General features: G+C 43.5%; 3 protein-coding genes across 3 annotated transcripts in view; 2 read left to right on the top strand and 1 right to left on the bottom strand.

Moving 5' to 3' along the window:
* Positions 1 to 1,246: 1,246 nt before the first annotated feature.
* Positions 1,247 to 38,645, top strand: UROC1 (urocanate hydratase 1; the record flags this gene model as incomplete). Its single annotated transcript, XM_084214503.1, has 20 exons — positions 1,247 to 1,372; positions 7,920 to 8,050; positions 10,610 to 10,703; positions 11,095 to 11,154; positions 13,924 to 14,052; positions 14,713 to 14,774; positions 15,688 to 15,754; positions 16,331 to 16,474; positions 20,356 to 20,444; positions 20,911 to 20,973; positions 21,156 to 21,335; positions 21,843 to 21,940; positions 22,176 to 22,248; positions 23,325 to 23,446; positions 27,917 to 27,987; positions 28,887 to 28,985; positions 29,410 to 29,509; positions 32,647 to 32,728; positions 37,819 to 37,918; positions 38,449 to 38,645. The coding sequence occupies 20 exons, from the start codon at positions 1,247 to 1,249 to the stop codon at positions 38,587 to 38,589; spliced, it is 2,031 nt and encodes a 676-aa protein (XP_084070629.1). The 3' UTR covers positions 38,590 to 38,645.
* A 3,287-nt stretch (positions 38,646 to 41,932) lies between these two features.
* Positions 41,933 to 53,388, top strand: ZXDC (ZXD family zinc finger C; the record flags this gene model as incomplete). The annotated part of the gene is made up of 10 exons (XM_084214428.1): positions 41,933 to 42,962; positions 43,442 to 43,594; positions 44,501 to 44,579; positions 44,705 to 44,835; positions 45,426 to 45,596; positions 46,160 to 46,845; positions 47,555 to 47,639; positions 49,415 to 49,587; positions 50,319 to 50,420; positions 51,247 to 53,388. 10 exons carry the CDS (start codon positions 41,933 to 41,935, stop codon positions 51,331 to 51,333), a joined length of 2,697 nt encoding a protein of 898 aa, XP_084070554.1. The 3' UTR covers positions 51,334 to 53,388.
* A 1,461-nt stretch (positions 53,389 to 54,849) lies between these two features.
* Positions 54,850 to 60,675, bottom strand: part of CFAP100 (cilia and flagella associated protein 100) — a gene marked incomplete at its 3' end in the record, with an annotated part of 9,508 nt that continues 3,682 nt past the window's right edge. The window contains 9 exon segments of the mRNA XM_084214556.1: positions 54,850 to 54,933; positions 54,935 to 55,058; positions 56,373 to 56,575; positions 57,034 to 57,169; positions 57,860 to 58,011; positions 58,586 to 58,634; positions 59,366 to 59,510; positions 59,582 to 59,763; positions 60,349 to 60,429. Coding sequence (XP_084070682.1) covers positions 54,850 to 54,933; positions 54,935 to 55,058; positions 56,373 to 56,575; positions 57,034 to 57,169; positions 57,860 to 58,011; positions 58,586 to 58,634; positions 59,366 to 59,510; positions 59,582 to 59,763; positions 60,349 to 60,429 — 1,156 coding nt within the window.

Genomic DNA, 60,675 nt, shown 5'->3' with positions numbered 1-60,675 from the left:
TATAATTAGGAAACAAAATTCTCCTGCTGTAAATGACATTATCCTTCAGAGGGTCTGAGTCTGCTCTGTGCTCAGCTCCCCTGGGATGCTCTGAGTTCTTTCAGCTTGAGCATCTTCACTGGGAGCTGGGGATGTGCAGGATGTCCTAGAGCTAAAGCAGATCTGACATTAATGAGAGGCTGTCATTTAATAATTGTGCTTTGTTGTCACTGCTTGTTGATTGCTGCCTTTGTGGGGAAATGCTGTATTTTTTCATTTGCAGGTTTTAGGCTCATTCCTAACTGAAATGCTTTGCCCAGTTAATTTCATCAGGCTTAAAATGTGGCACTTGTAGTTCAATGGTTGTAATAAAGGTCAAGAAGCTTCTGTATAATTTTAACAAGCCAGAATGGAGAGCAAAGTTCACGTTGCACTGTTAAGTGGAAAATCAAAGTTAAGTACATTTATTTACCTGTGATGCCTGGATGGCAGTACAAGACTTTCTAGTTGCTGTTGACTGTAGGGTATAAAAGTGACATGGGACTGAAAACCTTCATTATTCCTCCCAATTATTGCCTGTCTTGAGAAATCCACTTCCAGTGCTAATGAGTACATTTCCAGTTCAATGCTATGAAAATCCATTCATGTCTGTGAGCTGAGAGCAGCTAACAGCTAAGGGGGAAATTTTGCTGTTATGATCACCACTGCTGCTGTCTAGAAGATGAATTGGTGAGATCTAAGGAAGTGCCCATACCAAGGGGTGTCAAACAGAATGCCCATCTTTACTGAATAGTGTGCATGAACAGTGATGTGAATGATCCTTAACTTTCACTAGTTCCTAAGCTATAGCAACATAAATGAACAATTCTTGGTGTCTCAGTCAATATTCCAGCTCCAGACCACGACTCTCATGTGAACATTGTGGGGATCAGGTTATTTCGAAGGTGACTGAATTTTCTCTGGTGCCTTAGCACGGTACCAGCTGACAAAGCACCCAGAGAATAATCAAACTGTGAATCATTCATTTTGGGGGAGGAGAGAAGAGCCAATGGCATGGCCCAGAGCAGGGAGGTGTGTCACCTGTACCACCTGCCCCCTCAGCCTGACAGCCCTGGTTGCCAAAGCCAGAGGACAGTCTGTCCTGCTGGAGATCCCCCTGGAGTGGTGGCACGTTTGAATCGTGCAGCACCTTTATTTCCTGCACCCTTTCTTTCCTCATACCTCTCCAGTTTGCCTTGCCTTTCCTCCTCCTATTTCCTCAGCAGCTATGACCAGCCTGAAGGAAATCTGTAGTGGCCTTCCTCTGAACCCCCTGCCTGAAAACAAAGGTCGGAGAAAAGGAATACCCCACGCACCCGTGAGAACACCCAATCTCACTGCTCAGGAGAAAAAGGTAACATGGGCTGTCACAGGGCCTCGTTTCTCTTCCTTTCAGATAAAGGCAGCTTGGGGCAGCAAACCTGATTGCCTCAAATGCTTTTCTGAATTGGAAGCTAACTTTGTGTCAAATGTATTTCTTTGGTGTTATAATTCACTCTGTAATGGGACAAAGGACTGGAAGCTCTTCTGCTCGCTTCCTTTCTTCCTCCTCCAGAATAATTGGGTTGATGTGAGGGAGGTTTTCTGCACAGCACCTTCCATGACTTTAAATAGCTAAACAAGAAGCATTAGACATCAGTGCTGTCAATCCAGCATTGTTTCACAGAGGTGAAATTCACAATGCTGTTGCAAAACCATTGCATGTGTATATCAGTGAAAGCTAACTCCTCCAATACAATAAACATCAAAGGTGATGAATTGATGAATCAACATCATGGTAGCAGCTACACATATGTGTATTTGCATAAAAAACCCAAAGATGACTTATTTTATACAGAAGTCTGGGCATGAATTTCAGGTGAGTTTGTAGGGAGTTAATGATTTGTCTTTAGTTGCGTAATTATTTTCCTCTTTTTGTTTAAATAGTCTTCGTACACACCAAAGTAATCATTGCATTATTTCATGTTCAAGACTAAAAACATCAGCAGCAGAAAATAATGGTCAGTGGGTGGAGATGCTTAGGAATTTGTGTGGGAGAGGACAAGGTGGGTTCCTCAGCTTGGAAGCCTGTGCTTCATCACATGTAACCTCACTTATACTGAGACATTCTGCTCAGAGCACAGAAGTTCCTTCCCCAATAACAACTTGCACACAACTTCCTTGCCTTCGTGGGAGTTCCCCACTGGCATCAGCAGTCAAATTCTTTCAAAGTCACTTCCACAAACAGAGGAGAGTCTAGTCAAAGGGTAGAAAGAGGAACAGCTGTGAGGTATCCAAAGAGGATTTACTTCAATGTCAGGAGCATTCATGGCTGAGGCATCCTGCCTGTGCCTGTGACAGCTCAGGCCCGTGGAAATGTGGTTACTAAGTGAGCAGAAGGGCTGTGGTGATGGCTGTGAAGATAAAGGAGTGGGGAGTGAGTTTCACTGCATGTCAGAACATTGCCAATCATCTCTGTTTTATTCCTTGCCTTTCCTAAATCCCTTCTCCCCAGAAGTCTGATGTAGCAGAAAGGAGTCCCAATTTCAGGAGATGGTGTCTCTCAAGAGGATGCCAAACCTTGCTCTCTAACCTGTGGAGGGGAAGGCAATGACAAGATCTTCCCTCCCTATATAGAAACTGGAATAGTTTCCTGCCTCCTTTAAGGTTTGGAGCAGTTGACTGGTTTTCTGCCCTCAGCTGACTGTGTAACATCCACTTCTCATTTCTCCATTTTGCCTACTGCACATGATAACAGGTCATGCTATTGGGTATTTCATTAGACTATTAGAGGTTTTAAGGCTTCCTTTATGATTTACTCTATGGTTAGTCCTCCACCTTAAACTCTTAAGAGAATTAGAGGCTCAGCTGGTATTTTTTTCATATCTGAAAAGTCAAATCTCTTTTTTTAAGAAGTGTTCCATGCTTAGAAAAGCATGTAGATGGAAGATTGTCTGTCTATAAGGGTTTTTTAAAGTCATCTTGAGACAGGCTTCCAGATGTTGTTGACAGTGTGTAATGCTGAACATATTATAAGACTTGTCTTTATATATGGCTTCATGTTCACTTTCTAATTGAAATATTCAGGGGAAGCTTTGACAGAAGTGAAGTTAATAATGCTCCGCTGATTTCCTCTGGATTTCTCCCTCTTTTCATATGCCTTCATTCCAGTTTTAGTTCTTGTTACAATAATAAACCTTACCACTGCCAATGTTTTATTTTCTTGGGCCTCCTTTTGTGGTTATAACAGAAATCCTGTAAGTGAGATTTATAAAGAACTGTGTGTTTTGGGACTTGCTGAAGAAGTACCTAATTCTTCCTATCATACCAGCTTTAATCTTCTTGGATAAATTGAGCCATATCTCAGAACTGATTCTGATTATATGTTTCCTGAATTCTCTTCCTTCAGCATTCTTTGCCTGAGGCCTGAAACAGCCACATCCTCTCTCTTTCCCTCCCTCCACAGCTCAGGAAACCCTAGCTTTCTGTGTCTCAGCATCTGTATCTTAATGTAAATACGCCTCAAAGAAACTACCATTAAAATCTAGGTGTGGTGTGTGCTCTGCAGAACAGGGACATTGCATGCTTTGTACTCACTGATGTTCCAATAAAGCTGGAGCAACTTGGAAACAATGGACACTTCTCTGTGTTGCTCAGGATCAGGAAAAATGGGATGGCTTTATCCAGACAGGATGGATCTCAGAGCCAAGTCATGTTACAGTCCCCCTGCTACCCAGCAGGATCCTCTCTGCCCTGATTGCAGTATCTTGTGTTTCTGGGGCAGCATGAGGTCAGTAATGGCCCTGATACCTGATGAGCCTCTCCTGAGGTCTCCTCCCACCCCCTCTGCCCATAGGCTCGGGGGCTCCATTTGGGCTGGGGCCTGGGGTTCAGCCTCCCCTATGCTGGGAGTGTCTTTGGTTCTGTTCAGGGTGTCCCTGCACTCAGCCATGGCTCTCCTGGGTCTGCTCTCCCTCCTGGGGGCTGACATCCCACTCTGAACCTCTCTGGGGGTCTCTGTGCTCCATCTCTCCATGGTAGCATCACCACACCTGGTCCTGACTTGCACTTCCAGCTTGGTCCTGGACCTGCAGGTCAGCCTGGGCTGGCCTGATGACCAGACCTGCTGGTGGCCCTGGCTGCCATCCCTGGGCTGCTCTGCTCTGCTCCCTCAGGTAGCACAAGGTGGGTGAGTTGCCTGCCCTGGCTGTGCTGGCTCTGCTTGGCTCCCTATTCCTTGGGGAGCAGCTGGGACCTCCTGCTTGGGCACATCTCAGGATGAGGAGCTGAAAACCAGAGCCTGGAAACTCATTCAGCACCTGAAGCTGTTCTCTAGCCTTCTGGTGGAGAAATGGAATGTTTGACCTTTATGATTTCTTTGCACATCCAGAACTGAGGCTACTTCAACAAATTTCTATGTGGTTTGGGAAGGCTCGTGTTTTGGCTCCTGTTTTGGGACATCTGGCTGATAAAGAACTTGGTTAAACTTTCACACCCATTTATGGCAATGACCAGTAAAAAATCTCCATGTTTACTTCCCAGCTGAGCTGATTGAAACTGGGACCTATCAGGCAGAGTGATAAAAGAAACAATCTTACTTGCTGCTCAGAGAATAGTGCCACCAAAGATCCTGGGTCTGGATGTCATCAGGCAGAGGATTCCAGGTGGGAGGGCAGCACCATCTCCCCTGGAAAAGGGGCAGAACACAGAATGAAATTGTGGAGTTACACCAGTCACTGCCTTTCCGTGTGCTCCCCTTTCCCTCAGTAAACAGAGACTGCAACCCTCAATGCTTGAGTGTCTCAAGGGCCTGAAATTGGAAGTCCTGCTGATCCATTTCAGAAAATGGAAATGAATGACATTCCTTCTGAAGAGGCTTCCTTCTGGCTCCTCAACACACACCAATTAACAAACAGGCTCGTTTACTTGATTTCTCAAGAGAATACCCTACCAAAGAAATTTACAGCTGATTGATTGGATTACATTGGAGCTGTCTTGATTATATTTTAGTGTTGAGAGGCCTAAATCTTGATTAAATAGCAGTAGAATCCTGTTATAATATAAAATTCTGGGGAGTGTGTTAAAGAAGACACCCTAATAGTGATTATAGCTTAAACACAAGAACAAAATGTTAAATCCAGCTGGCAGATTTAAGATGAAGACTTTTCATTTGCTTACATTGCGCAGGGTTGAATTAAATCACTAACTCAGCAAATTCAGAGCAGATATTTTTTAAAAAGAGCCTATGAAACTCAGGATTATAACTGCAAGTAATATTTTTGAAGGCAGTGAACTCTGGACCTACTTTTTCAGAGGTACTGAGCATGTGCAGCTTAAGCTTCCGTCAACGGAAATATGAAAAGGAAGAACACCTAAATATCAAATGCAAAAAAAAATTCCAAATACAATGTGACAGAGGTAAATAAATCCTTCTAAAAGGCTAGGATAATGGTTTTTTTGGTGCTTTAATGAAATATATTGTCTTCCCACAAAAGCATAATGATCAGCCTATTTGAATTTCCTCCTTGGGTGTCTTTCTCAGATTATTCAGTTTATTTCTCAATAATGAACATGTAAATTTTTTCCCAATGCACATGACCATTTCCCTTTCATAAAGCAGTCAGGTTTCATCTAAGCAATTTTGAGCACTCTGGCTCTTTTATTGAGAGATTGTTTCACAATATCTTACATTTAAATTCTTCTAATTTCAAGACTACATTTTTTACAGGTAATTCACAGCTATTTATTCCTTTTCAGCATTTCCCTGAAGCTTCTTCTTGCGTTGTCATTTATCTGCAGTGAGACAGCAATCAAATATCACCTTTATTCCATTCAGCTAAACAAGCCATAGTCGTAATCCTCTTTTATAAGACCTCTATTGTCTGTGCAAGGTGCCTTTCCCACATTTCACGTAACGTTCAAGTTCATGTTTCATTAATGTTTGCATCATCAAAATTCAGGCTTCTGAACATGTGTAACATTAATAGGATAGAGGCTCAATCTAAGTGAATTTATTTGAAAATCAAAACAGATTTTTCTTGCTTGAATTAAATGGTGAAGAAAAACATTTGCCCATCAGTTTCATTTTAATGCAAATAGTATATTGATCAAAGACTGTGGGTGATCCTTGCCACAATGGAAGCCTAGTTCTCAAAGGCAGCCAAAACACCAATGTGTGCCTCTTGGTTTTGTTGGTTTTAGGGGTGCAGGTGATTTTATTTTTGCTTTAGAAATTTCTCATATCTAGAACCCCCTCTGATGGCTGCTCACCTCTGAGCCTGACTTTGGAAATCCCTGTGAATTTTGTCATTGTGTGGATGTAGGTGGGATTTTTGTGTTATTAATAGCATGCCCTTGAAAATGACTGCTTATCTAACTGGAGAAGAATGAAGTGGCATTAGAAGATGGAATCTGCATCTTCTCATCTGGTAAATAGATTTTCCCCCTCATCATTCTCTGTGTGGAATGGCAATTCAAATTTGTAGGATTTTACTGGTCTGATCCTCAGGTGGTGTAAATCAGCAGAACCTCACTGATCTTGAAGCTCAGGAGCAGGTGTGCAAACAAAAACCTCCCTCAGTAGGAGGCATTTTAGTTTTATTGTTCCTTTTGCTCCCAGGGATGAGACCAGAGTGCTCAGAGGAAGTAGCTGAAGCTCCAACCATCACAGCCAGACCAGGGGCAGGTGAATAAGGTGTTTTGTTGCTGAGCTGAGGGTTTTGCGGGGTTTTTTAGCACTGCTTACCAGGGTGGCTGGGGATGATAATTACAGTGGATGATTCTAGATGTTTTGCTCTGGATATCTGCACTACTGCCCACCCTTCAGCCCCTCCAGGGGCCACTTCCATAAGTGAACCACCAGTGACAGGAGTACAAGATCTTTACTCAGCCCTCTCAAAACCTGAGCTGTTATCAGATTTGGAAGCAAACTTGATCCCTTTCTATCTTTTCCACAGCCATTAAAAAATCAGCCAAAGGAGGATATGAAATTCCATATGATTTGTGAATCTTTTCATCTAAAAATCCTTTGGATGGTGTTGCCATTTGCCAGGGAACTTATAAGATCTTTGCATGAAACTGGCTATTTAAAGATGACAAAATCTTTGTTCTCATTATGGTTTTAATCAAATGAAACACAGAATACAGAGACATGCCTTAGCAGGCTGACTAAAGATAATGATTTATTTATGGGTTCTTTCATGCAAAAGGACATATTGTACTTTGCAAACCATGGCTAATGTCTTTGAAGCCAATAGGGAGTGTGAGCCACGTAGTGTCATCTGCAGGATTTAGCTGAGTGCCTAGTAATCACTTTAGCTAATTTGGAAGTGATACATGTAACATCAATAAAATAATACAACCCAACACCCTCTGCAATGCATTAGGATGCTAAATGGAGGGAATCTATAATAAAACTTAGCCCACTAGCATCTTCATCTGGGAGTGTCACATAACTCTGGGCCAAGGTCCTGTTTTGAATGGAAAGTACTGTAGGATCTTCAGTGTCTGGGAGTTTAGGGATTTAGTTTTAAGGATTTTTGAACAATGTTTGCTTGGTAGTCCAGTGGCCCTGGCACTGTGAGAGAGAATTTGTCTGTGTCTGATGTTAAGATTGAGCACTACTTACCAAATCCCCAAGGTCTCTCCATGCAGGTTTGGGGAGGCAGGTGGGAAGGGGATGGTCTCATGTTTACCCTGATTGAACCTACAAGGAAAGGTGCAGGTAGAGACATTTCAATAGGGAAGCAGGAATGAAGCTCCCCTGGTGTGAGCTTAGCCTTTTGAATTGCATTGTCCTTGCAACAACTTAGGCAGGCTTCCAGCTGAGTCTGGTTAAAGTTCAGGGCCACCCACCTACCTCCCTTTCTCTTGTACCTCGTGTTTTCTCTCTTGTTTATTTTTGTGTGTGTGTTTTTTGGCAGCTGGCTCTGCGCAATGCCTTGCGTTATTTCCCACCTGAAATCCAAAAGAAGCTGGCGCTGGAATTTGCTGAGGAGCTCAGGCTGTATGGCCACATCTACATGTACAGATTCTGCCCTGATATTGAGATGAGGTGAGGACTGGATGGTTCATGTTGTATTCAGCTGCCATTTGCTTGCCAGCTTTCACCTGTGGAACTGACCTTTAAAGAGTGGCCTTGATGCATCCTAATTTACTTCTTGCAGAAGTTTTCATGGCATAGTAATGAAGCTCATCATGTGATAATTTGGATGTTCAGTGTATTGCAGTGATTTTATTTCCAGGGAGGATTACTTACATGTTTTGTGATGCTCCATGGGACTGGGAGGGAAGCAGAGTTCCCCTCTGGACAGGCTGTGGTGGGCCTGGGCAGTCTGGCTGCTGGAGAGCTCAGTCAGCACAGGTGAGGGACTGAGCCTGGCTGTGTGTGGTGCCCCACACAGGGGATCCCAAACACTCTGCCCCGTGGCAGGGCTGGGTTTGCAGGGGCCAGTCATCACTGAGAGACCTTCAGCCTTGGCAGGAAACTTGCAATGGTTCTGAGCTGGTGCCAGTCAAGTCCCAGATGAAGCCAGAAGTAAGACCAGGTGGATGGATGGTTGGTTGAGCCTGCTCTCAGAGCAGAGGAAGATCTCTGGGCTTGAAAAGTAAGGCAGCACATTTTTTCCATTGGAACCTTTAGGTGACCCTGGTGTGTAATAAGCTGTGCCTGTTGGTCTTGGACCATCACTTCATTCTAGGGCTGCTGGGTCTAATGTTTGTGAAGCAGAACAGATTTAGTGAGGGCTGCCAGGGGCTAGCTGCTTTTTTTAGACTGATTGATTCCTTTCTGCATCAGCAGGGGCCTGGTTAATGTCCGTAGAGAAATCTGAATAAAGCAATAGAAAAGACTCTGATTTCCACAGACAGCCATGTTTCTATGCTGTTCATATTAGCTTGGGGTGAGCTCTTGCAGAAATCAGCTAAGGAGGGGAGAAATAGAAGACTATCTGAAAGTTTTTGCAGGGCTAGACTTCAGAGGACCCTGTACTAAACTACAGATGGTGACACCTTCCAAGCAGGCCTGGCTGAAACAGTCCAGCAGCTTGTTTCCATCACTGGCATCAGTGATCCTTCGACAACTTCAAGTATTTTTTTATTTTGTGATTGTTTCACTGATCATTTTCTAATAGATTGTTGTATTCTCACAATGAGAAAGTGCCTTTTGATCTCTGTAGTCTGAGAGCATTTGATTTTTGTTTTGTATGTCCCAGGGACCATGGCTCCATTTAAGTCACGTTCCAATGCCAGAGCACTCAACTCATGTAGGGTTTCTTATGCTCTGAGCAATATTATGTGTAAATATCTCCTCTTGATGAATTGGTATCATTCCACAGAAATGCTCTTTTATCAAGTTTAGAACTGCAGAAATCCCTAATGAAAAAAGCATTGTGGAAAAACTCAAAGGCTTTCCCTCCTGGTTTGGCAATGACTACAAGGCATTTGTTTTAGTGTCCTGATGTAAAAAGCCAGGATAAAGTGCATGGGATCATGGGAGGAGCCCCCTTGCTGAATCTGTGGAATATGCATTCCAGATCTTGGCTCATGAGCTGGACAGTGGATGTCCAATTATTTTTTTGTCATTGGCACACTTCAGCCTGACCTTTTCAGTGTAACTTTCCCTGCACAAAGCAAGTGTCCAGCCACTGAAGATCCGAGGTCCAATAAAAGGAAGGTCATTAGAAACCATGCCAAAAGATCCTGTCCCCTCTTCAGGAGTTTTCAGCCTTGGTAATGGTGGTGTTGCTTACAGAAAAGGAAGGACTAAAACTCTTGATCAGTGCTCCTGCTTCCTTCAGCTGTCATACCTTAGAGGCCTCAGCACAATTGTACTAAAAGCTGGGCAGACACAGCAGAGAAACTGTCCCTGCCCTAAACAGCTACAGTATAAATCCAAGAGTAGGAGTTTTAGAGCAATTTTATGCACAAGTAGATGGGGGAGGAGAAGACAACAATGAGATGGCCACAGCAGGTGCACTAAGGACATCAGTGCCAGGCACCTGAGCTGGGCTAACTTTGAGACTGTTTGCCCTGCCTCACCTCTCAGCTTGAGGATGAAGTGCATTTTAGTGAAAAGGTCCAAATTTCTCCTAACTAGTTCAGGTTTTGAGCGTTTCTTGCAGTCTGAAACTCGGGCTGAGTGGTTTTTTTCTTAGATACAATCTTAAATAGCAAGGGTGGATGGCACTGAAGGCAGCTTCCAGTGATGCTGCTTTCCTTGGCACTGCAGGGCTTGGCTGCTTGGCCCAGCAACTGTTGCAGAGGCCACTTCCACCACCCCTGAAAAAAATGAAGTTAAAAGGAGTGAGCGTTCTTGGCCACCACATTTATCAATTGTGATTAAATAATTCAGCAAATGATAAGCCAAATGCAATTTCTTGGTTTTGCTTAGTTCTGATAATAGTTAAAACCTGATTTGCCTGTTGAGGTACAAATGTAACTTCAGATCTGTGCTTTTTTTTTTCCTTTATTCTTCCTCCCCCTGAATAGAAGCCTGCAACCCAAACAAGTTTGAGTATCCTTGGCATGCAGAGGTATTTGTGTGGGGTGTGTTGTTCTGGTTGCTCTTGTGAGCTGGAGTTTTTCTTCCAAATTTTTGTGCCTACCCTTTCAGAGCTTACCCCATAGGAGAATACCCTTGCAAGACCAAATCAGCTGCTGCCATCATGCTGATGATCATGAATAACCTGGATCCCTCTGTGGCTCAGGTAAGGTACAGTAAAAGGAATCTGGATTCCTTTAGACATACAGACACTGTATGCAAGAGCTTGGTCACTGCTTGAGACAAAGACCTCAGCTCTTGGTACATTGCTTCTATAATTTATGTTGAAAAATTAGTGCTGATGCTTCCTGTGTCTTTGGAAGCTCATCCCAGGGACAGTGTTACAGTAACAAACACCTAATTTTGAAAAATAATATTATTTTTTTTATTCTTAACTTACCACTTTTACAATGGTACTTCCTGATTTCAAGAACATAGAGAGTTTTGATGCAATAACCTCTAGAAAATATTTATTACTGAGATGGCAAAAATAGCTCAGAGATACAGTAAAAGGTTTGAGAAAAGTGCTTGCCTTAATGTTGAATTGCCTTTTTTAGTTTCCTCAGGAGCTTGTCACTTATGGAGGAAATGGACAGGTCTTCAGCAACTGGGCACAGGTAGGACATTGCTGGGTTTGCAGTTTGCTTTACAGAGCCAGTTTCACCCTCCCCCACACACATTCTGCTAAGGCAGTTTGGGATCATTCTTGGCAGTTGTTGCCTTAAAATCCTCCAAAACATCCTGTTTGGATAGGGGAGTGCTCAGTTATGAACTGCGTAGATGGAGAGAGCTTTATTTAGTAGGGAGAGCACAGACAGCCCAACTGGAACCCAAACATGACACCACAAACACACTGGGCTGTGGAGGATGATAGAAGGCCAGTTCTTTGTCTTTCTTTGATGCATATGCATGGGCCTGAGTATTCAGCACAGATCATTTTAGAGCCTAAATCTAAAAAACAGAAAAGCTTGTCTTCTGTTTGTTTGTGGGACTTTTGCAACATTTTTCACAAGTAGTGGAATAAAAAAAGTCTTTGATTGAAGAATGTGCCATTCTGAGTCCCTTTTCCGAGTAAATCAGATTAGCTGCTAATATTTGTGCTAGCTGGTCAGTTCATGCTGCACATTAACCTTTACCTTCTAAGAATAATGGCAGGTGGTTAAAAGCTTCTCTAAAATCAGAGAATGTTTTAAATTGTGTTTGTTCTCTTATATTAAAAAAGGTCAATAAATACAATAAATACACTCCATTCTAAGTGTTGCAAAATGCATGTGAGAAGCATTTTCAGGAGATCTTTGGAATCAGCAACATATTTAGAGTTCTGTTTGCAGTGCAGGTCAGAATCAGCACAGGCAGGAGGCTACATCCCTCTGGAGAGCAGCATCACTCCTGAAGGCTGGGAGGGTCTTGAATTCTGACTGGAATTGGCAAAAGCTGACCTAAAGAGGCAGCTTCTGTCATAAAGAATCACATATGCACCTTACTGTGGCTTTATCTGAACCTGGCCTCTTGGTTATTAAAGAGCCCAAGCAAAACTAATGTGGGAATGAATTTCCTAGCTTGGGGAGAGGGTTCCTCACTGTAGCAGGGACTGAGTGACCTGGGATTTCTCCCCAGTCTGGGGTTTCTTATTTGTGATTACAGGAAAAATTCATATTTCAATTTCCTCATCTGGTACATTTAATCTAGAACTTAAATGGAAGCCTTAGGTAGATTTTGAGGCAAAACTGTTCTGCCTTTTTGTTTCAAAGAGAGGTATCATGGCAGTGCTCACCATTTCTTTATTCTGTGCATTAATTAGTAAATGCCAGTTCAATATTGCCTCTTACCCATGAGTGTTACAGCATTTCTGAGGTGCCAGCAGTTTATATATTGGTCTGACAATCCTTAGGCAGATGCTGGGCTGCAAGGTGAGGTAGAAGTGCTGCCAAAGTCAGAAATATTCTTTTCTCTTGTTCTCATCTGAACCAGTCCTATGACTTGCAGTTGTTTCACAGCAGAGCAAACAAAGCCTTTTTATTTTTGTTTACTTAGAGGAGCAATCACATGAATGATTCAGTTACCACAGAACATTTTATTCTGTTTGTAGCTTGAAAACAGCACTAAAAAAATTTGAAAGTTCTAACATTGCAAAACTCACAGTAAAAAGGTTCAGTTTGGTTTATGTCATCCATGCAGACCTGTGCTTTCTTCTGGATAATTTCAAATGAAAAAAGCTATGTCCAGAGCTAACTTAACAGGTCTTCCTCCTTGCTAGTTACGTCTTTCAATGCCAAAAGGCCCATTTATCTTACAGCTTCTAGTTTTATCAGGATGTTTTTCCCAGACTGCTAGGGAGTTGAGAGTTCAGCACCTCTTCTGTCCTATGAATTAAATTATTCAACATTTTTCATAAACCAAGCTATAAAAAGCAAGACAGTAACTTGATTAACTCTTTTCAGTTCAACTGAACCTGCAGCTTGGGGAATTGGCTGTGCTAGAAGGGACTGGCTTCAAATCTGTTCCATTTTTAATTCTGATCACAGCCTCAGAGCTGAAGTGCCTGTGTTTATTTGTCATTGATGCTCCTTCCTTGATCAGAAGTTCTGGGGGGTTTTTCCCCCTCAAAATTTTGTTTGTGTCCCTACAGAAACTGTAGTTTCAAGTAATTGTTCAATTCCATTATTGCACAGGGAAGTTTCTCACAGGCCTAGTTGGCACATACTAGAAGTCCTGTGGAGTTTATTGGGCTTTGTCATAGACAATGATGGATTACAGTTAAATTTAAAGTCAAATTAGATGGTCAAAGTGTACATTTTGGCATTACTCAAGAGTAACTATTGAATTATGCAGAAAAGGCTGAAATACATTTGTGTACTCCAGGATGCATCCTGGATTTTCTTGTGTGTACACAATGAGAGCTCTTTTTTCCCTTGAGAAGAAAAGCTATTTAATTTTGAAGTGCACATTATAAAAACCATTTATTGCACTAGAAAATGCTGAATTTCAGATTAGGATCAACAATAAGCATGAGTATTTAATCACCTCTATAGGGAAAATTTTTTACTTTAGCTTTGGAAGGATTGCCAGAAAAGTGCCAAATACAAGTGGTTAATCTCAAGATAAAATTAGAATGGCTTAAAAGTGAAGGATATCTGGGGTTTGTACTGGAGAAATTATTCTGGAACTTATTCAGACTTTTGTTAGTTGATGATTTGTGTTTCCTTGTGAGTGATATCTCTTAAAGGACTTTATTGAAAGCAAGAATGTGTTGAGAGCTCTGTTATTCCACATGTGAATGAACCTCATTACCTCTGTTGCTGTCTTCATTCTTCAAGATGAGCAGCTTCACAAAAACCAGGAAATGTAAGATGCAAAGTCCCTCTTTTCCTTGCTTTCCATTTCAGTTCTGGTTGGTAATGCAGTATTTGTCAGAGATGACAGAAGAGCAGACGCTGGTGATGTACAGTGGGCATCCCCTGGGGCTCTTCCCCAGCCACCAGCGCGCTCCTCGTTTAATCATTACCAATGGCATGGTAGGTATTGCCTTCTTTTCCCTCATATTCCATTTCCTTTTCAAGTGTTGGCTGAGTTAAAATATGATTTATACTGTCTGAATTTACTGCAACACACAGGAGACTCTGGGCTCCAAGTTCTGCAGTGTTTTTTCCAGCACAGCTGCTGTCACCTCACGTGTGCTGGTCGCAGTGATGGAGGGAACAGCCTCCTCCTGATTAGAGAACCTCTGTTCTGACTGAGGCTGGGACACCTCCTTGCCCCAAACAGTTCAGCTAGGCTCAGTCTAGAAGATTTAAAAGCCCTCAGTAAGCAAACATGATTATTAATCAGAGACTCAGATATCTGGACTGCTTTGCTTGGAAGGCAAGGGGGCCAAGTGGAAATGCTGGTCCCTTGCTAATCTCTGGAGCCATTCAATATCCATTCCCCTGCAGTTCTGTGGCTGGAGAACTGCTCTCCTTAAAACCTGTGTGGCAGTCACAGTGCCACAAGACTGGGCATCTTTTTTTCTAATGCTAGAATACATGAAATAAAACACCTGGATCACTCCACCTGTTTCTAATGTTTTTCTGCTTATTTAATAGTTACAGAAATAGTTAAATAAATTAAGGCTGTTTAAAAGACCTGCTTAAATCTCTAATTTGCTTATGTGGATTTTATTTTTGTTGTTTTCTTAGGTTATTCCCAACTATTCCTCCAGAGATGAATATGAGAAGATGTTTGCTTTGGGTGTAACAATGTAAGGAGATAGCTCACTATTAAAATATATCAAATACTTGACTAAAATATAATTCAGACATCAAGCGGTGACTGGTTAAAATTTCTAATACAGATGCATTTCAACTGGGCTGCATGAAGTACTGATGCTGCAAAGCATTAATGCACACTTAAATGAAATTACTTCAGAGTTTGAGTTATGTTCAGCCACATATATAAGGATGTAATTGAGGTCTGTTAGGAATTAATATTAGGTTTTGTGTGAAGCTTGGCAGAACAATAGCCTAAAGCCTTAATCAAAACCCACTTAAAGCACTTGCTAGTTCTAATTTTCAGTGGTTGTTTTGCAGTCTATGGAAAACATAAGTTATAAAACATTCTTTCATGCTAAAAGAAACTTTGAAGTAGAAAGTGATCATTTTAAAATGATTTTTATGTGCTCTTCTACTGTTGATGAGCACAAGATTATCATTCTTTTGTGTACCAAGGAGAGAATAAATTAAAACAGCCAATGAGCTGCCCCACTTCTCTGGGAATTTAGTATGAATGTGGTCAACCATTCTGGGCTAAAAGCTTCCACAGTGGCCCTGTGTCTGAGAGGCAGGAGTGCACTGAAACCCAGTGACACAGAGATTCCTGTGAGGTGAAAAAGAGTCCTTTGGTCCCAGTCACTGTGTTGAACACAAATTTACACTCAGGTTTTCATCCATGTATTTTTGAACCCAATTTAATGAGCTAAAAACTCTTCCAAAAATATGTTGGTGCATTGCTAATGGTAAAACTCTTCAGTTGAGAATTTGGTAACAGCAGACCTTTTTTGTGCCTTCACAACAAAGTGAAGCACAGGGGATTTTTTGTTGTACTGGAAACAGGTGGACAAGTGCCACTCCAGGCTGAGCAATGTGTGGTGTCACTGTGTTCCTTGCTGTCCCCAGGTATGGGCAGATGACTGCAGGGAGCTACTGCTACATTGGGCCTCAGGGAATAGTCCATGGCACTGTGGTAAGGACCTGGGGAAAGCTCTGTCAGCACCTCCTGGAGCAGGATTTCTCCCGTGGTGGCTGGCTATGGAAGTGGGTTGGATTGCTGTGACAGGAACTTCTGGCTACTACTAAAGAAATTCTCATTGCCTGTTCCATTAAAAAAATTAATGTTTTTTCACTTAGATTTGTCTTATCCATAACATAGACTTGAAGGGATTTGCAACCAAAGTCTCAGTCTGAGCTCATATTCAGCTACAATACATGAAGCATTAATTGAGCAAATGTGCTATATAAAACAATTTTCTTGGCTGTTTTCCTTTGCTGTCCTTTGCCACCACCCTTAAGTCTCTCTATCACAAGAGCAGCATGCTGGGAGCCCCTGATTTTATTTCGTGGTGAGAGAAATAAGGATAACGAGGACAGATGGTTTCACAACATCATTTTGAGACATATTTCCTTCTTCAAGGATTAAAGTGTTTCGTGGTGCTGATGACCCCAGGGTTCCAAAGTCTGTTTGCTGAAGGGACAGAAGCCGTTTATCTCTCAGGGCTGCGGTGCAGTGGCTGCTGCTGACGGCTGTGTTTGTTGTGTGCAGCTGACGGTGCTCAACGCAGGCCGGCGGTACCTGAAGGCAGAGGAGCTGTCTGGGAAGGTGTTTGTCACCTCTGGCCTCGGGGGCATGAGCGGGGCCCAGGCCAAGGCTGCCGTCATCGCGGGCTGCGTGGGGATCATCGCCGAGGTGAGAGCAGCGCTGCCGTTCTGTCTCCTCACGCCGAGTGAGAACCCCCTTCTTCTGATCTGACAGCTTCCTCAAGGAACCAAACCCTGAAAATATTCTATTTTTTAAGATATGTCTCTTTTTTCCATTACTGAACATTTTTCGCTGCTTTTCCACTCTCTATTCATTTGTTCATTGGATCAGACTGCAAAGATGTGGACTTAGAATTGCTTCACAAATGATGCAGAATGATGCTGTCAGATGAGCCATTCCCAGTGTGTGTGTGAAAAAGTGTAACCTCCACAGGCAATTCCCATGAGAGCTGCATTCTCTTATGCCAAAAATAGTCTATGTTAAGAATGTGTTAGTTACATTATTTAACTTTGATTAACCTTCACAGCCTCCAGCACCCTTATCAGCTGCAATGGGAAGTACCCATTAAAAATGTTGGCATTGTTCACTCACCAAGATTGGTACTAATGAAGCTGCTTGATGTTGTGATTCCTTGAAGTCAGTGGGACTTTTAAAGTTGACTTCTGAGGTTAATCACAAGCACTTATGAGAATCACAGTTTTTAGGCAATGGAGGTGAGTTCTGCTGGGAGAAAGTGCTGATGTGGGAGAAGCTCTGTAGTGCCATTTTTCCTGTTCCCAAAGCTCTCCCACAGTACATCTTTGTAGAGAGTCTTCCCTCCTGTGGGAAATTTCTCTGTTCCTAATGTGCTAAAACATCCCAGTTATTTCTTCCCATAAACAAAGAGAACCTAATAATGATTTGTGGTTGGAAGGCTGCTAATGGCCATGCAATGAGAATAGTGGATGACAGAATCCACAGATATCCTTAAGTATCATCTAATGCAGAACACAAACATCATCATTTGGTAAAGTATGTATGCCTGCATGGTTTGAGTGAAATACATTTCCACATAAAAAGGTAGCACTAGGTTTTCCCAACACCTAGTGCTTATCATAGGATTCTGTTCTAGCAGCCAGATGGAAGGAGGAGTGCACAAGCACTGCAACAGCTCTAAGGATGTTGCTCTGCAATTCTGTGAAAATGGTAGTGATGGTCCCTGGTTGTTACAGATAAGTAAGGCTTTATAAAAGAGAGCCCTTGTAAAGCCATGGCTCAGGCCTGTGACTTTGGCTAAGTAAGAAAAGGACCGTGGGAAAGAAACTCAGCTGAATTAATTAATTACAAAAGTTATGTAACAATTGTGTGTTTACACTGTGGTGTGTGGTGGTTGGTTGAATTATGCTAGTTATGGTTAAAAGTATGTGACTGATAACTGGCTCATGGCTGAAAAAGGCCAGGTTTTGGGGACAGAGTGGCTCTCCTTTGCACCTGCCTGGGGACCCTGCATCACATTTAGGGATATTGGCAATGTAGAAACATTAAACTTTCCATGCATTTCTTTCCTGGTGACTGGCTTTGGTGCCAATACACTGGAGAAACCTTCTTGGATGAGCTGATCCAAGGTTGACCAAAATGCATTGGGTTTTTCTGCAGATCTGCATGTGATGGGCACTTGTTACTCCTCAGAAGAAGGGATTTTTTGAGAACTAAGCCCCATTCAGAGCTGACTGGAGCTTGGCTTTCTCAGCTGAAGTCATTTTTAGGCAGTTAGCTGGGAAACCTCTGCTGTGGGCATGCCACACCGCAGTGGAAAGAATAAGAATATCACAATCTGACCCATTTTAGTTACAATTAAACTTTAAAACGTGTGGGTCAGACTGCCCACGTCATGTGCAGCGACCCTGGCTGCTCTGGCTGCCTCAGGTGGTTTGTGGAAGGCTTGGGCTTCATCAGCTTCACAGTGAGGGTGCAAAGGTGGTTTTGTTAGCACCTGGGATTTGCTTGTATTTCAGATCTCATCAGGTGCTCCCTGCAGATAAAATAAATTTACTCAATTTGCTATTGAATAAATTATTAACAAATAAATTATCTTTATTCAGACTTCTGTCACCGTGGTCTTTCAGATGCTGGAACACAAAGGAAAGATTTCAGTCCTTTGTCCTTTTCATCTCTATGGCTGCAGATGATTTTGTTCAGGAGACTGAATTTTGCCTGGTTTTTATCTCCTGTGAGATGATCCTTGTCGGAAATGAGTCTCAGGAGCACATGTGGACAGCCATATATATGAACATATTATTTATTTAAGGAACTATTTATGCAAATGACATTGAATTGTGCAAGAGATCATTTTGTCAGCCAGGGCTTCCGAAGCTCTGACAGAAGGGATTAGTGCTGCAAGTATTTTACCTCTCCTGTCTGACAGGAAGCTGATTGTAATTTTATGAAATAATTGTGTGGAGGGCCAGATATCTCCTCTGAGCTGCACTGGGCTCTCTGGGATTACACTGGAGGCAACGTTAGCTCATCCTCTTCATGCAATTTTTTAAATTACTGAGATGCTGATCCAAAAATGAGCATATTTTTGAAAGTATGGTTCAAAGAAAGCGAGTTTTTTTGATCCAGCAAGTCTGTGAAATACTAGGAATGTCAGAGGGATGTGGTAGCATTTAAATAGATCTGATCTGTGTTATGTGGGGATTTAAATGAACCCAAATCCTGTAATTCATACAGACCATTTAATATTTTTCCTCATGTGCTGATTTAAATATCTCAGAAGAAACTGTCCCCCATGGCATCTGGGTTTATTGAATAATTCCATTGGCAGTGACACTGTTATTATCATAATCTGGGGTTTGGGAAGGATAGTCTTCATTACTGATGTGAAAAATGATGAATGGTGTTCCATGCTAAGAATAATTGGGAAAGAAAAGGTTTCCTGGTGTTCAAGCAACTCCTGAATATGGAATTTATTTAATTTACATATAAATACCTTCTTAATGAGAAATAATTAAAATGATGGGGCAAGATTATAGAGAAGTAAAAAAATGCATTGATGAAATACTAGAAGATGCTCAGGTTATGTGTTCTCGTGCACACACATCACTGGGGGGGTTTAAATCTGTTGCTACCATAGAATATGGGTTTAAATTAATTTTGCCTCTTGCCTTATGCCACTGGTAGCTCATTATAAATGTATTAATGATGTGCAAGCTTGTACATTGGACCATTGATATGGAATTTGTGCCAAAGCCTCCATTGTTTGTCCATCCATTTATATTTTTATCCAGCTGTATCTTAGGCATGTACACACTGGCACAGAAGCTGAGCCCAGGAGAGAGTACAGATTTGGGATTGAGCTTATTTGGAACTTCAAAGTTCAAGCAAGAGGGAATTAAAGACATAGTTTTGTTTTGCTCTGTGCTATTTTTCAGCAGCATTAGGCAGCTGGGACAGGAAAATGCTTCCCTCTTTTCTTTCCATATTTGGTTGAGGTTTTCAACCAGCAGTCCAAGGACAAAAGTGAGGGTTAATTTTATTCAGCAAACCATAGCTACATCTTGGGCAGCTTGGCAGAAAGGTCTCTCTAGGCTGATCAATGAAAATAGTTTCTTAATTATTAAAAAAACATTATTTTCACAAAAAATAGCCAGATTTCAAAAATAAATTTGAAACATTTTTGCCTTTTAACATAATCATGAAAAGAAGCAATAGGAATACTTAATACCTATATTACTTATACAATTTCAATGATAAATTTTGATTCATAAAATATTTTGGGAAGGGATGTATCAAAAAAGTTTATTTCTTGCCTGGAGTAAAAGAGAACAAAAAGCTTAAAAAAATTGTAGATTAAAAATAAGCATTTGAACAATAATTATATATATATATAATCTATATCTTTACTATAGATATGTATAACTCTAGGTAATACTAGGCTATTACCTTTACTTTTTGTTACTTTTTCCTGCAGGGTGATTGAAAAATTAAAGGTAAAAATGACTGCATGGGGGAAATGGGAGGTTTAAGATCTCTGCTGTTTTTCTTAGGTTGATGAAGCAGCACTTCTGAAACGCCACAAGCAGGGGTGGCTGATGGAAATCTCTAACAACCTGGACCACTGCATTGCTCGCCTTAGGTACGACTTGTAACCTAACTCTGTGAGTTTAGCTCTGCTTCCTAGCCCTGCACTCACACCTTTCTGCCCTGTGCCATTGTAGTCTGCCCTTAGGAGGGGTTGAGGGACACCTCCTCTCATTCCAGGTCTGCTTTGGAACATGAATCCAACTTCCCAAGCTGCAGCAGTCTTTATTAGTGACTACTAATGCTTCACATCATTTGTACATGTTAAACGTGTCTTCATTTAGTTTCATGAATATGCATGGAGCAATTACAACTAATGCTACACTTGCAGCATCACTCAAGCTTCATGGAGTCAGTGATTAACAATTATGTAAATGCTGAAAGATTTGTTTCAGAGATAAGTGGTGTTGAAAACAGGCTTTTTTTTTTTTTTTCCACTGGGTTTGATTCTGTGTGTGATTTGTACGTTTCAAGATAGAATGAGGTGCATTTCTTCAATCAATCTTTTTATTATTTTCTAGAGAAGCAAGAAAGAATAAAATTGCCCTCAGTTTGGGTTACCATGGGAATGTGGTGGATCTGTGGTGAGTAGTATCAGTGGATAATGAGTACATTAATGCTCTGGCTTTTTGGTCAATGTGGAATTAGTTCCCAAACTTGGAATAGACATTAAATGTAGTGGTGAGTACATTACTCTCGATGCTCAGGAACATGTGCTCTCAGAAAGGAGATCTTCACCCTGGTGTTCATTTGCTGTCCTCCCTAGGGAGAGGCTGGTGCATGAGCTGGACACAACAGGAGAGCTGCTGGTGGACCTGGGCTCTGACCAAACCTCCTGCCACAACCCCTTCAACGGGGGGTACTACCCAGTGCAGCTCAGCTTCGAGGAGGGCAAGCAGCTGCTCTCCTCCAACCCAGCGAAGTTCCGGACACTGGTGCAAGAGAGGTGAGGGTTTGGATCTTTCATCTTCCCAACCTTTGAGTCTGGCTGCTCTCCAAGCCATGCAGTTGGGGGGTACCAGTCCACTGCTGGAAAGAAAGGGTCATTTGGGCAGTTTGGGTCAAGGTGGTGGCCAGAACAGTGATGTTCTGTTTTTCAGTTTTTCCTCTGCTTGCTTTGTGAACTACTTAAACTGTTCTGCAGTTTTGTGCAAGCTGGTTTTTGTTATCAGCCTCCATCCCCAGAGCTGGCTGTGTTGCTTGGCTGAAAGATGAGTGACACCTCTTTGCTATTTCAGTTTCCTCAATGACTGTAAATCCCTTCAGGAGCTGATGATAACAGGTGCTACAGAGACTGAAAGCATCTCAATTGATGTTTTGTGGGCTTATGTCTGAATTTATCTGGGGTCTTTCCATTCCCTCTGTCTCCTCCTACTCCCATGCCCTTGGTTAGTCAATGATATTATCCTTTTTCATATTTCATCAAGAGTAACTGTTTCCTTCTTTATTTCAGTCTGAAGAGGCATGTAGCTGCTATTAACAAACTAGCTGATAAGGGCATGTTTTTCTGGGATTATGGCAATGCTTTTCTCTTGGAAGCTCAGAGAGCTGGTGAGTAGATCCTGGAGTTGTAGGTGGAAAGGAGAACAATCCTGCATGCATCTTCCCAGCTGTGTATGCTAAGTAGGATGGGGTTGGCCACTGTAATTCTAATCTTCAGTCCTTCTTTCTCTCTTGTTCTTTGAGACCCCTGGCTGAGATACAACCTTCCTAGGATCTTGTGTGCAGTCTGGTTTTGCATTTTATAATTTTCCTCCATCAAGTGACTATTAAAATTCTTTTATAGGTGCTGATGTTGCAAAAAAAGGAGCAAATAAAACAGAATTTCGATATCCTTCCTATGTTCAGCACATCATGGGGTATGTTGGGCAGAGTTGGGAATATGCTGTCAAGTACCTTGTGGCTCCTGTTCAGAGGGAGAGTACTACAGAGATTAGTGCAGACTGACAGTGATCTGCAATGATAAATGATCAAAAGGAGGCAACAGCAGTAGAAAAATGGCTCTCACAAGTGTTATGCCAGAATTAGTGTAGGCTAGCCGTTGTCAAATCAACACTCCTCACTCCTCTACGTGAGTGGCTGCATTTTGCCCTTGCATGACTTTTCCTTAAGCAGTTCTGCTCAAGAAGAGCGAGGTCACAGCCTCAAACTGTGACTAGAGGCAACTTCCCTTCTAGGTGCTAAAAGCTGAGGGCTTGTCTCTTCAGAGCAGTAGAGATCAATCCCAAATCATCCAAGCCTTTTATGTGTGCCATGAAGTTAAAAGTATGATGGAAACAGGACCCTCTTCTGCACCAGCTGTGCCTCTTACCCACACTGTACATGCTGCTTGTGGAAACAGCTGAGCTCAGGACATCTGTTGAGGGGTTGGATTTATAACTCATTCTCCTCTGACTCATGCTCAGCTTGCCTATGCCATGTGAATAAGAGCCTGAGCATGGAGCAAGGCCCCAGCCAGATTAGATCTTTTCTTCCGGCCCTCAAGTGAAGCGTGTCTCACTATTGTACATAAACAATGTGGACAGCAAATGAGTCTGGACTCAGGCACTCAGTCAGAACCTGCCCTTGTCTGACACTGTAGATGCACTCAGGGTTAGCCTGGGCTGAGGACACAAAGGCCAGGCAGCAGGGAGACTATATGGGATGAAGCAGAGGAAAAGCTGCAATTCATCTGATGATGCATTGACTGAACTGTCCAACATGACTATCAAAATTCTGGTCTGGCTATACTTTTAGACACCAATGGATGGCTGCATGAAACAGCACTGTTTAATTTCTCAGTTAATGGTCCTGGATGCTTCTGTTTAGATTAGTGCACTGAAAATGTTTCAAATTCTTCCGTCTCCAGCTAATGAAAGAAAAAGCACTGCTAGCAGCCAGGATAAATAAGGCAAGAATTTCAACTATCTCTTAATGAAACATGTTCTCTTCCCAGGGACATTTTTTCCCTGGGATTTGGGCCATTCCGCTGGGTTTGTACCTCAGGTGACCCGCGGGACCTGGCTACAACTGACTCCATTGCCATGTCAGTGCTGGAGGACTCCATCCGCCAGGGAGGTAAGGCAGCATCCCACACACCCCTGGGAGACAAAAGGAAACCCAGAGCTCAAATGTGTGCTGGCTTTTGGCTGAAAACATGGACAGCAGAGTCTTACAGGCTCCATGTGAGCAGGAAGGATTGCTGCTGTCTAAACTCCTGGTAGGAGTGCAACCTGTAGGTAAAACAGAAAACCACCAGGGATGTTGATCCCAAAGCAGTTCTGGCTAAGAGCCTTTCTTTTTAGTTGTTACAGGTGTTTTTAAACTTTGTTGCCTTGAAACCTTAAGGCAATCAGTAGGTTTCACCATCAGGTCTCCAAGAGTAATTTAAGGAGTCAAATTGCTTTGCTCCTGTCTCACAGGGAAATGAGGAATGAAAATCTAGGGAGGCTTTCAAGAGGCTAGCAAGGAGATCAGTGACAGGAAACTCAGGTTTCCTGGATGTGGTGCTCCATCCAGTGTCATTTTTTTGTGATTACAATTTTGAGATCTTTTTTGTCATTTGTTAATAGATTGACAGCTATTTCTACTGACTGGTGGAAGCAGTTTGGAACATCTGCCTGGCTCTGTGCGATACCCTAGGATCTAGGAATTGCACTCTTCCACATCCCTGGAACTGGGCTCGTACTGCTATCCCTGCTTATGAATGGGAACTGAGACAAAGCTAATTTTGTGTCAGCAAACGTTAATCCTGGTGTCCCAGGATGGAGAAGAAGGCCCCACCCCTTTCCCTACCTTTGCCCTTACCAGACAGCAGGGTCAGAGGTTTGTCCCTGTCCCCAAGCACTGAAGTCCTCAGCTCTTCTGTTTTGAGCACCAGATTTTATGCTTTCCAGAATCAACAAAAAAATGCTTGAATTCTGAGGAATTCTTCCAGATCAAAAGGAAATGGATCAGAAATCCAAACCATATTTTGAGAACGAGAGCATAATATTTTTCCCCCTGGTAATATTGAAATATTTGTTGCTCTTTTTTTCATGAAAGACATTGAAATACAAATAGAAGTGTGAAAATTTTGAAGGCTCTCCTGTTTGTTCAGGAACAATCAGCACTGGGAGAATCCTGGGTAGTATTTTTGAAAAGGATATATCCTGTTCAGATGTCTTTCATTTGGAATAAAACTACTCTTGTCTTCCTATGATGTAAGGCTGGTGTCCAGCCTTCTTTTCCTTCCAAGAGGTGAATTATTGGTACAGTGGGTCTGACCTTGCAAGGTCCTTGGTTCTGTCTGTTCTCCTGATCCTTCCTTAGGAGTCATGAGTTGTGTTTAATGCAAAACCAGCACATTGCAATAACCCAGAAGTGCCCACTCTGTTCTGTGGATATTGAAACTTCCACGTTTTTAAGCCTGGTCCCTTGGCTTTATTGAAGGGAGGGCGAAATCCATTACTGCACTGCTGGATGTGTCTTCAGAAATCTGCAGTAAGTTTTCTGCCATGCACTGCAGATTCCAGAAATCTTCTCTCAGGACTGAACCATTCAATGACCTTTGGATGGTTTGCATTGCAAGACTGGGAAATGAATCAGTTACTCTGTGTGCAGGAGTATGTGGGTGTTTATATGGATGTAATGTAAAACTGGGGAGAGAAGTCTCTTGCACAAACAAAAAGCATTGAACAATTGCTTGTATATTCTTAATTTAAATGAAAAAAATGATGCATAAAAATCCCAGCAGATGAAAACAGGCTTAAGGGCAAGGCTCTTATTTGACTTGTTGTTAAATTTGAAAGGACAATTGGAATTTGATTAATAGAGAAAGAAAACCAATTTGATCAGAAAATAGACATTCATGCATACATATTCTTGAATAATCCACTTGCAGTCCCCTTTCTATGAGGCCTGGGTTTGGACTAAATTTTGGGGTCTGGATAGCCTCACACACATGCATATCTGAAATCTGAGCCTACCTTTGAAATTTTTGAAAGAATCTGTTCTAAAAACAGAGTGAAAACTCCACAAAGCTGAACTCTGTTGTATTCCAAGTCTAAGCTTTTAACTTGGCCTTAAGTCCACTGTTAACCATTCTTCCTCTTTTGTGGAGATGAATTTCTTCCACAGTTTGTGAGAATTGTCATTTTATTATCTGCTTCTACTTCTAAGCTACCTGAGTTTTCAAGAATGCCTTTGCATGAGAGATGCATCACTGATGATTGGGGTGTGACTTGGTTTTAGGACCTCTGTGGTAGTTTGAAGGCTGAGCTGAGGCATAACAATGTAAATATCTCTAAGGGAGCCAGTCTCTGTGCCCCTTGGGACAATTTCTCTGGGTACGCAATGCTTTTCAGTATATTTTAAATCCTAGAGTGTACAAGTGCCTATGAAATACCAGAAGCAATATAATTGCTTGCTTGACCTAAAAACACATTCCTGTTGGGATAGGAAGGTGAAGGGAGCAGTTTAGCAAATTAAATAGATGGATTTACTATGAAGTTAAGTCTTTCTAAAAAAAAATTGTGAGTTTTTTTCAATTGCAGGAAATAAGACTAAATAAAAGGGAATATTCCTCACTTCCCCAAGGAAAACTGATTAAATCCAACTGTTTATTGGAGCTGGCTGGAAGGGACAGATGTGTGCTGTGTTGAGATAGGTCCTTGTAGCCAGTATTCTCATCTGGCTTTTCTTCTGTAGATCTTTTCCTCTGTAAGATCTTTTCTGTAAGTCTGTGCACTGTGAAGTGTAAAATATGCTAAGAGTTCTCTGATAGAGCTTATAAAAGTGATAGAAAGGAGCCCATTCCCTGTTGTTTTGGTTTTGTTTTGTTGGGTTTTTTAGAAATATTCCAGTGAACACCCATTACATATCTGTAGTAGCCTAAGTGAACAGTGCCCATTACCTTCTGGAGGCTGTTCCTTAAAGCTCCTGAGTGGCAGCACAGTCCTGTTAGGACAGCACCAGCAGCTGTTTCATCTTTCACTCCCTGCAAAGTGAAGTGCTGACATGTTAATCCTCACTGCAGAGTTTAGAAGCTATCACTTGAAGCCAGCCCCTCAAGCACTGACAGGTCCCTTTAGGATCATTAAAGCTCTTGGTGTGGAAGGCCTGCATCTGCAGGAATGAGCATATTTTTCATTTCCCTTAAACAATGTGTTTAACACAGGTTCAATGTGAGCTTCTTACATTTTCCTCTTGCCTTTTTCTAGCTTTTCCCTGCATAACTGCTGTCATACTGCCTGGGCAGCAGCAGTAGTCCAAACACTCTGCTCAGGGACAATTTCAAGTTAGCAGTGTGCAGTTTCTCCAGCTTGACTTTGAAACATAAGTCATCTGTATGTTATAATTTGCCATGAAAAGGGGTGAGAACTGGAAAGTAAGAGAGAACATTCTGGCATCTGCAGAGATGATTGCCTTGAGCTCCAGTGCATGAACAGGTCACTGTGCTGCCTCAGGCCAGCTCAGCCCTGGTACCTGAGTGTGACTCTCAGGGCAAGGTAGTGTGACATAGCTTAGTCCACAGAGAAAGAACTTACAGACAGTAACTTCTGCAGGCACTGTAACCCCACCTGAGCTGTACAACCTCCTAAATGAGGACAGCAAAACACCTCTGTCCCATTGCTCACTCCTTATCCCTCCTGTGACTGACTCACTACAGATGGTGCTGTGCCTTTGGAGGCAGCTGATGGTGCTGAGGTCACCATGTGACTGATATGTGCCATATTTCACTGTCTTTCACTTGGAATGTATTCCTATACCTTTTTAGTTTGGCTGTTTAAGATGGAATGAGGCAGATACAAATGAAAAGAGAAGCTGGAGAATGCTAAAATATGATATATAATTGTCTTCTAAGGTAACCTATACATCTAAACAAGGTGTAGGGTGGGTTTATGTATAAAGTAACCCCCGAATAATAAATTTTCCTGTGCAGTTTTTGTTCCATAGAAATGCAAGGCAACAAACCTCTTAGTTGGATAAAGGACCTCTGTTTTATCTTGGTACAAAAACATCCAAGGACCACGTTGTACAGAATAGCTGCTGTGCTGTAAATCTGTGTCCCAGATATGGTGTCCATGGGTGCAACTTATCCTCAAGTGTGTGTTGCAAGCTGCTTTTGAGAATTTCTGCTGGCTGCCTCAAAGGAGTTATTCACTACATGGCACAAGACTGGATTGCAGTGCCCAATGCCGTGGAGTTTGATGAAATGACTCATTTAGCAAAGATTAGGAATAGATTGACCTTTAGTAGGCAGGAAAACAGGTGACCAAAAATGGACAGTACATGTAAACCATATTTCATTTTAATTTAGTTTGCTGAAGATCCAAAATAGGAGTTATCATTCCAGCTCTCCCCTGAGTGGCATCTTGTACCTTTCTCTAAATACACGATGCAGTTGCTGCATCAGCTGCACAGAGAACTTCATACAGCATTTCCTATATGCACGCTTGTATCTGAGAGTAGAATGTGACTCCCTCGTGCTGCCAGATGAATTAAAGTAAATTTAGAACATGTTGCATTAATTTTGGAGCTGTATTTTTCCTTGTTTTCTCTCACAAGTGAGCACATCTGTGAAGCAGCAGTACCATGACAACATCCGCTGGATTCGGGAAGCTGGCAGGCACAGCTTGGTGAGTGCACAACCTCCTGCAGCAGATGGGCCTGCTCCTGGAACTGAGTGCTGGGGTGAAAAGCAGGGATGGACAGGAATGCAAACACAGTCTGTAGCTCTTGGGGCTGACAGTTGAAACCCTTTTCTTCACAGCAGGATTTTATGTTGAGCTGAAGCAGCTCTTTCCCTTCACTTCCTCATCAGGAAATATTAAAATAATCCAGCAATATCTACTCTTGTATCTGGAATGAAACATATCTGTGATTCACCCTCCACCTCAGTTGTAACCACCTTTATTTCACAGTGCTATTTAAAATACTCCTCGTGGCATTGCTGTGGACCAAGCTCCTCACAGGTGCAGTTCCCAAACCCTTTCCAAAACAGAGATAGGGCTGAAGAGCTGCCATCCTTCTGCCCTGGGGGAAGCAGGACACCAGTGGATCATCCTTTGTTTCCCTTTTCAGGCAGGCTCTCCCTGTGAAGCCAACAAGTGATGCTGTAGAGCTCATATGTGCTGTCCCAGTCTGGAAGCACAGCAGAGCTGTGCAGGACAGATGTCCTTTGCCACATCTCTCTTCCAGCACACCATCACCAGTTCCAAACTTTGCTTCTCAGCTGTTGGTTAAGGGATTTGTTGATAGGGGGATTACAGCCTAGCAATCAGGTTGAGTTAAAGAGTGGAATTTACTGGGCAGTGGCAGCTGAATACAGAAATACATCTCATGGATTGTGTGAGTGAAGATAAAACTAAGTTCAAAGAGGGATTTGAATTTTTTTTCTGGAAGCTGGATGTTGGTGAAGAAATAATGCGCACTTTTTTCTGTGAGGGAAAGGGGTCACTCCTGTGACTCCATTCATCTGGCACCTGAAGATAAGCCAGTGGCAGAGAACCTTATCCCTCTGCCATTTTTTTTCCAGGTCGTTGGCTCTCAAGCCAGAATCTTGTATTCTGATCAGAAGGGTCGTGTGTCCATAGCTGTGGCTATTAACCGAGCCATTTCTGAAGGGAAGATTAAGGTTTGTCTCTTTTGTCTTGATACGCTCTGCTAATTGTGTTTAATATCTGAGGCTGGGGAGGCAGGTGGGAAAGGTGAAAGCTTCAAGCAGTGAGAGCAGAAGTGCCTGTCATTTACATGGGGCCCGTTGGTGTTAGAGCTCAGTCCTCTCTGCCTGCCTCCAGTATTGTGCTCTGTCACGGGAGAGAGGTGGCTTTAGAAACTCTCTGGAATTTTTGTTTCGTGATGAGACTGTCTAATTTTCAGTTTGGGCACCTACAATCACAACATATCCTTCTGTAATTTGCAGAGAGCACAAAGCAGGGACTGTAACTCCTTAGCAGAGCCCCAAATATTAAGACAGAAGTGAATTGAGCACTAATAATGGTCCCCAGTAGCAGTGTCAGTCTGGAGGATTCCACTATCTTGTCCTTGGTTTTTTCCAGGCCCCAGTGGTCCTCAGCAGAGACCACCACGATGTGAGTGGAACTGACAGCCCTTTCAGGGAAACATCCAACATTTATGATGGATCAGCCTTTTGTGCAGGTCAGTGGAACAGCTGAGGCTTGTCTGCCTGGGCCAGCAAGGAAATGGCTTTAAAACAGAAATAGCTTTTTTAATGCAACATTTTTTAAATGTTTTTGTTTAAAAAACACCCTTTAATCCAAATTAATCAGATTTCCTGAGAAGCTTTGTGGGATTGAACAATACAGACATGAATGTGGAGCTGGTTACATAGGAGAGGTCCTGAACACTGCTGGAAGTTCCATGAAAATGCACCAGATGTATCTGAATGCAGTCTCAGAGGATTGTATCTTCTGTTTGATTGTAATTTGGAATCTCACTGTTTCAAACAGGTGATCTGATTACAGCCACATTTCCTTGGAATCCACAAGATCAAAATCAGGTCTATAATAATATTTTGCTGAAAGCAAAGAGGTTCACAGCTGTTTTCATTCCATTGCCTGAGGACTCAAGAAAACAGTCTGGAGTTTCTGAAAGGAACTTTTCTGGTCATGAAGAAATATTGATAGTGAAGGCACAAGAATAAAAGCCAGGCTTGCTGCTCACTTAAAGTGTGACTGTGGGCAAATAATGTTGATTTGCTCTACAAAAGGAGCTTTAAATCTGCACAAATGACCTGAGCTAACCAGACTCTGCTTTTCAGTTTGTGAAACCATCTTTTAGAGAAATAAACCCAAGAAATATGAGGTTGGGCACTTGAAAAAATGGATAAAGCACTAAGCACTTTTTAATCCTAAATCTTCCTCAATTCTCCATCTGGAAAGTGGAAATTAGGGTAATAGCTTTAGCCCCGTGGTGTTTCTCTATGTCATGAGCTGACAATCACAAAGAGGTGTGAGATTGGAGGATATGCTGCTGTAGAAGGAGAAATTATGATAGAGGAAGCTGAGCATATTGAATTACTTCCATTATGGGAATTCATAATAGAACCAAATTATGGCTCAATTTCAAGGAGAGAAGTTCCCTGTTAACTGGATTTCCTGGTGAAATGAGGCTTTTAACTGTGTCCATCAGTGCCACTTCAACACTTTTTGAGCATGTGGGCTAGTTCTAATAGAGCAAATAGATGCCTTGAATAACTCTTGTTTCTGACAAGCTGAGAGAAAATGGTGCAGCTGCACAAAGAACAGAAATTCCAAGTAATGTCTCCATCTTAGCAACATAAGTAATCATCAGGTCTTAGAAGAGGGCTATAGAAACAAGGCTTGCTAAACCCCATTGCTTATCGTGCTTTGTGGTTTTCTTTGCTTTTTGTGATTTATGTGATCCATTTGCCTTCTTCATGGGTTTATCTAAAGCCTGTTGGCCACTGATATCACTGGTCTTTAGAACCCAGCCTAAATCTCTTTTACCAGACGAGCCTCTGGAGGCAGTAAAAGAACATCATAGTCTTCTCTCCCATCTATCCTGTTGTTCTAACACAACTTTTGAACTGGTTCAGGTGAAATTTGCTCCTATTTAGCACACAGGACATTTCCAGAATGTTTGTCTCATTTTGTTTTGAACTACCTCAGCCTGATGGGTTGTTGCTGCTCTGCAAAGTGTATTTCAGCACAGACATTTGCAGCCAATGACCTTTATCAAAGCCAAGGAGCAGCAAGTTATTGCATTGTTAGTTCACTCCTTGTCCAAGCTCCACTCTTATCAGGCCAGTGGCTTAGGAGGAAATCTGTACATTACAGAGGGTGGTGATTCAGATTTCTCCCATTCAATCTCGACAGCACTGTAATTATGATAATTGCATTCTTAAAGTGACATAATGTCAGATAAAAGATGCCATAATGGAGCTTTTGAAAGGGTTTAACATAGATTAAGTAAACTCATTTTTCCATCAGGCACATAACTATGGGTCTGCAGATGTGGCTGGTGGGGACATTGTTGTTTTTCTCTTATTTTTCCTTTAAAAATATGGCAAATTATGTAGTGAATCTTTCCTGAATTAAATCTGGATGTTTTCAGTAAATTTTACTCTTATCCTCTGTGTGCACATCTTTCCACCTCTCTGGGTATATGCTTTAGCACAAACTGCAGTGAATATACAAAATTCAGTGGAAACCATGCATTAATCAAATTATATTTGTTTGCTAAATTATATTTCTTTGGGTTTTTTCCTAGACAAACCTTAGTGGTTTCAGCAGTTCCTGTTCAGGGTAAAATTCCTGTATGTTCAGTTGGGGTGGATATAATTTTCATCCCAACTCTGTCCCCAAAATGCAACTCCTTAACTTTAGGCTGGCTTTCTGCACGGGGCTGAAGTAACTCTGCCCTCCAATCTGAAAATATTTCAGACTTCTGAGAACTCCAAGGTGTGTAGTGTTCCAGGTGTCCTGCCCATTTTGAGTCCACACACGTGGATGTGTCCAGCCTGTTCTGCCATGACTGAGGTACCCCAAAGGAGTGCATGCTATTTCTCTCCACCCTGAAGAAGTGTCTCAGAGCTGAAGGTCCTTCAGCTGCCTGTGTGGGAGCACAAATGCAGGAATCACCAGCACCCTCAGATTCCACAGTGTAAAACTGGCATTGCTTTCCTCCTAAGTCAGGGCAGAGTGGGAGACAAATCTCTCTTGCCTGTTACTCCCAGGACTGAGATGTTCAGTGAGTGTAACATTCACATTTTCTGAAAAATCCCTTCGCCCAGAATTCTTCTCTTGGGAAGCTGAGAAGCCTCAGAGAAAAAGGAAAACCATTATCTTATTTGCTTCTCCTGTGTTTTGCCTCTTTGGAATGTGGTTGGAGATTGTTTATCAACAGGTGATTGTCTCATTGGGTTTCTCCTGTGAGTTGTTTTGACTCAATGGCCAACCAGTGCCAAGCTGTGTTGGGACTCTCTCCAGAGTCACAAGTTTTCATTATTATCCTTTTAGTATTCTGTAAGTATCCTTTCTGTATTCTTTAGCATAGTTTAGTTTAGTATTCTTTAATATAATATAGTACCATAAAATAATAAATTAGCCTTCTGAGAACATGGAGTCAGATTCATCATTCCTTCCTGCCACGAGGGTCCCCGCAAATACAATAAGTGTATATCTGTGAGTAAAACTGCCTCCAACCCTGCCTTCCCACAGCCCCAGAGGAGGTGTTGGTGGGAGGAGGGAGAGAACAAACAGCACCAAAGCGAGTGTGGCCCATGAGCAGTAACACCTTTGCTCTCCTCCCAGACATGGCAGTGCAGAACTTCGTGGGAGACGCGTTCAGAGGAGCCACCTGGGTCGCGCTGCACAACGGGGGCGGCGTTGGCTGGTGAGAGCTGTTTGTGTTCCTAAAGCTGGGCTCTGAATCCTGCTCCCACTGCTCTGTGTGTGTGTGGGGAGGAGAGACAGAACTGCTGAGAAGATGTGTAGTACCAGAGGAGAACTGTGTTGTGGTGGTGGGAAGGATGGGTTTGGAATCAAGGACTGAAAGGACAAATTATAAAGCAAAGTATGGTGCTGTATGACTCTTTTTCTAATTAATATGTTCGTAAAGTGTTTTGAACACTGGCCACAGCACAGTTTGAAGAACTTAATTTGATGAACAAGGACAGTCTGCTGTGGTCTCTTTGAACAGATCCTGCTTCCAGCATTGTCCTCACACAGGCACAGCCAGAGTGTCAGTGGATGGATTGTGTTCAGGTCTCCTCTCAAGCTGTATTTAAACCTGTGACCTTAGGACCCCAATGGAAGTGCTCCTGTGGTGCAGTGCATGAGGGGTTATTGAGACAAACCAGCTCAGGTGCCAGCAAACTCCCCAGGCTTTCTCTCCCTGCTTGTGCCCAGGAGCGTTCGTTAAAGACCACAGCCAAGTAAATGCTTCCTTCACATGACATGCAGAACTAAGACAATTGCCTGAGTTGAAAAGCAGAATGAAAGAAATATTCTATATGGAGATGGAAACTAATCTCCTCCAGGTGCCACTGACAGGGTACCTGGATTGGCAGAGCTGTGGGAAGTGGGAAAGCCTGGCCACGCTGCAGTCTTTAGTTCTGGTTTGTAATTTCCAGCATATTCCAGCCAAGCCTCTCCCATTTTACAGTCATGTCTTCATTTGGTGGTGTCAACAATCAAAAGAGGCACAGCCCTCTGTTAAATACTGTGGTGAACCCTCATACTTCCCTGTTTCAAACAGCCAAAAACAGCAAGCCAAAGAACTTGTAGCAGATGTTATCCTCAGAGACATTTTATGATAATTAATTGTTGTTCATCTGGATGAGCTAAATCTAGAAAATATCCCTTCAGGTCAGCTGAAGAACTCCCTTGCTGCACTCTTAATTCCTTTGATTTCTGCGACATAAATACTGCATAGAAGGGTGCAAGAGAGCAAAACTGAAAAACTTTCTGAGGACTTAAGCACATGGAGTGAAGATTTGCCTTAGCTGATTTCAGTGATAAGGACCCACAGCCATGATTTCATTCACAATTTCCATAATTCTAAATGAAAAACCCATACTAGAATGACTCCCTATTCTGGTCATCTCAGTCTGAGGCTCCAAAGGTAGCAGCACACAAATTCTGTCTTAATTTCCTCAGCTGACTTTAACCTTTTAAAATATCTGATTATGAAATAAGCAAAAAATAAACAAAGAAAGTCACTTTTCACAACATGTTGTGCCAAGTACTTGGGATATTTTTATGATAATTATAATTATTAGAATTGTTAAAATAATTGCTTATGCCAGAAATGTTATGTGCATTGAAGATGCTTAATTCAAAGGATAAAAATGATCCTATTCCTTTCTGGTCTCTCTAAGGCAAATCCTTCCAGGACACTTTTAGCCTTCTCTGCCATTCAAAGACAGCTTGGCTGAATAGTGAGACTGCCCTTAGCTCTAGAAAACTGGCCCTGACCACACTGCAATTTCAGTTTACTGTTTCAGTTACTGTTTTAGTTGTTTTGCAACTGGAGTTACATCATTAAAAGAAACTTTGCCACAGGGCAGAGCAGATTTATGCTGTAATTTATGTAATGCATCAGAAAATTAGTGTGTGGCTATTCAATGAAATCAAAATAGCTCTGGAAAAACAGGGTTTGTTTCTCCTTTTTGTTGTTTCCTATGGCTGCCTGGGGGTTTGTGATTGCAGAACAGTATCTGCTTGCCTTGTTCTTGGAGCAGCACAGCCCTCTGTGATTAAATTACTGTGCCTCAGTGAAGAGTGCAGGGCTGAGAAATCAGGTGTGTGTCTGCAGAGCCTCCCCAAGCCACCGTGCTGAGGCTCAGCTGTGGTGACCACGTTGTGTCACTCAGTGCCCTGGCCTGGAGAGCCCCAAACCAGCCCAGACAGGCGGCTCTGCTTGGCTTAACTCAGGTGGCACCACCTGGCAGGTGCTGCACCCCTTTGCCTTCTCAGGACACAGAGGAGTAATTTAAAGGGGGCAAAAGAAGAAGAACAAACACTAGACATAAAAAATTACTTTCTTTGCCTGGAAAAGATAGATGCTTCTAAGTTTTTGACCCTGTTTTGCTTTTCCTCTGGAGCACTAAAAATCCACCTGGCTTTGCCATAGAGAAATCTCCACGTCTTTGATAAACTCTTTTTGTCATCAGCTGATTTGGAAATGTGAAAGTGAAAGTTTATATATATATTTATAAACAGAAATACATGTGACTGGAGTGAAATCCAGTTGTTACTGGCAAGGTTCTGCCCTGGGAGTTCAGAAATGGGCAATTACACTGCGTTTAGCTGCCAATCCTCCCTGCAAAGGCTGGGCTTGCCTGGAACTGCTGGCAGATCTGCTGTGTCTTCCCTTTGAGACTGCACAAGTGCCTTTTACATGCTTTATTTTCTGTTACAGCCTTGTGGGGCAAACAAGAAAGGCAGGATTAATATTTATTTAGCTGGAATCTGCATCACATGTACTCTGGGAGAGATTTAAGATTAACATGGTCTTGACTATAATTACAGCAAATGATTGTTATTCATTTTTGCTGCCTGTTTGTTTGCAGCAGAATGTAGATTAGCACAGAACCTGGATAACCTGTACTAACAAAAAGGCAGAAGCAATTTAAGAATCCATCTGCACTGTCAGCAGTGTGACATCTTGATTGTGAGAGAGGCCTTGTTTTCTTTGATCATCTTAGGAGGAGACATCTGGAAATTATAGGAGGTAGCTTAGGTCAAAATGCCACATGTTTCTTTAATTACCTGAAAATGTGACCCAATGCTAATGAAGGCAGAGAGAAGTTTTTTCTAGAAAATCCATCACAACAAACACTGGCATTTAATGTAGGAGTGGTTTTAGGCAGTAGAACAGATCCTGGTCAGTGATTCTGATTTGCACTGGAGTAACTCCATGGAAATTGATGGAAAGTCTTTAAATGTACCTTTTTAAAGATAAATTTAAAAATTTAAATTTTTGAAGTGCAAGTAGATCAGATGTTCCTTGTTCATGCTTAAGCTTCAAAGGATGCTCTTTGGGATTCTGTGGACGGAGGGAATTTTTGCCACTGAAGGAACATCACCTTCCTATATGGAATATCTTTATAAAACACTGGTCCAGAGGTCTGGGTTTCTGTGGCTTTGGACTCTGACAGTAAAGAGTAGTGCTCTGTTCTTTGCCCTCTGTACACAGGAGCAGCAGAGTATGGTGGACTCACTGGCCCTGCACAATTACATTTCTTGTCATCCAGTCTGGTCCCCTCTTTTGGAGAGGAAAGTAATAACATGAACATGAGCTATTCAAAATTTGCAAGAATTACAGATGTTTGGCTGTTTGTATTCATCCCCAGATAAGACTAAGAGCAAAACTAGTGAAAAACTTCACACAGTAAAGACATTCTGGGAATTAAATTTCAGGCTGACAGTCTCAATCAAAAATAATAATTTTATTTTGAAGAGTCATATCTTTCAATATTCAAACATCTCAGTTGAAAATATGACTTTGTTTCCAATTTTCCAGTTAAAAAACCTAATTCATTCAGCGATGTTCTGCTGTGAGAACTGTCACTTTCAAGACAACTCTGCCTTTCACAGAAAATGCATTTGTAATAGTGACATATCTGATAATGGAAAAGTGGAGGGAATTCAGAGAATGAATTTGATGTGATAATGGTGAGATCTGGAGCCCTGAGTTCCTTGCTGAGCTCTGTGATAGGGTCCTACTTAACACACAGGTACTGTGAGTAGTAGTAGAAAGGCAATTAACATCACATGAGTAACAGCATTCCATTGAAACTGAGAAAACGTGAGCTCCTTTCAGGAAGTAGATCTCAGGTTTGTGAGGCTCTTGTTTAGCCTCAATTCCCTATTTCCTCAGAAGCTCAAGTTACTGCTAGAAAAGACACATTAAGAAACAATTCCTTCCTGGACTAGAAGACTCTCCACTCCTATCTGATTAATGGACATGTCTGGTGTCGTTCCATGTAAATTTTGTAAACTTATATTAACTATAAAACTCAGAGGACAAAATCCTGCCTCCAGGGATTTCCATTAGTGTCTCACACCGTGTACTGCTGTATGCTATGCCATGGCCCTCAGGTATTGCTGATGCTGAGCTCTAATGCCAGAACTCTCACAGATTTACAGCAAGATGAATCTCCCAGCTGCATCCACCACTATTCACCATATGCCATGGAATGGGAGCTGAGCAGGCCAGATTCTGAAGTCAGACAAGATGTTTTGCTCTACGTGTTTTCCCTGTCCTTTCAAACCAGACTCTTATTTCTCCCAAGAATAATCTGTTCGTTTTAACATATTTCTGTTCTTCTCCTGCCAATAAGTCTGCTTCCTGAAAAGTTGGCACTGACATCTTTAAACATCTCTGTATCTCATACAAAATAAAATGATGGTTTTGGAAATGATCGAGGCAGATGTGCATTAAGTGGTGGTTAACACTTTTTTAATAAAATGCTTATGCTCTGTCATTTGTCCCAAGAGAATATAAATAGATCCATCTGCCTGCTGCTGTAAGCACACTGTCACCCTCACGATCCTGGCTAGATGGCAGCTGTAGTGCAGCAAACGTGAGGAGCTAACTTGTAAAAACACCCTGAGACAGGTAAATCCCATCAGATCTGTTAACCTTTCCCCACCTGTTTTTAGAGCCAGTACACAGTACAGGTCACAGGAGATACAGAGCAAGCTGAATTTTTGGTATCCCTGCAGGGAGCAGGTCCTGACTCCCAGCTGGGCATTACAAGAAAGGTGGACTAGGTCTGCTGCAGGTCAGCAAATTAGGCCTTTGCCTGCTAAACATGATTTTTCTTTTATCATAAGTACAAAACTTCACTGATAGTCTCTTATTCAGAATAATTTCTGTATTCTCATTCCTCTTCTTGCAATACAACTGAACAAATTCTGTAAATTTTGTGTATTGGTTTGAATTATTTTTATTTGATTGTCTTAAATCTTTTTTAGGGGTGAAGTGATCAATGGGGGATTTGGCCTGGTTTTGGATGGGTCCAAGGAAGCTGAAGAACGAGCTAAGATGATGCTCAGCTGGGATGTTTCCAATGGAGTAAGCAAAACTCATATATGTATACTTTAACATTATTATTTTTTTTTAAATTTGGGGAATCTTGCTTGTACACAGATCAAAACATAGAGTTTTGCTGATGGAAAAGGAGTTTATGATTTCGGTACATGCTGGCAGGGAATTTGGCTCTTTGATTTCATATTTAAAAATGCATTTAAAATTATATTCTCATTTTAAAATATTTATCCCACTACAAAAGCATTGACTGCTTAAATGCTAGTTTTACAAAGCTAGTGCTAGTTTTACAGCGCTAGGATGGAGTGCACAATTATTTTTGGTGAGGGAGTTTTGTAAGTTTATAAGTGTTTATCTGTCCAATGTTATGCATGGAAAAGCACCGTGTCCACCCAAATACTACTTATAAAAATGAAGTATTACAAAAACCAGAAGGGAAACTAAAAACTGGCAGAGGGTTGAAAGATTTATCGTCAGGAGCTGGGTGCCAGTTTTTGCACAAACGCGGCGCGAGGCGGGTGTGGCGAGAGGAATGTCTGATTTCTGCTGTCTGACAGGTCGCCAGGCGCTGCTGGTCGGGCAATGCCTTTGCTTATGAAACCATCTGCCAAGCCATGAAGGAAAACGGCGCCCTGAGGGTGACTCTCCCGCACGAGGTGCTGGATGAGAACATCTTGGAGCAAGCCGTGAAGCATTAGTGGCACTCCACGTGCAGCGCTGCTCCTGCAGATGTGTTTGACGTTGCTTCCTTGATATCCTGTTTTGCTCTCTGGCCAAATGATAAAAGCCTTGCAAATGTCTGTTCCGTGTGAGTTCTTTTTTTTCCTCTCTAACTTATTAATGGGACAAATCTGTTTGTGACAGGTCCACCAGGAACAGTCTTTTCACTGACGTATTTGGAACAATGTTTGCAATAAGAAACTGCTCATGATGGGAAAGGAATGGGAATTTTTTCCCTGAAAATTAAATGGAAAAAAATCCCCCAACAACTAAACAATCACTTATTCCTGATAATATAGAAATTAATGTGTGTACAAAAGCAAATCTTAGCTGTCCTGTCTCATGCTAAGCATGGTTGTTGCACAGCACACGGGCTTCATTCTGACACAAACACAGCGGCAGCACTCCCTTCCCCTGTGGACTTGCTCTGGAATGTCCCTCCACCTCCTGGCACTGTGTCCATCACCTCTCAGAATGGAAAGGGGTGTTGCACACATAAACCTGCCTGTGCTGCTGCAGAGGAGATGAGCTGCAGACTCAGGACTGTGAAACTCCAGCCCTGCTAGAGCCCACGGTACCCGCAGGTGAGCACGCTGCAGTTCTGCCTCTGCTGCTCAGAAAAGGGGAGAGTTCCTTTTGAATCATGAGTTCTTCACTCTGTTCACGTACTGTGTCTCTCTCCAGATGAACAGCGAGAGTCTGGCATCTGCTTGAAACTGAGCCTTCTGTGAAGTGCAATCTGCAGTTGGTAGGAATTGCTTTACATTATGGAAAAACCCGCCCACATTGCCAATTCCTGTGAGTGAGATGGGAGTAGTTGTCAGGCAGATTTGACAGCCTTTGCTTTGACATATGTTATGCATTACCTTATTAATAATCACAGTGGACTAGGTCCAAAGTTAGGGTATTGGTATTGTGTGAAACCACTCTAATCCTCATAGCCCAAAACCACTGCTGGCTCTTGCTTTAGCAAGAGGAACAGCCAGAAAATACACTGGCTTTTCTTGCACCAAGAACTGTAGAGCTTATCTTAATTCTGAGTTGAAAATGCCCCATAGACAAGATGTTGAAGAAATATTTATCACAAATTCTTCACCTTTATATTATTCAATACTGAGATACCTGCCAGCATGTTCATCTTTACATCCCAGGCACAAAAGAAACCTTATTTTTGTCCTAGTAGCCTTACTGCCCAGAGGACATAACCTTACCAGGATAGCCATGATTAATGTCTCCCTGGGAGTTTATTAACTGGGCTGGCTGCCTGTAGGCACACACAGAACCCATATAGATGAGTGCCATAAACAGCTAGAAGCTGAAATTCAGATTATGAAATCTGTTAATGAAGCAGCATGAATCAAGGCAAAATGGGTTACAGAAAGGCAGTGAACTGGTGAGCAGCTGGTCTTATGTATGACTATTCACTGGACTTTATTTCAGTGATGTGGTGTGTAGTTATATGTATGTTTAAATCTACTTTGGTCTCTTAACTGCAAATCTCAAGCACTTAACAAATGTGGACTGGCTGGGGTTTACAATACCTTTGGGAGAGCACAGGGAAACACTAACCTGTTGCTGTCAGGGATGAAATAGCTAGGAAACAGAAATCATAAACAACCCCAGTGCAAAGTTTTCTTTCTGAGCCCTGCTGAGCCTTGATTTATCTGTCCTCTACTCGTGTGCAGAGAAGTTGAGACTCTGAATGGGCTGAATTGTTGTGTGGGGGTGCTGATGTCATTTTTAGGCAGCTGACCTCACTGCTGGACAAAGCCAGTACAAGGAGAGGAGTTTTAAATCCATCCATCTGTAGGCATTGCACTGGATCTGATCTGGGCAGGGGATGTACAATCAGTGAATTGCTGCAGTGCACTGAAGCCTCCAGCTTGCCAGGCTGAACCTTCCTTCCTTTGAATCTCAGCACCTTAACTTTCCTAAAATGCAGACACTTATCCTGACAATCTGCATGGTTGCAGATGGAGGCAGGAGCTTGGTGACAGGTTTTACATCCTTCAAACACGGATGCACCTTTGTGTGAAGCAATAAACTCGGGTGCAGACCCATCTTTTCCAAGGAACACGAAGGAAGGGACTGCCAAGACCTCCATAGGGAGATTGGGATGGCTGGGGCCGCCAAGGACAGGGAAGAGCTACACCCAGTGGAGCTCTGGGTGTACCCACAGCTCCAGCTTCCCTGGAGCCGAGAGTGCCTAGCCCCAGTTCACACCCCGGCTGCAGGAGGTTTGATGCTCAGAAAGGAGGAATTATCTGAGCAGGAGCAGGATCACAGCACCATCTTCTGGGACTGCTCACCAGTCCCACAGAAGCAGGGAACTGGTGAACTTCCATAGCAAATACAGGATCATTTCACCTTTTCCTTAAGTGTTGGAGAGCCATAAGGCAGCTGAACATTCTCAAGGAGAAAGCTTTGACCAAGAATAAACTTAAATATATATATATATATATACATTAGCTGAATTTGTAGGATTTTTTTTTTTTTTGGTGCTGTTCTATCTTGGGTGATGCTGTGCCATGGTCATGCTTGAACAGTGACTCTGCATTGCCCGTGGTTGGCCCGTAGCGCTGTTTCCATATTTCCACTCATGGTGTGCAGGGTGTTTTGCTAAAGAATTTCCCCTCTCTCAGCTCTCTGAGCGTGGCTGCGCCCTTAGCACACACAATCCTACCCCTCTACTTGTGAGGCCACATCTGGGATGCTGTGTCCACTTCTGGGCTCCTCAGTATGAGAAAGAGCTGGTGCAAAGGGCTCAGTGAAGGGCCACAAAGATGATCTGTGCTCCGAACATCTCTCTCATGAGGAGAGACTGGGGAGCGGGGCTTGTTAATCCTAGAGAAGAGAGAGGGGATCTCATGAACCCATATACATTTCTCAAAGTTAGCTGTCAACAGGATGGTGCCAGTCTTTCCGGTGGTGCCCAGCAACACGATGAGAAGCAATGGCCATAAACTAGAACAGGAGATGTTTCACCTCCACTTGAGGAAGACCTTCTTTACATTGAGGGTCCCTTAATTCTGGGAATCTCCTTGGCCATTAGCAGGGCCATCGGCACACTCCCCAGGCCCTGCGGTGACTCCAGCCGCGCCAGCTGGATGTCGCAGAGCCTCTCCCACCGTGCCGTTCCCACCGGCCGGCCCTGCCCCGGGACAGCCCCGCTCCGTCCCGTCCGCCGCTCCGCACTCCGGGTTTCCCCGGCGCCGCCCGCGCCGCGCCCGCTCCGTAGTTCCGCGCTCCGCGTTTCCGCTGCGGCCGCGCCGGCCCCGCCCCGCGGCTCCGGTTTCAGGCGCTGCTACAGGGACCCCCAAGATGGAAACGCAGGGGCTGCCGGCCGCGGAGGCGGCCCGGGCCCGGCCCGCCGCGCAACATGGCGGCCCCGCCGCGCCGCCGCCGCCCGGCTGGGACCCGCCGCCCGCCGCCCCCTCCTCCGCCGGCAGCACCCCCGCGCCGGGCCTCTACGTGAGCTTCCCGGTGCTGCTGCTGGAGGAGAAGCCGGAGCCCGGCGCCAGCCCGGCGCCCAGCGCGCCGCCGGCGGGGCCCGCGCCCGACAGCGACGGGCTCCTGCTCGTCTTCAACGTGGTGCGCGGTGCGGCCGAGCCCGGCGCGGCCGGCGGCGAAGCGGGGCGAGCCCAGCCCGGCCCGCCGCCCGCCGAGCCGCCGGAGGAGGCCCCCTGCTCGGCCCCGCCGCCGCAGCCGCCGCCTCCTCCCCCGCCGCCGGCACCGCTGCCCCCCGCGGGCGGCGATGGCGGCGGGGCGGAGGACGGCGCCTTCTCGGGGACCATCACCATCAACAACCAGAGCCTGCTGGTGCGCATCGAGAACGGCGTCCTGACGCTGGGGCCCGGCGCCGAGCAGCCCGCGGGCGCCGCGCCCCCCGCCGCCGCCAGCCCCGCCGAGCCGCCGGGCGGGCCGCGCCCGCGCTCGCCGCCGGCCTTCGCCTGCCCGGAGCCGCGCTGCGGAGAGGCCTTTCCCCGCAAGCAGCAGCTGCGGCTGCACCGGCTCTCGGCGCACGGCGGCGGCGAGGACGGGCGGGGCGGGGCGGCGCGGCCCTTCGGCTGCCCCGTGCCGGGCTGCGCCTGGTCCTTCGCCACGGCCTACAAGCTGCGGCGGCACCTGCACTCGCACGACAAGCTGCGGCCGTTCGCCTGCGCGGCGCCGGGCTGCACCAAGCGCTTCACCACCGTGTACAACCTGCGGGCGCACAGCCGCGCCCACGAGCAGGAGGCGGCGCACAAGTGCGAGGCGTGCGGGCAGCGCTTCCCCAGCGCCGCCCGCCTCGCCGCCCACCGCCGCCGCAGCCACCTGGAGCCCGAGCGGCCCTTCCGCTGCGACTTCCCCGGTAAGCCGCCTCCGGGGCTGGGCTCCCTTCCCTCCCCTTCCAGAAACTGGGATCCCTGCCCTGAGGCCGTGCGGCTCACTTCTCCCGCTTTTCCTTCCCCTTCGTGGTACCCTAGAATGTCAAGGAAGGTTCTCCTCCAAACCACCTGTTACCAAGAGAAAAAGTTTGGGAGCTGGAGGATGCTGTGCCTTTCCTCCTGCGACTTTGTGCCGGTGCAGTGAAACACCGCAAGACACGGCGCCAGTGTTCAGTGCGCCTCAACCCAGGCTCTACCTGATTGCCCGCCTGGGCAAAACAATTGTAATTCCTGGAATAATGTGTAGGAATTCACAGTTTGGGGTTTTTTTTCCCCTTTACCCGATGTAATATCCTGAAAAACGAGCCTGCAAGTACCTCGCTAAAAGCTGGGAGGGAGAAAAAAATGCAGTTTGGTGACTGAGTTTTGTCAAGCAGATGTGCTGTTTCCCTTTTCTCCCCAGGCTGTGAGCGAACGTTTATCACAGTGAGTGCATTATTCTCCCACAATCGAGCCCACTTCAGAGAGCAAGAGCAGTTCTCCTGCTCATTCCCTGGCTGTAACAAGCAGTATGACAAGGCCTGCCGACTGAAAATCCACATGAGGAGTCACACAGGTATTCACAGAGATGATTTGTACACGGGGAAGTACATGGAGCGTAGTATGTGGAAAGTGGACTGCAGTGTGCTGGAAAAACTGAAAGTCAGGAAGGGTGACATTGTTATTTGGAGTCAGAGAAAGCACTTGATTCTTGGCCTTCTAGGGTAGGAGCCTGTTGAATGAAGTTGGCATATGCAAAGTAGTTAAGCACATAGGCAGAGCTGTGGCTTTTGTCATTGTGCATTCTGTCCAGAAAAAACTATCACAGCTCTATTCCCAAGTTCATAGATATTCAAAACGTTGCATAAATTTTACTCTTGATACAAACAAACAGCTCAGAATATGTGAAAAACTCTCAGTACATGTGGAATGTATGGACCAAGGTTGGAACAGCAAAAAGATAAATTTCAGCTCTGGCAAGCACACCTGACTTGCAAGGACCACTGCAAAGCTGAAATGCAGCTGGTTGTTACTGGTGTGTCCTCTCCTGTCCTCTCTTTTCCTGGTTTCATGTTTTACAGTTTGGAGGTTTTTTCAGGTGTCACTTGAAGTTCATAGGTGTGGTAGAAACCAGTGTCACATACTTCACAGTCTTGTAATCAAGACACAGTGGCAGATCGTGTAAACAGGAAAGTGTCAGTTGTGTTTCTGTTTTGAATAATGCTGTTACTGACTATTGAAGCACCTTCAGGATATGAGGTGAATTGATAAATACTTGTGCTCTCTGATGCAACAGCATGGAGTTAAAGAAAGCCCAAATTGTAGGAGGGGGAAGGGACATGATAGTACTCTGCAGTGCATTGCAGCAGGGGCTGGTTGAGTTGTCTTGTCTTAAATTAATTCAACTTAAGCAGGTTTTAATGTTTTCTAGTAGTAGTATGTGTTTTGTATTCGATTATTAATGTAACATTTTTTATTCAAGGTGAAAGACCTTTTATCTGTGACTTCGAAGGCTGTGGCTGGTCTTTTACCAGTATGTCCAAGCTTCTGAGGCATAAAAGGTAAAGGAAGCTTTTTCTGATTATACTGTCCTAAGCCACTGGCTGTTTGCTGGTCTTTGTTTCTCTTCCAGTAGCTAAGCAGTAGTGGATTTAATCATGCCAATGGCAATTTCCTTCCCTTGTAGGAAACACGAAGATGACAGGAGATTCATGTGCCCAGTAGAAGGCTGTGGGAAGTCCTTCACAAGAGCAGAACACTTGAAAGGCCACAGTATAACTCACCTTGGTACAAAACCATTTGAGTGTCCAGTAGAAGGTATTGCTCCACTCTCATTTGTGTTTCCTGGTAACTGGTGTGTTTTTTTGTGTAAAGGTTATGTGTGCTTGGTGCAGGACTGGAACAATTTAGAGTGAGTCTTCTAGCAGGGTTTGAAGAGGTAAAACTAAACAGAAGTCTTGAACAAGTGATCATTCCCAGAGTTAGGAATGACAGAGCAAACTCTGTTTCGTACTGTAGCTTGACCACCCTCGTCACTTCAGTGGTGCTCCAGAAGCAGAGATTTTTGGGTGTGATCTGGATTATTCAGCTCTTTAAAGCAGCTCTACTTGATTGTTTCTACTTTTTATGATGTTTCCAGCGGTTGTCATGAAGAATTTCAGATGTCATAGTGTTAAAAGGTTGTGCTTTACTCTGAATCACTTAAGAGCTTTATGTTGTCAGAAACAGGTTGTTAAACTGTCCTACCCTTTGACACGTTTACTTCCTTGTGGTTCCTCTGAGTGTATGCCCAGGTGCTGCAAAATAACAAGTAGAGGATATTCTGATTTGTTAAGACATTAAATATGAATATTAAATTGAAACTTCATTAAATTTGAAACTTCAAAGCCTTATATATCTTCTTGCAGGCTGTTGTGCAAAATTTTCAGCACGAAGTAGTCTGTATATTCACTCCAAAAAACATCTTCAGGATGTGGACTCGTTAAAGACGCGGTGCCCCGTTTCCAGCTGTAATAAACTGTTCACTTCCAAACACAGCATGAAAACGCACATGGTCAAGCAGCATAACTTCAGCCCAGGTAAAGTCTTTGTCTCTGGCTGTCAGAAGGTGCAGTGGAAAAATTAAGTGCTTTATTAAGGACAATGTGTAATTACTGATGTTGAAATCTGAGTTCCACTGACATGAATGAAAGACTCTTCTCTGAGACTGAAGCTGGTTTCACCCTCCTCTAAAATTTTCAGTGGGATCTCTGAGTATCAGAAAGTGATACTTGAGCTTGACCTCTGAAATGGTGAGAAATTGCAGCATTTTTCAATGAAGCTAAGCCTGTCCTTTTCCATGCCATCTATAAAATATTAATAAGGACTAAAAGGATTTCTCTTTTCACCCCTTTCACTCCTCTACAACTTGTACTTAGCCTGCACTGCTTTAGTGTTATTTTTTGGCAAGTGCTTTTATAACACACTTCTCAGTAAAAGAATGAACTTATTTTGGTAGGCTGCTTTTCCCTAAATCTGCTTTTAAGAAAGGTGGGAAGTGTTTATTAGGCTAAGAATATAGAAGCTTACAGAATTTTAAAGCTTCCTTTTCTTCCTGTTGTCTGTGGAAGCTCTGTCTTATAACCAAACCCTTCTCTTACAGATCTCCTAACTCAGCTGGAAGCAACCTGTTCCCTCACCCCCAGCAGTGAGCTCACTAGTCCAGGGCAGAGTGATCTCAGCAACATCGACCTCGTCTCCCTGTTTTCCAACGTGTCCAGTAACAATTCTGGAATTTCAGCGGACATGGCGCTGGTGAACTCTGGAATCGTCACCATCGATGTGGCTTCGGTGGGCTCGACGCTGGGGGGGAGCCTGCCTGTCAGTAACAGCTCCCTAAGCCAGGCAGTGGATCCCTTGATCCTGGTGGCAAGCAGTGACATGCCCCAGAGCCTGGACAGTTCTCTCCTGCTGGGAACTGGTGCAACGGTTCTACAGCAAAGCACTTTAAATTTGGATGATGTACAGACTGTCAATGCCGAAGCCTTGGGTTCGCTGGCGTCTCTGTCAGTGAGGAATTCCAGTCAGGATGTGCACGGGCTGACATGCAGCAATAATTTAACAATGGACACAGCCACTTTGACTCCTTCCAGCAGCCTCGGCAGCACCAATGTGCCTGAGTTACTGACACCAGTTAAAGCTGAACGGAATTTGCTTCCCAGCTCAGATGTGGTTGGTCAGCAGGAGGGCAGCAAAGTAGTGACACAGTTTGTGTTCTCCAACCCTCCAGGGAGTTACAGTGCACAGAAGGAAATGGATCTTGGCGCAGTGACTGGCAGCTCATTTTTGGTATGGAGTAACTGTATTCACTTCACCCCTAGATGAGACAGCCTGACTTTGGGGATATCCCTGGCTGCTCACACCTTATTGGGAGACTTTTCAGATTTTGCAGATCATGCACTTTGTCTCTCTTTTGATGAAAAATGTAGAACGATGTGTTGAGTAGTGTGTTTTCACAGATAGATTCAGTGTGGAGACAAGTTTTAAGAAATACTGAAATTCTGGTGGGGACAGTTCAGGAAGAACCTTTCAAAATACGTAGCAGCCATCCGAAATGGAATTTGCAAGAACACCCAAGAATAAGTGTTACACGTGTTACTTGCTCATTTCATTCCAGGGAAGGATTTGGGCTGTAGCAGTAACTGCAGCATTTTCATTCCAGTCTGCATTCCTCTTTTAAGTACTTTTCCCTTTCTGTTTCACTGTGTTATTGCAGACTTAACTTTTTGTTTATGTTATGAAGTACATGTTTACACTCTTAAAATCTGAACACTTACAAATGTGGAGCTAACTTCTTGTGTTGAGCTCCAGATATTGAGTAGATACAGGGAATTATTAAAACTCTAATCAGAAGATCAGGGGAAACTAGAATTCAGTGTTTGCAGCATAGAAAGTAACTGCATCTGAGAACTCATTAGTGTGTGTTTTCATTATCTTGTTTTGTTCTTAATTCCAAAAACCTTGCATCTCTGGGCTTTTTTTTTTTTCCTTTAACTAGGAGAGCAGTGGGTCTGCAAGAACAGACTATAGAGCCATTCAGCTGGCCAAGAAAAAGAAACAAAAAGGGAATGGCAGCAGCGCAGGTGAGAAACCATTAGTTCTGTTACATTTACTGAATAAAAATATTTAGTAATTTTGGCAGTGTAGTTGAAGCGGGTTTCTGACTAACATTCTCAAATGCCCTATCCTGTTATTGATAGCTAACATAATTATGCATGTGGTGTACCATCTGTTACTCAGGATAATCACATTCTGTGGAATATCAGATTCACAGGAAGTTTACAAAGAAAGCTGTGCCCTATGTTTCATGATTATTAACAAGACACTAGCTGTCCATCTCTTCATCTGCTTCTTATTAAAACTAAAAATTATGTTACTGTTACAACATTCTGTTGTTTATGCTTTTGGTCTTATCTAGGGGGTTCTTTTACTCAGTACAGACAATGTAAATTTCAGCTAGATTTTGCTTTTGTGTTTCACTTAGTAACAGTGTGAAGGAATTTATTTTTTGATTTTCTAGATGTACTCAAACATCTTTCATACTTTAGCCTTGTAGAGAGTTCTTGTGCAGGGTGAGTTTAGGTCATGATTCCAGATGTGTCCTCTTAGTTTGACTCAGAGCCATTTGATGTAAATAATAACCATTCCTTTGTCAGAGCAGATGTGGTCCATGGTTCCCTGGACTTGCATGAGCTCAGGTGTTTGAGATTTGTCTACCTTTGGGGCTGGGGTGGAATATTACAGATTTATGATACACCAATATCATATATATAGGGTGAGTTTAGTGCTGCCTTGCTGTCTCTTAGACCTCCCTCCTCTGAAAATCAAGGCAATAGTTTTTGAGGCAAGTTAAGAGACTAGTTCTGGTTTGAGAACTGTTTTGTTCGTGTATTTGTAAAATGCATGTGTGCATACATTCTGTCTGGTTCAGCAAATCATCCCATGGAAGGATAAGTGCTTTATGAAGCTAGTTCTAAGGGGCCTTGCATTATCAAACACGTGCATGTATCATCAAACAAGTCTTTTGGACATTAGTTTAAAAAACAAGATTGCATTGCATGACTCCTAAGATGACCTCAGAAAATTCCTGTTTCTGTTCCTGTTCAAGTCTCCCAGTAGTCCACTTTTCACCTGCACAGCCTTAATGGTATGCTGTGCCTCTCAAAGTGGTCTAGAGAGTCTTGTATTTCTGATTGGTTTAACTAGATTGAGTGAATACTGTAGAGGGAAGTTCAGGGTTTAAATACAGGTTATCCAAGCCCTTCATTTATTACAGATTTTTTTAAAAAATCCAAACAAAAACCTGAGCTGACAGGACTGTATTCTTACATTTGTTTTGATTAGGGTTTTGGTTTTCAGCTCGTGATAGCAGCTGGTTCACCCTGCTTTAAAAGAAGCTTAAGGTTGTGATAGTTGTATAGCTGTTCTACCTAGTAGTCCTTAAAATCTTCCTGTAAATAATGATCTTCACTGTGCTTTTTTTACAGTTTAGAAAAATCATGTGCATGACTTCTCAGGAAATGAGTTGCAGAATGAAAAATAGTAAATGCAATCCTACTTACTGAATTCCTTTCTGTAACACCACAAATATGCTGATATTTCTGTGGTACCACAGGGCAGGGCCCTAAGCTTAGCAGTTTGTGTTTTTTTCAATGGTGTTCAGGTAAAAGGTGCTCAGTCAGCAGCTGGAGTTCACCAGCTGAGTGCTCTCTGCCTTTTAGCAGTTGTCATATGGTGCTTAATTATATTGCACTGCTGTGGGCATTTGCTGCGTGGTATAAAGAGCTGCAAAAAGTTGAAAAATACTAGTAGAAAACTCCAGCAAATTCATCTAAATTTTAAAATTGCTTTCTTTTAGGGGCATCTGGTTCTGGTCAGAGGAAAAACAAGGGTGGTAAAGTAAGCCCTACCAACTTTTCTTCCTCAACTCCGGGCAGTCGACTGGGTAGTAACATAGTTCTGCCAAATGGAGGGCTGACAATAAGGGACCCTGCCACTGGAGCCCAGTATGTGCAAATTCAGCTTCTTCAGGTGAGAGCTGAGGAGAAAAAAAACATGCTCAGCTTCTCTGTTATCCAGACTTGCATTTATGGAAGAATTTGAGTGTTTGTGAACTCAGGTACTACTGCCCCTGGATGGAGTCTTGAGCCCTGCAGTGTTCTTACATTATTCCACCTCTTATTTATAAAGTAAATGAGATGGACATGAAAATGTTCCTGCAAAAAGAAGTTTCAGCCTAAACTGTTACTTCTCTTATCTGTTGAAATAAAGCTTAAAATTTAAAAAAACTCAAAACCTATTAATTGGTGGGGGCTGATTAGTGGTGCCTGGCAGGTAATAGGTTTTTTGCCAGGTGTAGCTGTGTAGTATTCAGAGAAAGGGTAAGTTCCTTCTCCTTCAGAGACCTGTGGGCTAAGTTCTGCATTGGTCTATTTTTTGATGGTGTACACATACGTAGCTTTCATGTTAAGTATCACCTGCATGAAAACATGATGAAACTTGTTACGTGTTTCTGTGTTAGATTTGTTGAGATAGGAACCCTTCCTTCCTCTTCAGATCTTGCCAGTGTTCCAAGTTGATGAGGACAGGATAATAGGTTGTACACTGAGCCAGGTTCAGATTTAAGTGGTAGCTAGCTTTCCACATCTTTGTGGAGTTGGCCCTTACTAGTACAGTGCAGATATTTTAAGATTCTGAGACCGAGTGAAATTTGCGATATTTGCTGGGGGTTGTGTAATTTGATCATGTTTCTGCATTCACAGGATGATTCCCCAGGAGAGGGAGATCTTCCCTTTCAGCTGAGCTCTCAGTCTTCCTCGTCACATTCTCAGCTTACAGTGGATTTACCTGTTTACATACTTCAGGTACAGCATGTCAAGCCACTGGGTTTTATTGCCTTGCTTGAATGTAAAGACAGTTTGCTGTGAGCACTCTCATGTTCTGCCTGATGAAAACACCTTGTTTTCCATTGGGATTGAATTCCATTCACAAGGAATAGTAAGCAGAGCTGCACTGCACAATGTATCTTGTGTCTGTTACCAACCTTTGACTCATCAGAAGTAGTTGGATTTTTTTTCCTCTGTTACTGAGTAATGAATAACTAAAACTTATTTTTTCTGAAATGCCCCACCCTTGTTTTCCTGATCCCATCCTGTAGATGCTAGGTGGGTCAAGAAAAAGGATCAGAATTGGAGTGTTGTAGGCTACAGAAGAGAGGGATGGGAAGTGGGGAATAGAATCTTGAACCTAGATTTTGGAGTAATGTATGGGAGTGTCAGTTAAGTTTAGAAGCCAGCTTAGGGACCTCATTTTTGATAAACTCTGCAATGTACCTATTCCTGCCAAGTGGGTTTCTCCTGGATAGAAAATAAATCTTTTTTTGTTGAGGAGGGCTACTTTCCTCAAAACCTGTAAGTACAAGGGAGGTGGGACTGTTGGCCATGATAGAGAGTTAATGGAGGAAAAAGTGATTTTAAATCTATTTCCATTAGTAATGCTCATCTGAAGTGTTCCATAGAAAACTGTGGCAACACTGTTTGGGTGGATCCCTGAAGTGGAAGAGCTTTGGGTTTCCTCTGAGCCATTCCAAGCATTTCTCTGGTGTTGAATAAATGTCAAGATAATCTTGCTGATAAGCACTGAAACCATCTAGGGGTGAAAGTAGTTCATGCTGTCTGTTTGCTTTAACAGGAACCACACAATTCCACTGAAGATGATGCAGGTTCTGATAACTCTCAGTTCACTGGAAGCACAATAAATTTACAGGATCTGGAATGACGATTATTAAGAGCAGTTACTTGAAAACAAATTGGGCAATCATGACAGAGTGAGATTACGGTGTGGGTCTCTTTCCAAGGAAAATACGAAAAGTAGGAGAACTGAAGTATGGTTGCACTCTTTGTGATTTGCTTAAGACAGTTGCAGCTGAAAGATTTTCTTTTAAAATGTAAATCCCTCTTGATGTGCCTGTGTAAGATACCCTGTCTGCCTGGTGGTTGGGGCTGAGGCAGACTGCTGTACAGTGTTGTTTCAGGGAGAAGTACTTTATTACACTTCAAACTGAGGTAATATTTACTGTTTTCACAGGAAAGCAAGTATTCTACAGCTAACAAATGCAAATTTATAATCCTGCCTGCCACAGTTAACACTTTCCTTCCATTGGTCTCCTCCTGAAGCCAGTGGCATCAAGGAATTAAGAGCTAAATGTTGCAAGTGTTTTCCACACACAAAGAAAAGGATTGTTTCGGCCCCTGTGTTTGGCAGAAAACCAGAATAAAGTGTCACACCTAACAAAATTAATCTATGCCATGAAAATGAAATGCTCTAAAATCTTTGTTTTAGAAAGCTAGATTCTAAATGTTAACTTAGCTGTGAATCAGTTTGTAGCTCATGTTGAGTTTCTCCCTTTCCTTGCTCCTGCATCCCAAATACTTTGCTGAATTCTTCCAGCAAAACTTGAAAAAGAAAACTGCAATAGAACTGTACTCACTGTAAGTGATTTGCTGAGAGTCCAACAGCATCTGAGAGAGGTTTGTTTTATCTTTGTGTTCCCTTTTTTGGGAGGAATGTTGACCGTCATGTAAATTTAAGCACCTTGATTTTTATATCATCTATAAACCGCTGCCAAGTTACCTGTGAACTGGTCACTACCTTTTTATTTAGGGTTGTTTGGTGTTTTTGTTTTGTTAATTGAACACTGTTAACACGTGTTCTTTATTGCTGTCCCAGAGTGTCAGATGCACCTGGAGCTTCTGGCTGGTTTACAAAATATGCAGTTGTCAGAGTATTTTATGAGGGGGAAAGAGTTGTTACCCAGGAAGATCTGCCCCTGAAAAACTGCAGTTTCTCTTGGGGGTGGGGGGAGAGGTTATATGTACTCTACTTACCTGGATTGCAGACACCTAAGTAAGTATAGGGTTGTATAGGGAAAACAAAACACCTTTGGTTACGTTTTAAGGTAGTAATTTAATTGTTTCCTATGGTGATGTTCTGAATGCCTGTAAAAGTATGTATAGGAGTTTGATAAAAGACTGTTTGTACTTTTTTTTTATTCTCAGTGAGGTGTGTGTATGCACGTATGTGTATTTTCTTTTTTTTTTTTTACAAAATAAGATATCTCACAGAGGAGAACGTTGTGATCTTTTTAATCTTGCACATATTTATTTATTTTACAGTTATACTGATGTTAAATTCACATGAGGTCGTTCAGAAATGCTTTTACTTCCTGTGCCTTTTGAACTATGTATGTGTCCATATAAATGCTTTTTTGATTGCAGACTTGGGGAGGAAAAAAGCATACAGGTTACAGTGAACTTCAGCTCCTGATTTGTAGGCAGTATTATATCTCTGGTTGAACCAGCTTTATTTTTCTATCTTTAGCCTAACTGAGCATTGAGGTCTCTCTGTTCCTCTCACTCTGAGTTTACAGCTTACATCCAGGGAAAGTCTGAACCCTCTCAGGCTGGGTTTTCAAACCAGTTGGTAGCTGAGATCTACTGGTGGCTGTGGCTGCAGCACGGAGTCCACTCCTGGGAGGTGGAAGGATTGAGGAGGAATTGTGCTGAGGGGTCACTGTGCTCTCCCTGGAAGCTGAGACACCTCGAGCTCCCAATGCCTGCATTATTCTGTTCTCAAGGACCATACCAGTTTGTAATCCATTAAAATGGCCAAGGAACACTCCATCTTTTTATGGGACTTGCAACCAAATCTTTCTACTTCTGAAAATGTACCTCACTCAGCTTTGTAAGTGAATGTAAAGTGCTAACCTCTTGAGGGCAGAAACTTGGATCACTTGGCTAGGGCTCCATTGCTGGCAATGGATACCTGAAGAACTGCTGGTGCAAAAGGGTTAATAAAGCTTTTTTTTTATGGTCAGTTTGTCACTGAGTATTGTTCTTTGCATGGATGCATCTGACACCAAGCTAATTACTGGCAGCTTGATTTCTGCTGAGAGCTTGTGGTTTTCCTTCAGTTGTGTCTTCACCATAGTGGGGTAGAGTCTATAATGGCTTTTATAGTCCTTCAGAAGACCTGTGGTTATCATCAGTGTCTGTGAGGTACCTGCCTTAGCTGTGCCCTAGCAAAGATTGTCACCTAGGACTGTCATAGATCTCACTGCTCAGGTTTGTACAGGTCATGCTATTGGCATCAAAAACTGAATGAGAAAAGCACTGGTGCTTATCAGGAGCTTGAGAAGCAAAATGAGAGAATTTTTATTTATTTTCTTAGGCAAAATACCAAAGGATGGAAAAAGGGGTTGCAAACTTTCCCTGGAATGGTAGGGTAGGAGAAGGAAATTTCATGGGACAGTTAAGTTCAGCTGAGCAAAGACTGACAGATTGTAGATCTAGAAAAGACTTCTAGAATAGCATCAGCCCTTATAAGCTGTGGTTAAAGCTGAGCCATTAGGAGAAATAACACAATTGTTCTTCCTTATCGATTTCCTTGGCTGTTCTCCTTCCTGGCAGGTGGGTTGGAAGACTAGGCCATTTTCTTGTTCTGCAGAGGAGGAAGAGGCACTGCATCAGTGCTTGGCAGGGTGTGTGAGCAGGCAGCTAAAGCTGCTCTGTGCTGCCAGGCTGGGAGGGGCTGTGGCCCTTGCCCTGTGCTCCAGGCAGGCTGCAGGCTGTCTGCCGAGTGAACTTTCTGTATTGGAAGGTGAGTGTGAAGCACCTGAAGGCTGTGTGTGTGCTCCTAGTTCAGCTTCTGTAACTCACTGTTGTACCCACAACTGCTTTCTGACTGAAGCCTCATTAGTCCTCAGCCAGGAAGAGGGTGGAAAGTTGGAAATCCAAAGAAATTTTCTCTATTTTCTCTTGGCTAAAGGGGCAGGAACTCATGGCCCCTGCTCTCAAGTCAGCTGTGCTGTCACTGTGACAGAACCAGGGTCTCCTCATGGCTGTGTTGACCTGAGGAAGATGCAGCAGCAGCTCTGCATGAGCTTCAAGGGGCTGAGTTTGGGAGGATGTGGAACATGTCAGAAAAGGCGTGGTTTGATGTGGCTGAGCTGCTCTAGGGCCTTGCTGCTGTTATCAGGGGTGTCCTGCTGCCCAGTTCCTCATTTGCCAGTTTTTGAGTTTGGTTTAATACAACCAAGGTAATGAGTTGGAATTAACTTACTGAGAACTGGCAAGGAGTGGAGGGGGTCCTGTGGTTGAGAGAAAGATGATGGAAGGACTGAGCTGGAATAATGTGCGCTGTGACTGACTTCAGCAGTGGCTCAAGTGACATCACTCCTGTAAACTGGGCTACACCTGGCTGTAGGTGCCACCCCCACACAGCTGGGGAGGCCTCTTAAGAATACTTTTCCCTTAAACACTTTTCCCTTAAACACTTGATATTCAAGTACCCCCAGCTTTTCCAAAGTGAGCTGTTGAGGTGAGGTGTTTCCACAGACCCTTGCACTTACCTTTTTTTCTTCAGGTACCTGTGATTTTTCCATGTCCCTTTTCAATCCTTCATCCTGCTGCTGCCTTGCTTGTTTCTGCTTCTCCTCTCTGAGCCTTTTGAAGAAAGGGAATAAAGGATGGGTTAAATGCAGCTTGCAGCTGCACCAGCTGTGCTTTTGATGAACAGCATCAACATCTAACATAACATCTTACATCACACCTTGCATCTAACCATTGGAGCACAGGGATTTGGGCACACTTGCTGCTGGAGCTGGTTGCTGTGAAGGGGGTAAAAGAGAGAAGCACTGCCTGCAGTTGGTCCTACTCCTTCTGGAGTGATGGGTGGAAAAAGCATGTCTTTGACACAGAGATGCTGGGCAGTTGTTCTGTTACAGACACTTATGCCCTGCAGTTGGGCAGGATGCTCCCCAGCTGTGGGGAGGGGGGTACTTGTGGTATGCCCAGTGCTCAGCAGTGTAACCAGGTCAGTGACACACGGGTGGGAGCTGTTACACCATTGTTACACTTGGCCCAAAGGGGCACACGGGGGGCCAGTTCTGGTGCTCCAGTTCCCTATGGAAATGTGCTGGAACAGGAATGGGCTCAAGCTATAGAACACTGGTGCAGAGAAACTGCAGTCTTAACCATGTAAACTTGAGGAAAATGTTTAATAATCTTAGTAGGTTAATTTTGTTGGTGTTAGGTTTGTATTGGTTGTTTTTTTTTTATTGGGTTTTTTTTGTTAATTTTAATTTTTATTTGGAGATAGGGTGTGTGGTATCGCTCCTGAATTACTCTTCTCCATCCCCAGCATAGAATAAGTGTTTTTCTTACTTATTTTGCAATCTAAGAGTGCAAACCTATTCACAGAACATCAGGAAGGAGCACCATACCTTTTCGACTATGATGCAGTGAAAGAGAATAAACAGAACCAAAATGTCACTATCTGGCTTTAAATCCTCATGTTAATCTGTCTGATTCTCTTGAGGATGGCCAGATACAGTCATCACTTCAGTTATCTTTGTTATTTGTGAGGTGAAATTTTGTGTAATTGGGCCTACAGGAATGTGTCTCATCTTGGGACTTCCACTGACTGTTTATTGCTACTATTTAATCTAGTAATACAAATTAAACCTTTTGTAGAAGAAACATTTCGAAGCTGGAGTTGTTGACAAATGCCCTTATGTACATATTAAAGTCTGACAAAATATCAGGGGAAGGCAGACTGTGTTGGCTTGAGGTTTCATTTTCTATTCATTCAGTTTAAATTTTGTTATTGTAAATTGTTTTCTTGAACTGATGATTCTCAGAATCTGTTTTTGTTTGATGGAATTTCAGATTGCTGCTACAGTTTTTTGGGTTGATTTGGCTCTTTCAGCTGTCAACACTTAAAACAGAGATGTTTTCCAGAGGAGGGTCTTGCCTTACCTTGCCCTCTGTTCCTTTCTTATGTCTTTCACAGCCTTTTCTATCTTTGCTGGTGGGATTCTCTCCACACTGTCCAGTAAATCATTGAGCTGTTTTTCTATTACCTTTAACATCTCTACTGTTGGCAGGTTTGCCTCACTGTCTCCAGTGCACTGGAAGTAGACTTCCTGCACCTTCTTGTTCAGGCTTGCGAGCATTTTGTCCTAGAGGTGACAGGAGATACGGTGAGTGGCACAGCTGGGTTCTGCCAAGTGGAACCATAATATCCCTTCAAAACCAAAGGAAATCTGCCAGGGAAACACTTTAATCCCCTCCCTGAGACTCAGTTGCTTGTTTCCTGGTTGGCCAAGGGCAATGGCAGGAACAGGCAGCTGAATTGAGCCATTCTCCTGTTGGTCTCATCCTCCCAGTGCCCTGGGTCAGGTGGCAGCTGCCCAGCTGTGTCTGGGAGCCTGCTCCCCCCTGGCAGCAGCTGCATGGAGCAGACAGGTTTGCCCCAGTTTGCTGCCTCAGCAGTGCCCCAAACCAGCTCCATTGCTGGGAGACCCTACTGGTCCCTCCCCAGTGCCCCCGTGTGCTCTGCTCCCAGGATGGATGAGGCTGGGGGAGAGGAACCACTTGTGCACATGTGAGCCCCCCTTGCCTGGATCCCAGCGTGTACCTGGTCATCACCTTCGTGTTCTGCAAGGGAAAAGAGCTGAACTTTCAGCTTCAGATCGGCTACTTTCTCTTCTTCCTTGGCCACGGAGGCTCGGAGGGTGTTTACCTGCTCTTTCAGCACTGCCAGCTCCTTCTCCCTAGAGGGGAGAGAGAGGGGAGGTGTTTGGGAAGGGCGCCTCTGGAGCACACGGCTCTGCTCTCCGCAGCCCGGGCTGGTCCCTCCTGCTGCCGGCAGATGGAGGTAACACTTCAGCCTTTCCTGGGACTTGCACCCACAGCCCTGAAAACCCGGGGAACTTTGGGGTTTCTTTATGGAAAAGCAGTTACTGTGCTGCTGTGGGGGAGGAAGTAGCATAGCTAAACTTTCAAGATTTTTTGGTAAATCAAAGGAGGATCCAGATTACCTTTAAAACTTCCACAAGGAGATAAACTACATTTTAAATGGGAATATATATGTCTAGCTGCCACTGTAGATCACCATGACACTTGGGTTCCCTGCAGCCTTGCTCTAGGAAGGTTTTGCACTGAGTCAGCATTGGTGCTGCTCTGGATCACTCCCAGGAACTGCCTCATTTCTTTCTTTGGTGAATTACACTTACACTGACTCCAGGATGCTCAATGCATCATTCCCTAGCCTGTGCCTTGAGGACTAAGGGATTAGTCCCAAGCTCAAGTCTTATCTCCTAAATTAAGCCCGTATGGGATGCTTTCCTAGGAGCTCAAAGAACGACCCTGCTGTGTGAGCAGCCTTATGGTGAGGTGTCTGTGGGGGCAGAGGGGTCACTGCACCACAGGGACCCTTCCTTCACCTGCAGGGTCATGCTTACATGCTGTCACGTGTGGTCATGAAAGTCTGTTGGATTTTGTTCCAACTCTCTGCAATATCCTGGGAGTTCAGGACAAAGGATAAGTTCTCATCCAGCATCTCCATGAAGGTATTAAGCAATTGTTCAGGATCAGTGAAGTAGAGCTCCGGCTCCTAGAGTGGAAAACACGTGTGATGAGTCTTTTCCCTCCTCTAGGTTCTGTTCCATGTGGAGGAGGGTCTGCACCAGCCCTGGCTATTCAAATGTTCTTCCATCTAGAGAGGTCCACGTTTGTCCATGTGCAAACATACATGGACATCCTTCCTGCTATGTGTGTAGTTCTACTCTGCCTCAACAGCTCACCCCCCAGACAAATTGCATTTTGGGGGGTAAAAAGTATTGGCAAACATCTGTGAGTGGGAAAGCTTCAATTTCAGACATAAGCCAGTAACTACACTAATTTAAAAATCTTTCATTTTGTGATGTCATATCTCACTGGAGGATGGCAAGCTTAGAGATGATGGTAGGGTTTGGGAAACTGAAGGAGGAAAGTTAAACGAAGGTATTTATAATGTGTGTCACCAAAATGTAAACATTCAGGAATGTATAAACATACATTTATAATTTGTAACTACAGTAACTCCTCAAGACTGTAACTAATGGTTAGAAGGTGAGGAAAATTAATAACATTGATAAATGACACAGGACAAACAGAAAAGACAAATATTTCAATATAAGACTTCTGACCTCATCTTCGTCCGAGCTGATTTCACTCTCTACATCCTCCAGTGAACTTCTGAAAAAGCATTTTGTGTGTTAGGCCCTTAGAGGAATGACAGCTCAGAGGGGATCCCATTAGTGACAAAGAACATTGTTATTGTTCACTGTCCCTGTTTACTCCTCTGCACATTCCCACCTTTGCCTCCTGTGGCTGTGGGATATTTAGGGGTCAGTAGGGTCAAGGGGCCCCACAAACAAACAGCACAGGAGCTGCTTCTGTCCATGAGCAAACTGCCTTTTGTTCTGCCCCGGGCTGTGCTGGCCAGGGGGGCTGGAATGACACATGAACCTGAGCTGAGGGTGTTGATCCAAATGCCTTTAAACTCACTGGGACTGAGTTTAACTCACTCATTGTTTTTTAATGCTTCTTCCTCTACGCAAGAGCTGGAAGAGGGGGAAGTGGTTTAGCTTTGCTGCTGTTGGCAGCTCAGTCTGCTCATCACTTTCACTTGTACCTGTCACCCTGTGCCATGAAGGGTTAAAAACCTCTGCTTGCATCCTCTTAGTGACAGCCCACTTGGGGCAGGCTGTCAGCAGAGGATCTGAGGATGGAGCTCCCTTGGAGCAGGCACATAGGTGCTGACTGCACACCTGGCAGCTCTCTGTGGTACCTGAGTTTGTTCCCAGATCCTGGAATGCCCAGCCAGGGTGAGCAGTGGGATTCCCCTGTGCTGATTCCCAGTCAGCTGAGTCCCAGTCTGCTCTTTTCAGTCCTTAAGCCTGTTGCTTGCATCATCTGGTACTTACATTTCTCTTGATAAAAGAGGCTTCAGGAACTGTTTAAGCTGTGGCCTGACGTCACGTGCCCTGAAATCCAAACTCTCTGAGAACAGCAGGGAACTTGGAATGTCCGTGAAAGTGACGCTGTGGGCAGTGTCACTGGGATCCTGGTCTGGAGACAAGAGGAGACCACTTAGAGCCAGGGGCTGTCCAGGCAGGAGCAGCAGCACTGCTGGCACTCACCCTGCTCTGTGCTGGAGGCATCTGAAGCCCTTCCTTCATTAACTCTGGGTTCTGATTCCTTATCCTTTTCTTTTTTGTGCCTTTTTCTGTGCTCCTCCTGCCACTCTTTTGGAGACAGCTGGTAGAGGACATCCCTGTACATCTTGTACTCCCGCAGGGTGTCCTCAAATCTGGAGATGTCACTGGGTTGAGGGAAGTGGACAGAGTTTGTTAGCAGGGAGGGAAGCTTCTGTTGGAACAGGGTCTTTCTCACTCTCTTTCATCCAGAGAAGGGGAGAGAGGGCACATTTTTTCATGGATATGCAAAGGCAAAAGGGAACCTGTGCTCTCTGTGGTTTCTCATGTGGAAACTGAGAATCAGTCATATTCCCTGGTCATATCCCTTGCTATGGTAATGAGCTTGCTAATTTTTGAATTTTTACTTGAAAAGGAATGAGAAATTTTTCCAGCTCAACTCATAATGGTAATTATACTTTTTTTTTGTCTTTCCCTAGGTCCCCATTAAAATGCATTGCCTAGTTTTGTTTGGATTTTAATCCAATGCTAAGCATTTAATTTTGGAGTTGGAATATCTATACTTTTAAAAAATGTATTTAGAGAACTAGATTAGTTGTTTTAAAAACAAAGCCAGCATCTGGAAAACAAAAGCCAAAACATTTTGACTCTTAAAATGGAACATTTTTAGAAATCTCTCCCCTGCAAGGACTGTGAAGCTGTAGCACTGTAGGGGCTGTTAAAGGTGAGGCAGGAGTAATGAGCAATCTTACCTTTGGATTTTCTTTATTTCAGTTGTGAGCCCCTGGATCTCTGTTATTTTTTTTGTCTTTGCTGAGGTTTCTCTTTTGGCTCTAGGAAAGGATGCACAAACAAACCATTAAACAATTTAGTAGGGAGTAGTGAATTGAGATGCCTGTGAAACAGTGAAAAAGATGTGACATGAGCCCAATGTTATAGATGTATCCCAGGACATGCTTGGCTCCTGCCTCAAGACCCTCTTGTTCTTGGCAAAGGATGGCATCCCAGTGTTCCCTCCCTAACCTGGCTGCTGCTGAGCATCGTTTGCAGCTGTGATACCTGCAAAGGGCCAAAGTGCT

This window comes from Fringilla coelebs (assembly GCF_963513975.1).
Source record: "Fringilla coelebs genome assembly, chromosome: 13".
Taxonomy (NCBI): domain Eukaryota; kingdom Metazoa; phylum Chordata; class Aves; order Passeriformes; family Fringillidae; genus Fringilla; species Fringilla coelebs.
The sequence above is the reverse complement of the archived record's forward strand: the minus strand, read 5'-3'. Positions and strand labels throughout refer to the sequence as shown.